The sequence below is a fragment of the Hordeum vulgare genome, chromosome 7H, assembly GCF_904849725.1.
Source record: "Hordeum vulgare subsp. vulgare chromosome 7H, MorexV3_pseudomolecules_assembly, whole genome shotgun sequence".
Taxonomy (NCBI): Eukaryota; Viridiplantae; Streptophyta; class Magnoliopsida; order Poales; family Poaceae; genus Hordeum; species Hordeum vulgare.
The window spans coordinates 546309175-546381263 of record NC_058524.1 but is presented as its reverse complement, the minus strand read 5'-3'; the positions used below and the strand labels follow the sequence as shown (position 1 = coordinate 546381263).

The following is a 72089-nucleotide window of genomic DNA, read 5'->3' as shown; positions in this document are numbered from 1 at the left end:
ACATCTTCGCTTTGATCCATATGATGTAATTCCGTTTGTGCGATGCGTTTGTTGGGATCCGATGAATTATGAGTTTATGTTCAGATTATTCATGATAAATATTTGAGTCACATCTGAATACTTATATGATTCTTATGTGCATGATTATGATAGCTTTGTAATTCTCTCCGATCTGTTGAAATAATTTGGCCAACTAGATCGATATTTCTTCGGTGAGAGATATGCGTTGTGGTAGGTTCAACCTGGCGAATTTCTATATCCTAGTGGCAGAAGGGGACAAAATGCGCATTTGTGTTGCTGCTACTAAGGATAAAATGATGAGGTTTATTCATATTACTTGAGTTTACTTTGTCTACATCATGCCATTGTTCTCCGTGCATTATTCTGTTTTACTTAATACTCTAAATGCATGCTCGATAGCGGTCGATAAGTGGAGTAATACTTAACAACCCCGAACCAGCGCTCCAGACAATTCCCTTTTTATTTCGTTGTATTCGTGTGATTTATTTTGTTGTTGCATTTATTATTGCATCATTCGCACTGCATCGGCACTCCGTTATAGTCATTTTTCAAAACTTGCGATCGTTATTAGTTGTGGGTCTCTTTGTTTTTATTGTTGACCGTTTCAAGACCAACTACACACGCACACGCCCGCGACATCGTTAAATTATTGTTTTTGAAAGTGCGTATAAAACTTTCCCGGGTTGGGTTGAAAGTTGGCGTATGGTCTTAGTATAGTATAGGTAGGCCGCTTGCCAAATTTCGTTGCATTCAGATGTCGTTTAATACCCCGACGTTTAACATATAGAGGCACTATAGTTGATCAAATCGCAGCTGTTTTTCGTATACAAAAACCTGTTACCGGGCTGCCCGCGTTTCCCTCCCCTCTCATACCTAGCGTCTCTGCATAGTGCACGGATCCCTTGCGCGCGCCCGGTAACTTCCCGGAACCCGAATCATCGAGTCGAGATCGTTTGGTCCGGACCAATCCCATAACCCCCCAACCATCATCGGTTTTTCAATTGACCTCCCTAAGCTATTTATCTCGACCGTCTGATCTAAACCGGAGTCTCTAATTAACCAGAAACCCCCTCTTTATATACGAAATATGTGAAAACCCTAGAACCTAGCCAGACATTCCCCTAATTTCAGCTTCGCTGCCATCCCGTGTCCCATCTCCTTCTTCGTCACCGTTGAATCGACGAGATCGCTGAGTAGCACTACTTCCATGACGTCCACGACGACACATGTACTAGTACTTGCATCGACGACCCGCAACTAACGGTGCATCAAACTCGATCCGCTCCGATATGCATGCTTCGAAGGTATGTCGTCGAGATGATGCACGTGGATGCATGCATTGTTGTATGGGATGCGACGTTCTTCGTTCTGTTGATGCCATGATAGTTGCAGGTGCCTTTGTCTTCATGTCTCCGGCACATGGGAAACCACTAACCGGGATCACTCCATCATTCGTTGGCATGACACACTCATGCTCACAATACGTTTGCACCGGTATCTCATCGAGTTATCGGAACGGGAACATTGTCCATCTTTTCGTTTTTGTCGCTATGGCACCCAAATCTTTCCATCATGACGACACATGATCCATATCTTTCATGCCAATATTTTCGTAAAATTGCATGCAACTTGAATATGTCATCCGCATGCATGTTAAGACATTTAAATGACGGTTGCATTAAAAATTGCCTAATGTCATGTTGAAACAGTTTGTCTCATATCTAATTAACCATAGCCCCGGTTAAAATAATCAACATATGTAACTTGACTAGAAAAATGTGTAGGATAACATGGTGCAATTTATTTTCATGTTTAATTAGTATAAAATGGGTTTAGTTCTGGACCAATTTCAAAATTAACATATGGGGTCGTTTCACAAATGCTATTTGTTGTTTTCGACCTCATCTAAAATGTATAGATATATAGTTTATTTATGCTTCACCTCTTGCCATGTTTAATAACATTTAAAATTGTCGTGTAAATAAACAAGAGTGAATTAAATAATTCAACTGTGGAGTTTCGTCAATATGCAACTCGTTGCATATTGAACTTCGCTTAATGTGTAGTATTAATTGTTGTGATTTTCATGCCTTGCATAATTAAACTAGTCATGAATCATATGTATTTGTGCATCATGTCTTGCATAAGTTGTGGTGTTTATCGTGTGTTGATTGTTGGTTCCGGATTGCTTCTTCTCTATAGAGTTCCGCAAGCGTGTCAGAGTGTGAAGATTCGTTGGACTATATTGGTTCGTCTACTTCACGGATTCGTTCTTCTTCCAAGCGGAAACTCAGGCAAGATGGTCATTTCTCAAGATACCACTACTATCATTGCCATGCTAGTTGTCTCGTTTCTGTCGCTATGTCTCGCTGCCTACCACCTGTTATGTCAAGCCTCCCAACATTTCCATGAAAAGCCTCTAACCCCTCCACATCCCAGCAAACCTTTGTTTGGCTATATTACCGCGTGCTCAACCCTTCTTATAGCATTGCTAGTTGCAAGTGCAAGCTGCTTCCATATGAAAGCATGGGTTCCCACATATATCACCTTATTATTGCTATTGAATTTAATGCACCTATATACTTGGTAAGAGGTGGAAGGCTTGGCCTTCTAGATCACTGTTTTGTTCCACCTTTTCCGCCCTAGTTACTTGTGTATCGGTGTTATGTTCCATATTGAGCGCTCCTAACATGCTTGGGGTGTTATGGGGACCCCCTTGGTTTTTGTTTTGGGATAAAACTCTTCTGGCAAGGCCCAACATTGGTACTACATTTTCCTAATAACTAATAAAAATGCATAGGGACCTACCGTCCGTCGTGGATAATTAATCAATCCCTGGGCCAGTGCTCCTCATGAGTGTTGGTACAAACTAGAGCACCGTGCAGGGCCAACCCAAGGCAACTCGGGAGATCTCTATCAAGCCACTGCACACTTAGCTTATCCGACATGTCCTGAGAACAAGGTACACGACTCTTATCGGGGTCGTCGCCACGTAGGTCGGTCTTGCCAGATTTGTTTTACCTTTCTCGTACGTTTTCTGCACGAAATCCCAAGGATACTTTGGGCTATCTCGAGGTTGAGGCCTTCCACTAGGAATCCGAGGAGATCACGGGTTTTCTGTGGTCGAGGTTTCCTACGCAGCTTATGGTAGTTTGTGATGGACTAGTTGGAGCACCCCTGCAGGGTTAAATCTTTTGGAAAGCCGTGCCCGCAGTCACGTGGAAACTCGGAAACTTTGTTTAACACCCGGTCATAGCAAACTTAAAGTAAACTTAATTAAAACATGCCAACTGTGTGCGTAACCATGATTGTCTCTTCTTGTGAGCTCTGTATCCGAGAGAGGAGACAGTGGGGTTATGTATGACTCGTAAGTAGGTGTTCAGGATCATTTCTTGATCATTATTAGTTCACATCCATTTATGCGTAGATCACCCCCCTCTTATTCTTGTACTCGTAAGTTAGCCACTCAAATAAATACTCAGTGCTTGCTGTAGCCTCACCACTTAACCATACCTCACCCATTAAGCTTTGCTAGTCTTGATATCTTTGGAAAAGAGATTGTTGAGTCCCTGTGACTCACAAATTACTACAACAACAGTTGCAGGTACATGTAAATCGATACTTCGACATGAGCGCGATGATTGTTCTATTTGGAGTTTCTTCTTCTTCTTCATTGATTATAGGATGGGTTCGAGGCCGGCAGACTAGGATAGCAAGGATGGACGTCGTTTTTATCGTTTGATTTTGTCCGTAGCCGGACCCTGCTCTTCCAAATGGTATTGAATGTATCTTTATATTAACATGATCGTGATAAGCTTGTGGCGAGTGTAAGACAATTCCATATGCTCACCTCTTCTGTACTGAACTTGTAATGATATTCATTCTTGCGAAACAACGAGATGCGCTTCTATCCCTGTCGACGTCCTCAAGTCAAAATAATGATATGATCGCATCTTGGGCGTTACAAGTTGGTATTAGAGCAATACTGACCTAGGAGCCCCCTTGCTTGATCCAACTTGGCAGATTTGAGTCTAGCGAAAAACTATTTTGAGTCTAGTTATATATCAGAGAGTATGATTCTTTTTACTCCTCTTCTATGCTCTGGTGAGAAATTCTGATGTAGGAATTTTAATTCTACACCTCTTCTCGCACAATTTTTTTTAGGGATCACACACATATTTTGGAATCTATATGATGCCGATGTGACGGAGTTCTGACTTGGTGCCTCCTGTTATCGAGAAGTAGATCTCCAAGGGGTTTTCGGCACGACGCTATCGTCCAGCTTCCTTAGTATCTCAGGACACGAACATCAAAATGCTTCAATACTTTGCTTGGCGGCAAATAGTGTCGTGAATTTTCCCCAGTACCGGTGGAGATAGCTCGGATGATCTACCGGGTCTAGTATCGTTGTTTTTCGAAGGTCCGAGGTAGATGAGTTTGCAGAACTTCTTGGATATGTTTTGACAGTTGCGAGAAAGGTCATGCAGCTGATTACATTGAGTAGGTTGTTGGACCCACAACCTCATAGCATAACCAAGAAAGATTTCGGAACTTCTCAGCCGTGAATTCAAGTAGTTACCTAGGATTATCTTCCAATGCATGATGTGAGGTTGGGGTTCGACATCTAGTGTTTGTTTGTGCACGGTCCTTCTTACAGAGGACAATCTTGATATTCTTCGTCAAATATGCTTCGTCAAGCCTTCTAGTTCGTTACGCCTAAGGAGCATATTCAAGCATCATTTCAATATGACAATCGAATGTACGATCGAGCCCATGCGGGCCTTACCATGAAAATATCAGACATAATTTGTGTCATGAATTGTTTTCTGGCTTAATTTGCAAACATCATCCTTTGTTTTGTTGGAGTAAGGTAATTTGAGTTGCTTGGATGTCAAGTGGTGATTTCATATCTGTCCTAAGTAGTGTTCTCGTATTCCTATGGGAATGCTACTCCTTTTGAGAAACCGGAGTTGTCATGAAATTCCTTTTCATCTGGTGTGCTTCTCTTCAAGTACTCAATCTTCTTAAATATTTGCGAGACCAATCCTCTTATTTATTTCCGGAGTTTGTGTCATCTCTCCCAAGTTGTCTTTGTTTTTCCCCATCCTCCCGCCCTTTTGCTTCAACTATTAAATTATCATCCAAGTGTCTTTATTTTCATTGATGCGTTTGCTATCTCTTCGTCCGTATCGTATCCGGTGATCCATTATGAAGATGCTCAGGTGGTGAGTTTATCTTTCTTTAGTCTTGTTTTCTTCTCCGGTGGATTCAATTCAAGCTTTCGGTGTTCATCATATCCTTTTCATTCATTCAATGCTTTCCGTTTTGGAAATTCTTATCCAAGCCTCTCTCGTTTGTTCAAACCTATTTTCTATCTAGAGCGCTGAAGAAATCTCAGAAGATTCGTGCTTCCATTCAAAATCCGCTGAAGCTATTTCGAGGTTCTCACCTCATCAAGTTTTTAATTTGAACCGGTGCAATGAATCTTTCTTAGCAATCATTTCAACGGTGTTTTCTTTTAGTAGTACCATAACCCACAAGTTCTTCTCCAGAATCATATGTGGATCTGATGACCCACAAGTATAGGGGATCAATCGTAGTCCTTTCGATAAGTAAGAGTGTTGAACCCAACGAGGAGCAGAAGGATCTGACAAGTGGTTTTCAGCAAGGTAAAATCTGCAGGCACTGAAACTGTGGGTAACAAGTGATTGTGTGGTGAGATGATTAATAGCAAGCAACAAGTAACAAAAGTAGCAACGGTGCCACAAAGTGGCCCAATCCCTTTTTTAGCAAGGGACAAGCCTGGACAAAGTCTTATAGGAGGAAAAACACTCCCGAGGACACACGAGAATTTCTGTCATGCTAGTTTCATCATGTTTATATGATTCACGTTCGTTACTTTGATAGTTTGATATGTGGGTGGACTAGCGCTTGGGTACTGCCCTTACTTGGACAAGCATCCCACTTATGATTAACCCCTCTCGCAAGCATCCGCAACTACGAAAGAAGAATTAAGACAAAGTCTAACCATAGCATTAAACTAGTGGATCCAAATCAGCCCCTTACGAAGCAATGCATAAACTAGGGTTGAAGCTTCTGTCACTCTAGCAACCCATCATCTACTTACTACTTCCCAATGCCTTACTCTAGGCCCAAATAATGGTGAAGTGTTATGTAGTCGACGTTCACATAACACCACTAGAGGAAAAACAACATACAACATATCAAATTACCGAACGAATACCAAATTCACATGACTACTATTAGCATGACTTATCCCATGTCCTCAGGAACAAAAGTAACTACTCACAAAGCATAATCATATTCATGACCAGAGAGGTAATGAGTAGCATCAAGGATCTGAACATAAACTCTTCCACCAAGTAATCCAACTAGCATCAACTACAAAGAGTAATTAACACTACTAGGAACCTTACAAGTACCAATCGGAGTCGCGAGACGAAGATTGGTTACAACAGATGAAGTAGGGTTTGGAGATGAGATGGTGTTGATGAAGATGTTGATGGTGACGAGTCCCCTCCGATGAGAGGAGTGTTGGTGATGATGATGGCGATGATTTCCCCCTCCGGGAGGGAAGTTTCCCCGGCAGGATCGTCCTGCCGGAGCTCTAGATTGGTTCTGCTCAAGTTCCGCCTCGTGGCGGCGGTGAAACCACGAAAAATATACTCCTTGATTTTTTCCTGGACGAAACCCACCATATAGCAAAAGAGGGGGCAAGTGGGCCAGCAGGGTGCCCACAAGCCCCCATGGCGCGGCCTGGGGGGTGGCCGCACCGTGCAGGCTTGTGGCCACCCCCTGGCACCCCTCTGGCACTTCTTCGGCCTAGTATTTCTCATAAATCGTGGAAGAAATCCTCGTTGATTTTTACGGCATTTGGAGTTGCGCAAAATAGGTATCTCAACTTTTCTCCACTTTCAGGCCAGAATTACAGTTTCCGGCATTCTCCCTCTTCATGTAAACCTTGCAAAATAAGAGAGAACAGGCATAAGAATTGTACCGTGAAGTTAAATAACAGCCCAAGAAGCGATAAATATCAACATGAAAACATGATGCAAAATGGACGTATCAGGATCTTCTAATATTTTCCGGAGATATCAAGTTCTTTTCAATATGATGTAAGAATGCTTCTCATGAGTCATATTCCTTCGTCAAGATCGTTTTCAAATTAATTTTCATCATTGGCTTAACCTTTCTTTCTTCATCATTCCGGTGTGTCCCACTAATTCATGGTGGTGTTCTCGTCATCATTCTCAGCTTGGAAGACCGAAGAAGTGGTTCTCTTAAATCTTGTCCATTCTTTTGAAGATTGTCATCTCAACTTCGTGCTCTCTCAATATGTTTTCGATGATGAGTAATTCCTTCCATATCTATCCGGAGTATTTTAGAGTTTCCTTCATTCCTCGATCCTCCGAAGGCCATCACTTCAGAAGATTTCTTTATTCCCAACTTTCAGCTTTTGTTCTCTAATTTTTATCAATTGTTGTCTCTTCATTCATATCTCAATTATTCTAGTGCCTCATTTGAGTTTTTTGCTAGGCGGATCATGATATCTTCATTCTCATGCATCCCCATTCATTTCAATTCTTACCGGTGTTTCATGGAAGACTTCTTCAAGTTTGTGCCCTATCTTTCTCTTCAATATTTTCAAGAGTAATAAGTGGTATGCCAAATCCATTGCTGGCCAATTTAACTTGTTGAAAGGATACGCATAACATTATTCTTATTCATATTTCATCAAGGTGATTTCATTTATTTTTCGGAGTTGTTCATGATATCATATTATAGATTCTAAATTCTTTATCTTCTCTTTTCCGGAGTTCCAAGTCTCCTCAAGTATCTCTTCGCGAAGTTCCATCTAAATCTTGGCAAGGTTAATCTTATTCTTTGCAACCTTCATTTCGTTTTATCATTCTTTTGTATAGGAGGTTCTTTACGAATTTAATTTGTTCTCAAGGTGTTCTTCAAGATTCTTGTTGGAGAACCTAAAGCATTCCTTCTCTTGCATTCCAAAGTGCAATTCTTCCTCCATTATCCTTTGGTGTGTTGTTATAGCATTCTTGATTCATGAGGAGTATCGAAGAGAATTTGTCAAGAATGAGATATTTAAACCCATCATTTTCTTTGTTCAAGTTATCTTGGATTTACATTTCACCTAAAGTTTTTCCTATGATTGTTGCTATTATGGCGATTATCGTTGATCCAAGTTCTCAATGTATCCTTGGTAAAAGAAGTTTTGCATATCTTATTGCTCTCACGCAATCTTTGTTTTCGCTAGTGGCCGGTTTTCACCTCCTTATATGATATGGTTTTCATAAGTCCACTACAAGCTTTTTCTTATCGTTGTTGATTTTCCAACAACTCCGTTCAATTCTTCTTGCAAGGATTCTCTTCAATTCAGTTGTGGTAGTAGTTTTCATTTTCTTCTTCGTCAAAGGATCTAGTTTCTATTATTTTGTTCTAGAGGCTTTCTGATGTTGCTCTCTTTATCCATTATCTTGTTTTATCAAGATCATCTTATCGCCTTGCTTGTCTATTTAAACGGAGTGTTGTGCCCCTCTAAGTTCTCTCCAACTTATCAAGTTTTGCCTCTTTCATACCGAAGTGCTGCCCAAATTTCTTTTGAATTCTTGCTTCTTCCTCATGTCATTTTTCTTCTCCTTGCAACCTTCGAGGATTGTTGGTTTCACTCATTTGTCAAAGAAGCAACTAAGTTGTTTTTACCTCTTCTTTTCCTTTCTCTCCCCCTTTCTTTCTTAGATCTTGGGTCGAGATCTCTTGTTAGTGAAGGAGAGTTGTAACAGCACGAAACTAATGCTCCAGAAGATGCCCTTTTTATTTTGTTGTAGTCGTGTGATTTATTTGGTTGTCGCATTCATCATCGCGTCTTCACATCATCCACATTGCATCGGCACTCTGTTGTCGTCATTTTTCAAAATTTGCGCCCGTTATTAGTTGTCGGTTCTCTTCGTTTTTGTCGTTGACCGTTTCACGACCAACCACACATGCATGCGTGCACGACATCGTTAAATTATTGTTTTTGCAAGTGCGTATAAAACTTTCTTGGGTTGGGTTGAAAATTGGCGTGCGGTCTTAATATAGCGTAGGTAGACCGCCTCGCAAATTTCATCGCATTCACAGGTCGCTTGATACCCCGGCAGTTAACATATAGCATCATTATAGCCAGTCAAATCAGAGATGTTTTTCGTATATAAAAACCTATTGCCGGGCTGCCCGCGTTTCCCTCTCTTCTCATACCTAGCCCCTGTGCACTGTGCACAGACCCCTCGTGTGCATTCAATAACTTCCCAGAACCCGAATCGTCGAGTCGTGACCATTGGGTCCGGACCAACCCCGTAATACCCCAAACCATCATAGGTTTTTTAGTTGACATCCCTAAGCTATTTATCTCGACTGTTCGATCTAAATTGGAGTCTCTAATTAACCGTATTTGAAACCCCCCTATTTATATATGGAATCTGTGGAAACCCTAGAACCTAGCCACATATTTCCGTAATTTTCAGCGCCACTTCCACCCCGTGTCCCATGTCCTTCCTCATCTTCCCCGAGTGACCAACCAGACAGCCCCCTCGATCCTCCCATAGCCTTGCCCCGCTCCACCTCTAGATCGAGCAGGAGAGCTCGATCCACCAATGCCTCTCCTATCTCTTGCCCTTTCCCTCTTCCATTGCTCCCGTCCCCAATAGCCACCGCTCACAGGAGCTCCGGAGTGCTCCTCCTCCATGCCCGATCTTGAGGGAAAGGAGCTCCTCCTCACCTCGCCGCCCCATGCGCCACCACCGGAGCGGGCAACTCCAGCTGCCCCGATGCCCGGGCCGTCAAGCCAAGGCCTCCACCTCTCTAATCCCCGCTCTGCCTCCTTCCTCCGGCGGCGTGCATAGGGCAACGCCAGCACAGGCGCTCGACAGCTTTGCCCGACCTCGCCTCTGGCCATGCCGTTCGCATCGTGATAACCCACAAAGTGTAGGGGATCGTCTGTAGCCTTTTTCGATAAATAAGAGTGTGGAACCCAACGAGGAGCTAAATGTAGAATAAATATTCTCTCAAGTTCTATGGATCACCAATACAACTCTACGAACACTTAATGTTTGCTTTACGTTTGAGGGGTACTCCTACGGCAACAAAAGACCCTTCCTGGCAACGGCGCCAGGAATCCTTCTGCTACGGGCTACGCCTATAGGGACTTCCTTGGCAAATATGCAAAGGATTCCCCCGCGGCCTTGGAGCCTTGAGTTGGTGTTCCCTTGAAGCGGAAAGGGTGATGTAGCACAGCGGCGGTAAGTATTTCCCTCAGTTTGAGAACCAAGGTATCGATCCAGTAGGAGGATGACGTTGAGTCACAAGTACCTGCACAAACACAAAGAGCTTGCACCCAACGCTATGAAGGGGTTGTTGATCCCTTATAGATTGTTTGCAAAGTGAGAACTGAAAGCAAAAAGTAAACAAAGCAAAGTAAAAGTAAAAGTGGAGACGATAGTTGTGAATAGACCCGGGCCCATAGTCTTAACTAATGGCTTCTCTCATGAAAGCAAGTAGACGGTGGGTGAACGAATTACAGTCGAGCAATTGATAGAACCGCGCATAGTCATGACGTTATCTATGGCAATGATCATATCTATAAGCATTATGTCCAAAACAAGTAGACCGATACTTTCTGCGTCTACTACTATTACTCCACACGTCGACCGCTATCCAGCATGCATCTAGTGTATTAAGTTCATAAGAACAGAGTAACGCCTTAAGCAAGATGACATGATGTAGATGGACAATATCAAATCTATGGTGAAAGCCCATCTTGTTACCCTTGATGGCAACAACACGAGGTGTGCCTTGCTGCCCCTTCTATCACTAGGAAAGGTCACCGCACGGTATGAACCCAAAACCAAGCACTTATCCCATTGCAAGAATCATAGATCTAGTTGGCCAAACAAAACCCAAGACTCGGAGAGACTTAGAAGGATATCAAATCATGCATATAAGAAATCAGCAAAGACTCAAATATAATTCATAGATAATCTGATCACAAATCCACAATTCATCGCATCTCGACAAACACACCGCCAAAGAGGATTACATCGGATAGATCTCCATGAAGATCATGGAGAACTTTTTATTGAAGATCAAAGAGAGAGAAGAAGCCATCTAGCTACTAACTACGGACCCGTAGGTCTGAAGTGGACTACTCACGAGTCATTGGAGAGGCGATGATGTTGATGTAGAAGCCCTCCAACTCCAAAGCCCCTCCGGCACGGCACCGGGAAGGGTCTCCAGATGAGATCTCACGGAAACGGAAGCTTGCGGCGGCGGAAAAGTGTTTTCGTGGATGCCCTGATTTTTTCTGGGATTTTAGGGAATATATAGGCGAAAGAGCTAGGGCAGGGGAGTGCCAGGGAGGCCACAAGCCTGGTCGCCGCGGGCCCCCTAGCCGCAGCGTCAGGGCTTGTGGGCTCCCTGTGGGCCTCCTGCCTTGGCCCTCAATGTTGGAGAACGTAGCATGGGAAACGAAAATTTTCCTACGCGCACGAAGACCTATCATGGTGATGTCCATCTATGTACCCTTGTAGACCATACAGCAGAAGCGTTAGTGAACGCGGTTGATGTAGTGGAACGTCCTCACGTTCCTCGATCCGCCCCGCGAACCGTCCCGCGATCAGTCCCACGATCTAGTGCCGAACGGACGGCACCTCCGCATTCAGCACACGTACAGCTCGACGATGATCTCGGCCTTCTTGATCCAGCAAGAGAGACGGAGAGGTAGAAGAGTTCTCCGGCAGCGTGACGGCGCTCCGGAGGTTGGTGATGATCTTGTCTCAGCAGGGCTCCGCCCGAGCTCCGCAGAAACGCGATCTAGAGGAAAAACCGTGGAGTTATGTGGTCGGGCTGCCGTGGAAAAGTCGTCTCAAATCAGCCCTAAAACCTCCGTATATATAGGGGGAAGAGGGGGAGCCTTGCCTTGGGGCTCAAGGAGCCCCAAAGGGGTCGGCCGAGCCAAGGGGGGAAGGTCTCCCCCCAAACCGAGTCCAACTTGGTTTGGTGGGTGGAGTCCTTCTTCCCTTTCCCACCTCCTCCTTTTTTTTTCTTTTCTCTTTGATTTTCTTCCTATGGCGCATAGGGCCTTCTTGGGCTGTCCCACCAGCCCATTAAGGGCTGGTGTGCCACCCCCAAGGCCTATGGGCTTCCCCGGGGTGGGTTGCCCCCCCGGTGAACTCCCGGAACCCATTCGTCATTCCTGGTACATTCCCGGTAACTCTGAAAACCTTCCGGTAATCAAATGAGGTCATCCTATATATCAATCTTCGTTTCCGGACTATTCCGGAAACCCTCGTGACGTCAGTGATCTCATCCGGGACTCCGAACAACATTTGGTAACCAACCATATAACTCCAATACGCATAAAACAACGTCGAACCTTAAGTGTGCAGACCCTGTGGGTTCGAGAACTATGTAGACATGACCCAAGAGACTCCTCGGTCAATATCCAATAGCGGGACCTGGATGCCCATATTGGATCCTACATATTCTACGAAGATCTTATCGTTTGAACCTCAGTGCCAAGGATTCATATAATCCCGTATGTCATTCCCTTAGTCCTTCGGTATGTTACTTGCCCGAGATTCGATCGTCAGTATCCGCATATCTATTTCAATCTCGTTTACCGGCAAGTCTCTTTACTCGTTCCGTAATACAAGATCCCGCAACTTACACTAAGTCACATTGCTTGCAAGGCTTGTGTGTGATGTTGTATTACCGAGTGGGCCCCGAGATACCTCTCCGTACACGGAGTGACAAGTCCTAGTCTTGATCCATACTAACTCAACGAACACCTTCGGAGATACCTGTAGAGCATCTTTATAGTCACCCAGTTACGTTGCGACGTTTGATACACACAAAGTATTCCTCCGGTGTTAGTGAGTTATATGATCTCATGGTCATAGGAACAAATACTTGACACGCAGAAAAACAGTAGCAACAAAATGACACGATCAACATTCTACGTCTATTAGTTTGGGTCTAGTCCATCACGTGATTCTCCTAATGACGTGATCCAGTTATCAAGCAACAACACCTTGTTCATAATCAGAAGACACTGACTATCTTTGATCAACTGGCTAGCCAACTAGAGGCTTGCTAGGGACAGTGTTTTGTCTATGTATCCACACATGTAAATGAGTCTTCATTCAATACAATTATAGCATGGATAATAAACGATTATATTGATACAGGAATTATAATAATAAGTATATTTATTATTGCCTCTAGGGCATAATTCCAACAGTCTCCCACTTGCACTAGAGTCAATAATCTAGCCCTCACATCATCATGTGAATTACATTGTAATAAATCTAACACCCATACAGTTCTGGTGTTGATCATGCTTTGCCCGTGGAAGAGGTTTAGTCAGCGGGTCTGCTACATTCAGATCCGTGTGCACTTTTCATATATTTACGTCCTCCCCTTCGACGTAGTCGCGGATGAGGTTGAAGCGTCGTTTGATGTGTCTGGACTTCTTGTGAAACCGTGGTTCCTTGGCTAAGGCAATGGCACCCGTGTTGTCACAGAACAAGGTTATTGGATTCAGTGCGCTTGGCACCACTCCAAGATCCGTCATGAATTGCTTCATCCAGACACCCTCCTTAGCCGCCTTCGAGGCAACTCCGCTTCACATGTAGAATCTGCTACGACGCTTTGCTTGGAACTGCAACAGCTTACCGCACCCCCATTAAGAATAAATACGTATCCGGTTTGCGACTTAGAGTCGTCCGGATCTGTGTCAAAGCTTGCATCGACGTAACCTTTTACGGCGAGCTCTTCGTCACCTCCATACACGAGAAACATCTCCTTAGTCCTTTTCAGGTACTTTAGGATATTCTTGACCGCCGTCCAGTGATCCACTCCTGGATTACTCTGGAACCTACCTGCCATACTTATGGCGAGGCTAACGTCCGGTCTAGTGCACAACATTGCATACATGATAGAACCTATGGCTGAAGCATAGGGGACGGTGCGCATATGCTCTATATCCTCATCAGTTGCTGGGCACTGAGTCTTACTCAATCTCGTACCTTGTAAAACTGGCAAGAACCCTTTCTTGGACTGTTCCATTTTGAACCTCTTCAAAACTTTATCAAGGTATGTGCTTTGTGAAAGTCCTATCAGGCGTTTTGATCTATTCCTGTAGATCCTAATGCCTAGAATGTAAGAAGCTTCTCCTAGGTCCTTCATAGAGAAACTTTTATTCAAGTAATCCTTTATGCTCTCCAAAAACTCTACGTTGTTTCCAATCAGCAATATGTCATCCACATATAATATTAGAAACGCCACAGAGCTCCCACTCACTTTCTTGTAAATACAAGATTCTCCAACCACTTGTATAAACCCAAATGCTTTGATCACCTCATCAAAGCGTTTGTTCCAACTCCGAGATGCTTGCACCAGTCCATAAATGGATCGCTGGAGCTTGCACACCTTGTTAGCATCCTTAGGATCGACAAAACCTTTGGGTTGCATCATATACAATTCTTCCTTAAGGAAACCCTCATCTGCCAGATTTCATAATCGAAAAATGCAGCTATTGCTAACATGATTCTGACGGACTTAAGCATCGCTACGGGTGAGAATGTCTCATCGTAGTCAACTCCTTGAACTTGTGAAAAACCCTTTGCCACAAGTTGAGCTTTATAAACGGTCACATTGCCGTCAGCGTCCGTCTTCCTCTTAAAGATCCATTTGTTCTGAATAGCCTTGCGGCCCTCAGGCAGTACTTCCAAACTCCACACTTTGTTCTCATACATGGATCCTATCTCGGACTTCATGGCTTCTAGCCATTTGTTGGAATCTGGGCCCACCATTGCTTCTTCATAATTTGCAGGTTCATTGTTGTCCAACAACATGATTGATAAGACGGGATTACCGTACCACTCTGGAGCAGCACGTGGTCTCGTCGACCTGCGTGGTTCGACAGAAACTTGAACCGGAGTTTCATGATCATTATCATTAACTTCCTCCTCAACCGGCGTCGCAACGACAGAAGTTTCCCCTTGCCCTGCGCCACCATCCAGAGGGATGAGAGGTTCGACAACCTCGTCAAGTTCTATCTTCCTCCCACTCAATTCTCTCGAGAGAAACTTCTTCTCGAGAAAAGCTCCGTTTTTAGCAACAAACACTTTGCCCTCGGATTTGAGATAGAAGGTGTACCTAACTGTCTCTTTTGGGTATCCTATGAAGACGCACTTTTCCGCTTTGGGTTCCAGCTTTTCAGGCTGAAGCTTTTTGACATAAGCATCACATCCCCAAACTTTAAGAAACGACAATTTTGGCCTTTTGCCATACCACAGTTCGTATGGTGTCGTCTCAACGGATTTTGATGGTGCCCTATTTAAAGTGAATGCAGCTGTTTCTAATGCATAACCCCAAAACGATAACGGCAAATCGGTAAGAGACATCATAGATCGCACCATCTCTAACAAAGTACGATTACGACGTTCGGACACACCATTACGATGTGGTGTTCCAGGCGGTGTCAACTGTGAAACAATTCCACATTGTCTTAAGTGAGCACCAAACTCGAAACTCAGATATTCACCCCCACGATCAGACCGTAGGAACTTGATCTTCTTGTTACGATGGTTTTCAACTTCACTCTGAAATTGCTTGAACTTTTCAAATGTTTCAGACTTGTGCTTCATTAAGTAGACATAACCATATCTACTCAAATCGTCAGTGAAGGTGAGAAAATAACGATATCCACCGCGTGCCTCTACGCTCATCGGACCACACACATCGGTATGTATGATTTCCAACAAGTCACTTGCACGCTCCATTGTTCCGGAGAACGGAGTTTTAGTCATCTTGCCCATGAGCCATGGTTCGCACGTGTCAAGTGAATCAAAGTCAAGTGACTCCAAAAGTCCATCGGCATGGAGTTTCTTCATGCGCTTTACACCAATATGACCTAAGCGGCAGTGCCACAAAAATATGGCGCTATCATTGTTAACTCTAACTCTTTTGGTCTCAATGTTATGTATGTGTGTATCGCTATCAAGATTCAATATGAACAATCCTCTCACATTGGGTGCATGACCATAAAAGATGTTACTCATAGAAATAGAACAACCATTATTCTCTGACTTAAAAGAGTAACCGTCTCGCAATAAACAAGATCCAGATATAATGTTCATGCTCAACGCAGGCACTAAATAACAATGATTCAAGTTCATAACTAATCCTCATGGTAACTGAAGTGAAACTGTGCCGACGGCGATTGCATCAACCTTGGAACCATTTCCTACGCGCATCGTCACTTCATCTTTCGCCAGCCTTCGTCTATTCCGCAGTTCCTGTTTCGAGTTGCAAATATGAGCAACCGAACCGGTATCGAATACCCAGGCACTACTACGAGAGCCGGTTAAGTACACATCAATAACATGTATATCAAATATACCTGATTTTTCTTTGGCCGCCTTCTTATCTGCCAGATACTTGGGGCAATTGCGCTTCGAGTGACTCATACCCTTGCAATAGTAACACTCTGTTTCAGGCTTAGGTCCAGCTTTGGGTTTCTTCGTCGGATTGGCAACAGGCTTGCCGCTCTTCTTTGAATTTCCCTGCTTTCCTTTGCCGTTTCTCTTGAAACTAGTGGTCTTATTCACCATAACCACTTGATGCTCTTTACGGAGTTCAGACTCTGCGACTTTCAGCATCGCAAACAACTCGCCGGGAGACTTGTTCATCCCTTGCATGTTGTAGTTCAACACAAAGCCTTTATAGCTTGGTGGCAGTGATTGAAGGATTCTGTCAGTGATAGCCTCTTGTGGGAGTTCAATCCCCAGCTCAGCTAGACGGTTTGAGTACCCAGACATTTTGAGCACATGTTCACTGACAGACGAGTTCTCCTCCATCTTGCAAGCATAGAATTTATCGGAGGTCTCATACCTCTCGATCCGGGCGTTCTTCTGAAAGATAAACTTCAACTCCTGGAACATCTCAAATGCTCCATGACGCTCAAAGCGACGTTGAAGTCCCGGTTCTAAGCCATACAAGACTGCACATTGAACTACTGAGTAGTCCTCCTTACGTGCTAACCAAGCGTTCTTAACATCCTGATCAGCCGTAGCGGGTGGTTCATCTCCTAGCGCAGCATTAAGGACATAATCCCTTTGCTAATCATATCATCTATATGATTCATGATCGACCTTTCGGTCTCATGTGTTCCGAGGCCATGTCTGCACATGCTAGGCTCGTCAAGCTTAACCCGAGTGTTCCGCGTGCGCAACTGTTTTGCACCCGTTGTATGTGAACGTTGAGTCTATCACACCCGATCATCACGTGGTGTCTCGAAACGACGAACTGTAGCAATGGTGCACAGTCGGGGAGAACACAATTTCGTCTTGAAATTTTAGTGAGAGATCACCTCATAATGCTACCGTCGTTCTAAGCAAAATAAGGTGCATAAAAGGATTAACATCACATGCAATTCATAAGTGACATGATATGGCCATCATCACGTGCTCCTTGATCTCCATCACCAAAGCACCGGCACGATCTTCTTGTCACCGGCGCCGCACCATGATCTCCATAAACGTGTCGCCATCGGCGTTGTCGTGCTACTCATGCTATTACTACTAAAGCTACATCCTAGCAAAATAGTAAACGCATCTGCAAGCACAAACATTAGTATAAAGACAACCCTATGGCTCCTGCCGGTTGCCGTACCATCGACGTGCAAGTCGATATTATCTATTACAACATGATCATCTCATACATCCAATATATCACATCACATCGTTGGCCATATCACATCACAATCATACCCTGCAAAAACAAGTTAGACGTCCTCTAATTTTGTTGTTGCATGTTTTACGTGGTGACCAAGGGTATCTAGTAGGATCGCATCTTACTTACGCAAACACCACAACGGAGATATATGAGTTGCTATTTAACCTCATCCAAGGACCTCCTCGGTCAAATCCGATTCAACTAAAGTTGGAGAAACTGACACTTGCCAGTCATCTTTGAGCAACGGGGTTACTCGTAACGATGAAACCAGTCTCTCGTAAGCGTACGAGTAATGTCGGTCCAAGCCGCTTCAATCCAACAATACCGCGGAATCAAGAAACGACTAAGGAGGGCAGCAAAACGCACATCACCGCCCACAAAAACTTTTGTGTTCTACTCGAGAAGAAATCTACGCATGAACCTAGCTCTGATACCACTGTTGGAGAACGTCGCATGGGAAACGAAAATTTTCCTACGCGCACGAAGACCTATCATGGTGATGTCCATCTACGAGAGGGGATGTGTGATCTACGTACCCTTGTAGACCATACAGCAGAAGCGTTAGTGAACACGGTTGATGTAGTGGAACGTCCTCACGTCCCTCGATCCGCCCCGCGAACCGTCCCGCGATCAGTCCCACGATCTAGTGCCGAACGGACGGCACCTCCGCGTTCAGCACACGTACAGCTCGACGATGATCTCGGCCTTCTTGATCCAGCAAGAGAGACGAAGAGGTAGAAGAGTTCTCCGGCAGCGTGACGGTGCTCCGGAGGTTGGTGATGATCTTGTCTCAGCAGGGCTCCGCCCGAGCTGCGCAGAAACGCGATCTAGAGGAAAAACCGTGGAGGTATGTGGTCGGGCTGCCGTGGAAAAGTCGTCTCAAATCAGCCCTAAAACCTCCGTATATATAGGGGGAAGAGGGGGAGCCTTGCCTTGGGGCTCAAGGAGCCCCAAGGGGGTCGGCCGAGCCAAGGGGGGAAGGTCTCCCCCCCAAACCGAGTCCAACTTGGTTTGGTGGGTGGAGTCCTTCTTCCCTTTCCCACCTCCTCCTTTTTTTTCTTTTCTCTTTGATTTTCTTCCTATGGCGCATAGGGCCTTCTTGGGCTGTCCCACCAGCCCACTAAGGGCTGGTGTGCCACCCCCAAGGCCTATGGGCTCCCCGGGGTCGGTTGCCCCCCCGATGAACTCCCGGAACCCATTCGTCATTCCCGGTACATTCCCGGTAACTCCGAAAACCTTCCGGTAATCAAATGAGGTCATCCTATATATCAATCTTCATTTTCGAACTATTCCGGAAACCCTCGTGACGTCCGTGATCTCATCCGGGAATCCGAACAACATTCGGTAACCAACCATATAACTCAAATACGCATAAAACAACGTCGAACCTTAAGTGTGCTGACCCTGCGGGTTCGAGAACTATGTAGACATGACCCGAGAGACTCCTCGGTCAATATCCAATAGCGGGACCTGGATGCCCATATTGGATCCTACATATTCTACGAAGATCTTATCGTTTGAACCTCAGTGCCAAGGATTCATATAATCCCGTATGTCATTCCCTTTGTCCTTCGGTATGTTACTTGCCCGAGATTCGATCATCAGTATCCGCATACCTATTTCAATCTCGTTTACCGTCAAGTCTCTTTACTCGTTCCGTAATACAAGAACCCGCAACTTACACTAAGTCACATTGCTTGCAAGGCTTGTGTGTGATGTTGTATTACCGAGTGGGCCCCGAGACACCTCTCCGTCACACGGTGTGACAAATCCCAGTCTTGATCCATACTAACTCAACGAACACCTTCGGAGATACCTGTAGAGCATCTTTATAGTCACCCAGTTACGTTGCGACGTTTGATACACACGAAGTATTCCTCCGGTGTTAGTGAGTTATATGATCTCATGGTCATAGGAACAAATACCTGACACGCAGAAAAACAGTAACAACAAAATGACACGATCAACATGCTACGTCTATTAGTTTGGGTCTAGTCCATCACGTGATTCTCCTAATGACGTGATCCAGTTATCAAGCAACAACACCTTGTTCATAATCAGAAGACACTGACTATCTTTGATCAACTGGCTAGCCAACTAGAGGCTTGCTAGGGACAGTGTTTTGTCTATGTATCCACATATGTAAATGAGTCTTCATTCAATACAATTATAGCATGGATAATAAATGATTATCTTGATACAGGAATTATGATAATAACTATATTTATTATTGCCTCTAGGGCATAATTCCAACACTCAAGTCCCCCGATCTTCTTCTGTCCTGGATAAAATTATTTCGGGGATTTTATTCCGTTTCGACTCCGTTCCAAAATCAGATCTGAAAAGAGTAAAAAACACAAAAAATACAGGAACTAGTACTTGGCACTGAATTAATAAGTTAGTCCCAAAAAAGATATAAAAGGTATATAAAACATCCAAAGTTGACAAGATAACATCATGAAACCATCAAAAATTATAGATACGTTTGAGACGTATCAAGCATCCCCAAGCTTAACTCCTGCTCGTCCTCGGGTAGGGAAGTGATAAAGAATGAATTTTTGATGCTTTCATGCTACCTAGCATAGATGTCCTTTGTAACTCCTCTTATGTGACGTGAATGTTCAGATCCATTAGATTCAAAACAATAGTTTGCTATTGACGTGGAGACAATAATACTTCAAGTAAACTAGCAAGGTAATCATGAACTTTCAAAATAACAAGGCCAAAAGAAAGCTATCCCTACAGAATCATATAGTCTGGCTATGCTCTATCATCCTTGCACAACGAATTTAAATCATGCACAACCTCGGTATTGGCCAAGTAATTGTTTTCACACCTTTACTTTCTCAAACTTTTTCAACTCTCACGCAATACATGAGCGTGAGCCATGGTTTTAGCACTATAAGTGGAATGGAGTGTGGTGGAGGTTGCAAGGCAAACAAGGAGAAGATGGTCACATTGACTAGGCATATCAACGAGCTATGGAGATGGTCATCAATAGATATCAACGTGAATGAGTAGGGATTGCCATACAAATGATGCACTAGAGCTAAGAGTATGTGAAAGCTCTTTAAGAAAACTAGTGGGTGTGCATCCAACTTGCTTGCTCACGAAGACCTAAGGCAATTTTGAGGAAGCCTATCATTGGAATATAAAAGCCAAGTTATATAATGAAAATTTCCCACTAGCTATATGGTGGTGACAAAACGAGAGACTCTCAATCATGAAGATCATGGTGCTTAATAAGCACAAGTGTGGAAAGATAGTAGCAGACGAAGTGATGCCTGGAGTACGGATCCGACTGGTATGGATGTGAATTTTGCATTGTTTGCCTCGATCCATTTTATCCTTTCGACCAGTGATCCGAGTGAATATACCAGTGAAACGAACCGTCAGAGACTGAGTGCTTCCGCGGAATCTTTCGACGTGACCGGTCAAACTGACAGCGGCGGATTTTCCGGGATCCTCAAATTTCGGTTGCCGCACGCTCAGCGGGGATGATGACATTGCCATCGAGTAGTTTCTGCCGCCTCGATTACTGCGCCGTTATCTTCTCCACTAACATTGCAGCAGCCGGTCGGGGGGATAAGAATTCGGGGCCACCTGTTAGCGACTCAGTCGGAAGCTTATTTAAGCCCTTCCGGCGGGGATCTCTTGTTGCGCTGCTCTTCTTCCCCGCATTAACCTCGCTCCTCCCGCAGCTCCCTGCGTGCCCCAAGCCTCCTCCTTCCTCTCTTCCTCTGTGGATCTGTTGCCTTCACCATGACGAAGGGGTAGACCAGCAAACTCGAAGCGCAGAAGAAGAAGAAGAAGGGGGCGGCCCCTGCTCAGCGGCGACAGCGGGCACTGCCGGCGGGTTGGATCCAGGGGGATTTCCTCCCCTCCACGGTGACGGCGGACGACTTGCTGGAGCTAGTGGAGCACGACATGATCGCCAACAAGTCGTGGAGGCTGCCGGCGGAGGGCGAGACGGAGCCGGCGCCGAAGGAGGGGGAGCGCGTCCTGCTGCTCAGCCACGTGTTCAGGGGTTTCTCCCTGCCTCCCCACCCCTTCTTCAGAGGTATTATGAATCACTTCGGGGCGCAGCTCCATCATTTTCCTCCGAACGCGATAGCCCACCTTGCCGCATTCGTCACCCTTTGCGAGTGCTTTATTGGATGTCTCCCCCACTGGGGGCTCTTTAAGTACGTCTTCTCCGCTAGGTCCCAAACTGTCAAAAAACTTAGCCAGTCGGACGATAAGACCCATCTCCTCCAACTCTGTGGGGGCTTAAGCTTCCAGAAGAAAACAAAGAGTAGCTACCCCCCTCTCCAGTTGTTCGAGTCAGTTAGGAACTGGCAGTCGACCTGGTTCTACTGCCAGGACATCGCCTGTCCGAATGCTGCGATTAGGCTGCCACCTTTTAGCCTAGACCGTCCGGCCCCTCCCAGGCAGCTTGCGCTCTCAAAGGTGGAAAAGGTCCAGATCCAGCCTCTGGTCGACGCGCTTATAGCCGTCGCCCGCAAGGGAGTCACCGGCACGGACTTGCTGGAGACTTTTCTGGGTCGGCGCATCCAGCCGCTGCAAGCCCGACATCACGCCATGTGGCACTACGTGGGGCCTGAGGATTCCACTCGGACTCACCCAGAGTGCGTGACCGGGGAGACGGTGACAGCATGGGTCCGCGGCATCACATGCGCATGCGACAAACCCCAAGGAGCCCGGCGAGTGAGGCCCTTCCGCGCCGACAATCCTCCTCCGAATGAGGTGAGCGCATCTTGTCGAGTGCTTTTAATCTTCTTAGATTTATCGCTTTTCTTGTACCGCCGCCTGACGTCTGACGTTGCCGACTGTGTCTTGTGCAGGAGTGGACTAACTGGCATTCTGCCGTCTCGAACGGGAATCCAGCTGAGGAAGAGGAGGGCAGCCAGGAGGGCAGCGTGGACAGCGCCGAGTACGTCTCCGAGAGTGGGGAGACGGAGGAGGAGACCGAAGAGGAGGAGGAGCAGGTTGGGGAGCAGAGTTCGCCACCTCCACCGTCAGAACATCGAACTAAGCGCCGTCACGATCCCGCGACTCTGCCGGCTCCTCCAGCGGCCCCGAGTGCTCCGCCAGCCCCTCCCGTAGCTCCGAGTGCACGGAGTGTGAAGAGGACTAGGGACGCTGCTGCCGAACCCACAGACCAGCCGTCCAAGGTGGCCAAACCTAGCGGGCCCAAGCCTCGGAAAGCTTTGCCTCGGATGAGGATCGTTGTTCCAGTCGCCTCAGCGTAAGTGTCTTGCTCTCCCATCATCCTTCAGTATCTAATTGAACTCATGCTTATCTGTCGAGTGGATTTCACTCAACAGAGCTGCTACCTCCGCCGCCTCTCTGCCGCACCAGGACGATGATCCCATGGACACGGATAACGCTGCCACATCCCAGCAAGGTATGTTGTCACGACTCTCAGAGTTTGTATTTATTGTTTTGCGAGTGCTGCCTTTAATCTTGCCCTTTTTCTGTAATTTCATGTTGTTCAGTCGGGTTTCCTTCGGAGGTGATTCATCTGGAGGACGACGACCAAAGGGGGTCAGGGCCAGCTTTAGCGCCTGTCCTTGAGGTTGTCCCATCTGCTGCTGCTTCCACCACAGCCGTGCTGCCGACCGAGACGATGCCGCCGACTGAGACGGTGCCCCTCGCGGCGGAACCGACTGGAGCGGAGCTTGGGATGCCCAAGGAGTCTTCTGCTGCACCGGGTCCGTCAACCGTTCAGTATGACGCCCGACATCTCCCAGAAGACCAGGTGGGGGCCGCCAAGGACACCATGGTGCAGGTGGAGTTGATGGCGGGTGATGCCAAGGGAGCGTACGACTCCATCGCGTCTTTGTACAAGAGAAGCTGGAGCTCCGGGACGATATCCGAGTAAGTGGGCTAGTAAGTGTTTACTTTCCTCTTGTCACCCACTGGGGGTTTCAGTGATAGACTCGGATACATTAGGATGATTTTGCAGTGGGTTCACTCCGAGTGAACCCAGTGGGTGTAGTCCCCAAGACTTCTGTCGAGTGCTTGCACCGACAGTTGTCTTGAGATGCATTTTCCGTGACCTGAGCGGATCAAAGCTGATCTGCCCAAATGGTTCCAGTGGGGGCACTCCGAGTGCACCCACTGGGTGTAGTCCCCGAGAGTAGTGTTACTCAGGTCGGGTAATGGTAGTGTCATAGATTTGTCTGTTTGTCATGTAGCTCAATAGGGCCGGCCTGTTCGAGCTTCATGCGAGTGGGGTCACTCTTACTGAACGCACCGGGTGTAGTCCCCGAGACCGCTGTCGATTACTTGCATCGGCTGGGGTCTGAAGAACTTTGAGCTTTGATTGTTTTCCTTGTTGAATGTGTCTGATCTTCCCTTTGCGCTAATTTGGCAGAAGACTTGCGAAATGGGATCCGCATACAATGCTCTGAAGGCTGAAAAGATTCAGCTTGCTGCGGACTTGGAGGCGGCTGTGAATGACTTGGCTGGTGTGAAGGGGGCTCTTGCTGACCGAGAGAAGTCTTTGGAGGAGTCCCGGGAGACCAACAAGGCATTGGTAGCCGAAATTGAGAAATTGAAGAGTCAAAGAACCGAACGGATGGGTCAGCTGAAGTTGATGAACAATCGGTGCATGGTGCAGGAGAAGTACGTCAGCGACTGGGCAAGGAAGATGATTGCACTGCTTGGTGGTAAGCTTTTTGCCGAGTGCTTCTTGACTTTGGAGTTTATTCTGCGCTTACTTTATGCTTGTCTTTTCTTGGCAGATTTTTCTCTGGACACTGAGGCTGAAGCAGCCGACATTGAACGGTCGGTTGTTCAGAACGTTCCACTCGGCGACGATGCCAACCGGGACTTGCTCCGAGCACATATTCGCCTTGGCAGAGTGGGACCTTTCATTGGCCGCCTGAGAGAAATCATCGGCCGGATCGACAAGGAGCTGTGGCCCGAAGACGATTCCCGGCAAGAAATAGAAGGGTTGATGACTTGGCTGGAGGACGTCCTGAACAGAGTGCAGGCATGGAAGAAGTCTGCCGCTCGTTGTGGTGCGGACGTGGCGCTATCGCTGGTGCGAGTGCATTGCAAGGAAGCTCGCGAAGAAAAGCTGAAGGCGTTGCAGGTCGCCAACACCAAGAAGCTTCTATTCGAAGATTTCATGGAGACCTTCCTCGACACAGCCACTCGCATCGCAGACGGGATCGACCTTGACACCTTTGTGGAGCCTGCCAGTCCCGAACGCTTGAAAAACTTTACCTCGGTATGCCGAGTGTTATCTGTATCAAACTTTGGCCACTGCTGTTGGCCGTCACATTCATGGTTCGGTGTGGATAAGCTTGATCCACACCGAGCCGACTGATCGTAGATCCAACTTTAAAGTCGAATCGAATATTTTGCTCTTCTTTCGCCAAAATTTTTTTGACACGATTTTGGATCGTGTTTTTGTTTGGCGTTTCTTGGTGAAGCCAATGGCAAACATGAGGAAGCTTTTTTTACTTAGGCGACTCTGAGTCGCAGCTAAGTCTCCGAGTGTGACTTTTCATGCGCACTCAGAGTGAGTTGATACTCATGTAGTTGTCAGTTGTCTTCACATCCACATGAGCCTCAATGAGGGTCTGCTAAGCCTCCGAGTGGATCTCGAGGATACACTCGAAGGAAGCTTTTTACTTAGGCGATTCTGGATCGCAGCTAAGTCCCCGAGTGCGGCTTTTAGTGCACACTCGGAGCAAGTTTGTACTTAGGCGATTCTGGGTCGCAGCTAAGTCTCCGAGTGCGGCTGTAAGCTCGCACTCAGAGCGAGTTTGTTACTCATGTAGTTGGCAGTCGTCTTCACATCCACATGAGCCTCAATGAGGGTCTGCTAAGCCTCCGAGTGGATCTCGAGGATACACTCGAAGGAAGCTTTTTACTTAGGCGATTCTAGATCGCAGCTAAGTCCCCGAGTGCGGCTTTTAGTGCGCACTTGGAGCGAGTTTGTACTTAGGCGATTCTGGGTCGCAGCTAAGTCTCCGAGTGCGGCTGTAAGCTCGCACTTAGAGCGAGTTTGTACTTAGGCGATTCTGGGTCGCAACTAAGTCCCCGAGTGCGGTTTTTGGTGCGCACTCGGAGCGAGTTTGTACTTAGGCGATTATGGATCGCAGCTAAGTCCCCGAGTGCGGCTTTTGGTGCGCACTCGGAGCGAGTTTTTACTTACGCGATTCGGGGTCGCAGCTAAGCCCCCCGAGTGCGACTTTTGGCGCGCACTCGGAGCGAGTTTGTACTTAGGCGACTCTGGGTCGCAGCTAAGTCTCCGAGTGCGGCTTTTAGTGCGCACTCGGAGCGAGAGTTTTTTACTTAGGTGACTCTGGGTCGCAGCTAAGTCCCCGAGTGCGGCTTTTAGTGCGCACTCGGAGCGAATTTTTTAGACCGGAGTCTGCAAACGCGGAAGAATTTTGAACCTGCAAGAAATCACTCTGCTTTGTATTACTTCAAATGATACTTGTTCTTTACATTGCCCTCGTCGGCGGTCATGTGTAGAAACGCTTCAGAAGATCTCCGTTCCATGCTCGCGGCTCGTCTGTTTCCCTATCGAGGTTGTGAAGTCGATACGCCCCGTTGTTCAGCACCTTAGAGATGATGAAGGGTCCTTCCCAGGCGGGAGCCAACTTGTGTGGCCTCTGCTGATCCACTCGGAGCACCAAGTCGCCTGCTTGGAATGTGCGACTCCTGACGTGTCGCGCGTGAAATCGCCGCAGATCTTGTTGATAAATTGTTGAGCGAGTCAGTGCCATCTCGCGCTCTTCTTCTAGAAGATCCACTCCGTCTTGCCTAACTTGCTCTGCTTTGGCTTCGGAGAAGAGTTCGACTCGTGGAGAGTTGTGAAGCAAGTCACTCGGAAGGACCGCCTCTGCTCCATAAACGAGGAAGAACGGGGATCGCCCTGTAGATCTATTCGGAGTTGTGCGGAGGCCCCACAACACCGAAAGCAGTTCGGTGACCCATGCGCCGGCGGCATGTCCAACTTCTCGCAAGAGTCGAGGCTTCAACCCTTGAAGAATAAGCCCATTCGCCCGCTCTGCTTGCCCGTTTGTTTGGGGATGCGCCACAGATGCAAAATCCACTCCGATACCTTGGCCTGTGCAAAAACCTTTGAATCTGTCCGAGTCAAAGTTCGTGCCATTGTCGGTGATTATGCTGTGCGGAACCCCAAATCTGGCGATGATGTCTCTGACAAATTTGATGGCCATAAGGGCGTCGAGCTTCTTGATGGGCTTGGCTTCAATCCACTTGGTGAACTTGTCGACTTTTACCAACAGATGAGTGAATCCCCCTTGGCCCGTTCTGAATGGTCCGACTGTATCTAATCCCCACACGGCGAACGGCCAAACAAGAGGGATTGTCTTCAGCGCAAATGTTGGCTTGTGGGACTTGTTCGAATAGAACTGACAGCCTTCGCATCGGTCGACCATATCTTTTGCCATTTCATTCGCCTGCAACCATAAGAAACCAGCTCTGAATGCTTTGGCAACGATTGCTCTTGAGGAGGCATGATGACTGCAGGTTCCCGAGTGAATTTCTTCCACGATTAATTGTCCCTCCTCAGGGGAGATGCACCGCTGAAGGACGCCTGAAACACTTTCCTTGTACAACTGGCCATCAATGACGGTGAAGGACTTCGACCTGCGGACGATCTGCCTAGCTTGGACTTCGTCTTCTGGTAATTCTTGCCTCGGGATGTACGCAATGAACGTGACAGTCCATTCGGGGACAACGACAAGAATCTCCATAATCAAATCAACCACAGCGGGGACCTCGACTTCATTCGGATCTGTTGAACTCTTCGGTTCTACCGGTTCCTCTGTAAAAGGATCTTCTTTCACTGAAGGGAGATGTAGGTGCTCGAGGCAGACATCACTCGGGACTGGTCTCCGAGTGGATCCGAGTTTTGCCAACTCATCAGCTGCTTGGTTTTTCAGTCGGGGAACATGGTGAAGTTCCAAACCTTCAAACTTCTTCTCGAGCTTCCTTACTGCGTTGCAGTATGCGGTCATGGTGGGGTTCCTTATGTCCCATTCCTTCATCACTTGATTAACCACCAAATCTGAATCGCTATAGACCATCAGGCGACGGACGCCGAGTGTGATGGCCATGCGCAATCCATAAAGGAGAGCTTCGTACTCTGCCTCATTGTTGGAAGAATCGAAATGTATCTGCAACACATACTTAAGTTTATCACCTTTTGGCGATATGATCAATACGCCAGCGCTGGAGCCATTCAACATCTTGGACCCATCGAAGAACATGGTCCAATGAGCCGAGTAGATGTGAGTCGGTTGCTGTTGTTCTACCCATTCTGCTATGAAGTCAGCCAGAGCTTGAGATTTTATAGCCTTCTTGGCTTCGAACTTGATGTCGCAGTATAACATCTCCATTGCCCACTTCGCCACTCGGCCTGATGTGTCCCGATTGTGGAGGATTTCCGACAACGGAGCATCAGAAATGACAGACACCGAGTGGTCTTGGAAATAATGAGCCACCTTCTTTGCAGTCATGTAGATCCCATAAATAAGCTTTTGATAATGGGGATACCTCTGCTTGGAAGGAGTTAGGACTTCGGAGACATAATATACTGGCCGCTTCTTCGCGTTCGACTGTCAGAACGGTGCTGACGACTTGATTTGTAGCCGCGATGTACAGAAGAAGGGGTTCTTTACTGAGCGGGGCAGTAAGAACCGGCTGGGTGGAAAGCAGGGCTTTGAGGTCGTCGAATGCAATTTGGGCTTCGTCTGTCCACTCGAAGGTATCTGATTTCTTCATGAGTCGGTACAGAGGTAACGCCTTCTCGCCGAGTCGAGCTATAAACCTGCTCAAAGCCGCCAGGCAACCTGTGAGCCTTTGAACATCATGTATTCTGACCGGCCGTTCCATTCGAACGATGGTCCCGATCTTTTCGGGGTTGACATCAATCCCTCGTTCGGAAACGAAGAAACCGAGTAACTTCCCGCTGGGAACGCTGAATGAAAACTTGGCTGGGTTGAGCTTGATATCGTACCTACGTAGGTTGGCGAATGTTTCTGCCAAGTCAGTCAACAGGTCGGAACCTTTGCGTGACTTGACTACGGTATCGTCCATATATGCCTCCACATTTCGACCGATCTGGTCAAGGAGGCATTTTTGGATCATGCGCATAAAAGTTGCTCCTGCATTCTTCAAACCGAATGGCATAGTGATGTAGCAGAAACACCCAAATGGGGTGATGAAGGCTGTTTTTAATTCATCCGGACCATACAGACGGATCTGATGATAGCCCGAATAGGCATCAAGGAATGATAAACGCTCGCAACCCGCAGTCGAATCAACAATTTGATCAATGCAGGGGAGCGGGAAATGATCTTTCGCGCAGACCTTATTGAGATGCTTGAAGTCGATGCACAGACGGAGAGACTTGTCCTTCTTGGGCACCATGACCACATTGGCGAGCCGCTCGGAGTAGTGTACCTCGCGAATGAAGTTGGCTACCAAAAGTTTAGCCACCTCCTCTCCGATTGCCTTCCTTTTGTGTGCGGCGGACCGACGCAGGCGTTCTCGGACGGGCCGAGCAGCGGGATCCACATGCAGTCGGTGCTCAGCCAACTCCTGGGTACACCTGGCATGTCAGCGGGCTTCCTTGCAAAAATGTCCCAGTTCTCACGGAGGAATTGGATGAGCTCGGCTTCCTATTTTGGATCAAGGGTGGTGGAGATGTTCGTCGGGGCAGCGGCGTCGTCCGTCGGGTGGATGCTGACTTTCTTCGTGTCTCCCGCCGAGTGGAATGCGGACTCCGAAGCCGGCTTCTTCGAACGCATCAGGTCAGCGGGGTCGGCTGTGTTCTTGTACTCATCCAGCTCGAGGATAGCCATCTGCTGGTCGGCAATCCTCGACCCCTGCTGCAGACACTCCTCGGCCCGCTACCGATTGCCTGTGACCGTGATCACACCTTTAGGACCCGGCATCTTCAGCTTCAAATACACGTAACATGGACGGGCCATGAAACGCGCATACGCTGGACAGCCCAGAATCGCATGGTATGCACTCTAGAAGTCCACCACCTCGAATGTCAGCCTTTCCTTGCGGAAGTTCTTGTCGGAGCCGAAAACGACGTCCAACGCGATCTGGCCGAGTGACTTGGCCTTTCGTCCTGGGACGACTCCGTGGAACTGCATGCTGCTCTCGCTAAGTTTGGACATCGGAATGCCCATCCCCTTGAGAGTGTCGGCGTACATGATGTTCAAGCCGCTGCCGCCGTCCATGAGGACTTTGCGCAGTCGGACTCCTTCCACCACCGGGTCGACGACCAGAGCTTGCCTCCCTCGGGTGGGTACGTGTGCTGGATGGTCCGACTGATCAAAGGTGATCGCAGTCTGAGACCATTTGAGGAACGTGGGGTTGGTTGGGGTTGCCATGTTCACCTCCCTGTTCACCAGCTTCAATCGACTCTTGCTTTCCACGTTAGCAAAAATCATCAATGTCGCATGGACTTGGGGGAACGGATCCTCCTTGTCCTCATCATCCTGCTCGTTGTCCTTTTCACTCGGCTGCCCTTCGCCGAACCCTTGGATCAGGAGGCGACATTGCCGAGTGGTGTGCTTCGGGAATATGGCGTTGCCTTCTTCGTCCATCTTCATGTGGATTGGACATGGCTAATCCAGGATGGAATTCCCGAACTGTTTTTTCTTGGGGGTGTACTGAGCTTTCCCCTTGCCCTTGAACTTGGCATTGGCAACGGCTGCTGCCTCTGCCTGCGGAGTGGACGGACCTTTCTACTTCTGTTTCCGATTGTTGTTCCCATCTCCATCGGCGACTGCCTTATGCTTGCCGCTACGTATGCGGTCCTCTTCTTCGCCATTCGCATAGCGTGCGGCTATCTCCATCATCTTGCTCCTGGAGATGTCGCCTGTCCGATCAAACTTCAGGTACAGATCTCTGTACCACACGCCTGCCTTGAAGGCGCAGACTGCTTGGTGCTCTATAACGTTCTCCACCGTGTGGTAGAGGGTCGTCTAGCGCTGGATGAAATCGCGCAGGGGTTCATTCTGCTTCTGGACACAGTGCTGAAGCTCCACGAGACCAGCAGGGCGTTTGCACGTGCCCTCGAAGGTCCTGATGAAGACTCGGGACAGATCTGCCTAGCTGTAGATGCTTGACGGAGCCAACTGGTTCAGTCACGCTCGTGCCGAGCCGTCGAGCATCAGGGGGAGATGTTTCATGGCGACCTGGTCATCTCCGCCACCGATCTGGACCGCCACTCGGTAGTCGTCCAGCCACGTTTCCGGCTTGGACTCTCCTGTGAACTTGCTGATCCCCGTCGCTAATCGGAAGTTGGGAGGGATGTCAGCTGAACGGATGGCCCGACTAAAGCACTCGGGACCATAGACGATGGTCCTGCTTCCACTCGGACGGTCTCTATCGTGACCATCACGGTGGGCTCGACTCTTGTCGACCTTCCTCTAGGCGATGTACCCTCTTGCGTCGGGCCTTGGATCGTATGCGTCACCGACTGAACGCCGATCATCGTGATGTCGGGGCCCGTAAGGCCCACCCCGCGGAGGGGTGCGTGAACTGCGACGATCTTTGGGATTCAGGGAACGGCTGCCCCCTCTGCGTCGCTGATGAGAGTCGGGGTTGAAAACCGACCGATGCATGTTTGCGTGAACAGAACTGTTGTGGATCCTGTTGTGCGATTGGGAGACCACCGAATTCTACTGCTGCGTCGTGTGCAACAGGGCACGGATCTGCTCGATCCCTCTACCAGCCTCTGAATCAGTCGGTTGGAGGGAATCGGCTATCTTGGCAGCGGCAGCTAGGTTGAGGACGGGTGTGCGGAACACCTCGACGTTGCTCTGGCGAGTGCGCCGACTGGCAGAATGGCGGTGTTGACGACGAGCGCCGGACGACTCGCCGACCTCATGCTCGTTCCGACCAGTTCGGAGGGGACTTTCATGGGAATCAGCCATGAGAACTTCGGCTGCAAGCCCGCGACCCAAGTACTCGGAAGGTAACTTAGTCGGAACTGAGTCAAGCACTGGGACGGCGGCGCGACCACAACCGACTCGAGGACCGCCACTTGAGAGGACGCGTTCTATCGCGCCTGGGCGTGTCGCACCCAACGCTGGAGCCGCGGACGGCGTGACCGCTTGTTGCGGCGCGCGATGGGGGCGAAGATCGACAACGGGGCCGATTGCTGGAGAAGAAGGACGCCGCGGGCACCGGCACGGAAGTGCGTAGCCCCGCGACTGGGGAGCGCTTCGACGTCGAGAGGCGCATCCCGAAGCCATGCCGAATCATCGACGAAGAAGGAGAGTGCGCCGAAAAGGATCTCATGACCCATGCACAAATCTCCGCCGACCGACATGATGAAAAGATGAAGTTGCAAACTCGCCGGAAGTCGCTTAGACGCCTGCCCCACGGTGGGCGCCAAGTGTCGTGGGTATAAGTCTGACAGTAGATGTGTAGGGTACGAAAGGATGGGCAGAGCCTTAGCTACGGCGAGGATGTATGAGTTCAGGCCCCTCTACGGTGGAGGTAAAAGCCCTACGTCTCAGTGCTCTTGGGAGCTTAGTGTCGAGTGGAATATATAATTACAGTAAATGCCAACCCCTGCACCAGTGGGGAAAGTCGGATTATATAGAGTGCGCTGCCCTCTACAACGGCCCGGTGGATAGGGGTGGAATAGTGGCGAATAAATGCCTACGTTACAGGTAACGTATGCCTTAAATGCTAATAATGGTGTATGAAAACGTATGACCGTTGCCCTCCTGGGAGGTTACGATGTACAGAGTGGAATTCAGTCGGTACGTTAACTACGCTCCGAATGCTCGTCACCGACTGGATGATGGGGGAGTCCTTAGTTCAGTCGGAACTATCTAAGGGCCTTGTCCTCTATGAAGGGTAGTCCTTGGGTAGGACCTATAGGGCAGGCCTATGACCCTACCCTGGGACTATAACCCCATCAGTAGCACTGTCCCTTCTCTCTTTTTCTCTCTTTTTTTTGGTGGGCTCTTTGGCCTACTTTTGTGTGTGTGGGCATCTTTGGCCTCTTTTTGTAAATGGGCTTCGCTGGCCTCTTTTATTTCCTCACATGGGACAATGCTCCATCAATGACAATCATCACACTTACAACTCAAAACTTAGAGCAATGATGACTCTATATGGAATGCCTTCGGTAGTGTACCGTGACAATGATCTAGCATGGCATAGACATCAATGGGAACATCATGCTAGCTATCTTACGATCATGCAATGGCAATGTAGAAGTGGTGGCACATGTCATGGTGGTAATTGCATGGCAATACATCTCGGAATGGCTTTGAAAAAGCCATAGTAGGTAGGTATGGTGGCTGTTTTGAGGGAGGCTTTATGGTGGGTTTTGTGCACCGACGAAAGTTGCACGACACTAAAGAAGATAGTGATGGTGGAAGGTGAAAGTGAATCTAAACCATGGACTCAACATTAGTCATGAATAACTCATATACTTGTTGCAAAAGTTTTAGTAGTAATCAAAACAAAGCATTCAACGCATACTCCTAGGGGAAGGGTTGGTAGGTATAAACCATCGCGCGATCCCAACCGCCACACAAAGGATGACAATCAATAGACTAATCATGATCAGACTTCATCACATAGCGGTTCACCATACGTGCATGCTACGGGAATCACTAACTTCAACAAAGTATTTCTAGATCCACAACACCTTACTAGTATAACTTCAATATTACCACAACCACAACTCAAAACTAATTGAGATGAATCAAACTTCTCTAACTATTCAATGCACATGAAGGTGGAAGTTTTCATATCCCTTTGGATAACTACCCCTTTTGAGACTACTTTCATAGCATAGATCAACTACCACGCCACGCACTTCCGTGCTCTAAAAGATAGAAGTGAAACACATAAAGCAAAATCAACTAGCTCAAAAGATATAAGTGAAACACATGTGAGCTGAATTGTCTAACCAAAGGATATAAGTGAAGCTCGACAAAATCACGGTGAGTGCATGTCTCTCTCTCTAGGTGTGCATCAAGGAAGATTGTGACACAACAAAAATAAAATACTCCTACGATACAAGACGCTCCAAGCAAAACACATAACATGTGGTGAATAAAAATATAACCCCAAGTAACGTTACCGATGGATTGAAGACGAAAGAGGGGATGCCTTCCCGGGCATCCCCAAGCTTAGGCTTTTTCGGCATCCTTGAATCAACTTGGGGTGCCTTGGGCATCCCCAATCTTGAGCTCTTGCCACTCTTTATCTCTTTGTCCATAGGAATTTCATCCAAAACTTGAAAACTTCACAACACGAAACTTAAACAGAAACTCGTGATAACATTAGTATAAGAAAGCAAACTACCACTTCCTTAGGTACTGTAGCAAATTTAAATTTTACTTATGTTGATGTTGGGTTACTGTATTTTCAATCTACCATGGCTAATACCCCCCCGGTACTATCCGTAGTTTCATCAAAATAAGCAACCAACTCAACAAAAACAGAATCTGTTAACAACAGACCAGTCTGTAGCAATCTGTATACTTATGGTACTTCAAAAATTCTGAAAAATTACGACAGTCTGAAGAATTTGCGTAGAAATCAGCATCAAAAAGAATCAACTCAAAAGCTCTTACAGAATAAAAATGAAAATTCTTTTCGTGAGCAGTAAGTTTCTGTCTTTTCAAGCATGATCAAACGATCATCCCCAAGACTAATCATAACGGTTTTACTTGGCACAAGCGCAAAAGAAACACAAAAAACACAATCATAACAGAATTATGAAAGTGTGGAAAACATAAAACAGAAAGAAAAAGTATAGATTCGTTGGGTTGCCTCCCAACAAGCGCTATTGTTTAACGCCCTTAGCTAGGCATAAGGCGATGGAATCACGTATAGTCATCTTTGGTGCTCAAACCATAAGTAGTGTGATCATTTATCATCTTAAGATCTTCATCTTTATTGGATGACTCACCACTAGCTTTAGGAACAAAAACAGACTTGACGATCTTTTTGAGAGTGAGATTTGGAGTATTTTGCACAGCGACAAAAGCGGAACCCAAGTTGGTTATGACATCTTCTAGTTTGCCAATTCTAAAGGAATCATTAACTATAGGTTCCTTCTCCCTTAAATTTTTCAAAACCATTCCCACTTTAGATCCGTACTGAGTAATTTGATTGTGGATCTTTCTATCCAAACCCTCAATAAGTTCAATTGTGGCAATTTTGTTTTCAATAGCGTCAAGCCTTTGCATCACTTGTTCCAAGGTCAAGGTAGTTCCATTAACCATGAGCGGGGGTGAGCCTACCAAATTCATGATAGCTCCATAGGAGTCAACAGTATGGCTCCCCAAAAAATTCCCGCCTACGATGATATCAAGAATATACCTATTCCAAGGAGAGATTCCAACATAAAAACTGCAAAGAAGAACGGTAGTGGATTGCTTACGAGTAGATCTACTTTGAACATTGCAAATCCTGTACCAAGCGTCCTTTAAATTTTCTTCCTCGTTCTGCTTGAAATTGAGAACTTCGTTCTCACGGGTATCATTTGGAGTGGTGGGTCTAGCCATAGATGGAGTATCCCACACACAAACGAGTAGGAAGTAAGCGAGTGAAACGGGAAAAAGAGAACGGCAAAAAGGCAAATGAAAACGGCAAAGGAGAAAGGAAATGAAAACAACAAATGTGAAGTGGGGGAGAGGAAAACGAGAGGCAACTGGCAAAAAAGGTAAATGCAAGAGATGAGTTTGTGACACCTACTTGGATAGATCTTGACTTGATCTCCCCCCAACAACGGTGCCAGAAATTGGCGTGTTGACGGGAGATTATTCTTGTCTTGATACTCCTCGGCAAGCGATCCTCCCCGGCAACAGCGCCATAAATACTTCTGCTACGGCAACAAAAGACCTTTCCTGGCAACGGCGCTAGGAATCCTTCTGCTACGGGCTACGCCTATAGGGACTTCCTTGGAAAATATGCAAAGGATTCCCCGGCGGCCTTGGAGCCTTGCGTTGGTGTTCCCTTGAAGCGGAAAGGATGATGTAGCACAGCGGCGGAAGTATTTCCCTCAGTTTGAGAACAAAGATATCGATCCAATAGGAGGATCACGTCGAGTCACAAGTACTTGCACAAACACAAAGAGCTTGCACCCAACGGTTTGAAGGGGTTGTCAATCCCTTATAGATTGTTTGCAAAGTGAGAACTGAAAGCAAAAAGTAAACAAAGCAAAGTAAAAGTAAAAGTGGAGACGATAGCTGTGAATAGACCCGGGGGCCGTACGCATTACGTCCAAAACAAGTAGACCGATACTTTCTGCATCTACTACTATTAGTCCACACGTCGACCACTATCCAGCATGCATCTAGTGTATTAAGTTCATAAGAACAGAGTAACGCCTTAAGCAAGATGACATGATGTAGATGGACAATATCAAATCTATGATGAAAGCCCATCTTGTTACCCTTGATGGCAACAACACGAGGTGTGCCTTGCTGCCCCTTCTGTCACTAGGAAAGGTCACCGCACGGTATGAACCCTAAACCAAGCACTTATCCCATTGCAAGAATCATAGATCTAGTTGGCCAAACAAAACACAAGACTCGGAGAGACTTAGAAGGATATCAAATCATGCATATAAGAAATCAGCAAAGACTCAAATATAATTCATAGATAATCTGATCACAAATCCACAATTCATCGGATCTCGACAAACACACCGCCAAAGAGGATTACTAAGTTAGTCCCAAAAAAGATATAAAAGGTATGTAAAACATCCAAAATTGACAAGATAAAAACATGTGTGCACAAACGGTGCTCCGTGCCACACGATTAAAGATTGATTGCGGGGTATAGGCCGTCACATGTGTGTTTTCAGCCGGACGAGGCTGAGCATTTTTTATAAGCATTTTAATATATATATATAAGCTAGGGTTCCTTGCAATAAAGAAAAGAAAAACAGATACAATAAATTTTGAATGTTTGAATTTTAAACATGACTATCCGAACGTTTTTCATGAAAACTTAAATTTACGCGCAGCTGGCAAACATGACAATTTTCTACTTCCTCCGTCACAGTTTATAAGGCGTGCACGTATACCTAGGTCGTCAATTTAACATATATAAAATATATTATTTAATATACAAATTATATCATTAGAAAATAGAACATCTAAAGTTTCTAATGATATATTTTTTGTAATATATGCATCTCATTAAGTTGGTCAAACTGACAACCTAGGTATACGTACTCCCTCCGGTCCTTTTTAGTCTGCATATTAGCTTTGTTTGAAGTCAAAGTATCTCTACTTTGACCAAATTTATAGAAACATGTATCAACATTCACAATGTCAAATTAATATTGTTAGATTCATTGCGAAAGGTAGTTTCATGATATGTATATTTGGTATTTGTAGATGTTGATATTTTTTAATATATATTTGGTCAAACTTTGTAAAGTTTGACTTGACCTAAATGTAATATGCGGAGTAAAAAGGACCAGAGGGAGTACATGCCTTATAAACTGTGATGGAGGGAGTAACAAAAAACAAACTGAGACAAAGTTGTCATGTTTTAACAACTGAAGTTGCCACCTTGCGTCAACTAAAACTGTCGTGAAAAAACGGTTGAGATGACATGCTTAAAATCCAAACGTTCGGAATTTCAGGTTTTTATGGGGTCCAGAAAAACTCGTATGGATTTGTTTTTCTGTTCAAACTGATGATCCCGTTTTCTTTTTCAACATATCCCGTTTTCTGTTCACAGATAGGGAAACGCAACACAGCGCCAACTCTAGAAAAAACGTTACAGAATTAACGCTGACCTGCGGCCCCGTCACCTTCCCTGGGCCCGCTGCCTCCCCTCCAAATCTCCAATGACTGCTCGGTTGTCCCGCCGTTAAAATCTGCCTCTAGCGCAGTTACCGCAGAGCCAGAGCCCCGGCCCCGGCCCCTTCCTTTCCCGCGGCCGCCGCCTCCGCCTCCTCCCTCCCAACTGTTCCGAGCTCCGCGAACCTCCCACCACCGGACACCGGCATCCGCACTGTTCCGAGCTCCACGCCCGCCATTAACTATCCAAGCTCCACTCCGCTCTGCTATTTCTCTCGAGGCAGAGCGTACGCAGCAAAGGGAAGCGCGCGCCCGAGGGATGAGTACGCTGCCAGGGGCGGGGCATGTCGCGGCGGCGTGGGAGCAGGTCCGCGGGCCGGTGATCGTGCCGCTGCTGCGCGCGTCCGTGCTGCTGTGCCTCGCCATGTCCGCGATGCTGTTCGCGGAGAAGGTGTACATGGCCGTGGTCGTGCTCGCGGTGCGGCTGCTCGGCCGCCGCCCCGAGCGGCAGTACCGGTCGGAGCCCGTGGGCGACGACGACCCCGAGCTCGGCAGCGCCGCCTACCCCATGGTCCTCGTCCAGATACCCATGTACAACGAGCGCGAGGTGAGCGCTGGCCATCCACACGACGGTGCACCCTTGCCTGACTCGTCTCCTATGCTGTTCCCTAAAACTGAACTCGCAGGTGTACCAGCTGTCGATCGGGGCGGCGTGCGGGCTCTCATGGCCGTCCGATCGGATCGTCGTCCAGGTGCTCGACGACTCCACAGATCCCGTCATCAAGGTAAAATCACTATTTAGCGCCGTTATCGAATAACATAAGAGCACCAAACATCTCTGAGGATGAGCACAAGGACTGAGCCAGGAATACAACATAAGAGCAACTCTACCAGACCCCTTAACACGCCAATCCTTGTATTACGTTTCCAGTTCGTGTTATGCCTCGAATACGGGGCAAAAAAAGGTGCGACAGATCATAAACTATAAATGAACCTGTAAATTCTGTAAATCAAACTCATAAAATATCTTGAAGGGGGTCATATAGGCAAGCTGGCCCTTCGCCTCGAGGAATTCCCTCTGGAGATTCAACATACCCGGAACTTTTTGAGTAAATTTGGGGTCAAATTCATAAATTAATAAGGATGATTTTAGAAAAAATTCGACCATAGGGGGCCATGGCCCCAGAGCACCCCTAGCTCCGTCCCTGGATGAGCTTAGATATACAGTAGATAACACTTGATTGAAAATAGGATTTGAAATCAGTTGATTTTGGGAGTTCATCGGAGGGAAGGAAGGAGAAGGAAGGGGCTCACCGGAGCGCTACCCCATTATCTATCTTAGGGTTTAGGGTGGAAGACGGTGGTGCAACTTCGCCGAAGAAAAAACCCAACAAAGGCGGGGCAGGAGGGATAGCTGTTGGCGGCGGCAAGACCGGCGGTGGGGAGCAGTTTCAAGGAGAGCAGGGCGATGAGGTTGCGCAGGAGCGCCGTCAGTCGGGGGAGGGGGTGGGGATGGTTGTTGTCTTGTAGGCGGTTCGACCGATGACGCGAGGGTGAAGAATGTTGTAGCCGGAAACAGGAAACGGTAGGCCGTCCCTCGATCCCGATTCATTGACCCGGAATCGGATTTGGGAACGATGTCGGATTTAGTACGATTCGATGAAGATTCGGCGTCCCCGCAGCTCGCTCCTTGATTCAGGTTCAACGATCCAGCAACCAAAATGCCAGGCATAATTTACTCATGCCGCCCTTTCCTTTCTCAAGGACTCCTCGTTCTCCCTCTATTCCATTAACTGCAAGGGATCCATTAACTACAAGGAATGCTGACCGTGAGTGACTCTTCATTCTTCATTGATTTATCCAACTAGGAAAGGTCTGCGTTCCTCAACCCATGGTACCGTACCGGGTTCATCGTACCCAAACGGATTGGATCGCGTTCCCGTTGTAAAAAAATCGTTCGAGAGATGTATACCCTTGTACTCTTTTTTTTTTCAGCAACCGACTCTCGTCCCTCGTTTCCGTTCCTCGTTCCCACCGTACCGGAAACATGACAACTATGATCGCAATATACACAACTACTTCCTTTGTTTTGAAATGTAAGTCTTTTTAGGATTCAACTAGCGAACTAATAGGGTTCTATATAAATATATTTTAAAGTATAGATCGTTTATTTTGTTCTGAATGTAATCTTCGATGAAATCTGTAAGAAAAACTTATATTAAGTATATGGGATGTGCACAGTCGAACTCTGATTTCTTCTTGTGAGTGTACAGGAGCTGGTGCAGGTGGAGTGCCGGCGCTGGGTGAGGAAGGGCGTGAACATCAAGTACGAGATCCGGGACAACCGGCGCGGGTACAAGGCCGGCGCGCTCAAGGAAGGCATGAAGCACGGCTACGTCAAAGACTGCGACTTGGTGGCCGTCTTCGACGCCGACTTCCAGCCAGAGCCCGACTTCCTGCAGCGGGCCGTCCCCTTCCTCATTCACAACCCTGATATCGCCCTCGTCCAGGCTCGCTGGAAATTCGGTACGTACACTCTGCCATGATCAAGGAGGGATCTCAGATTCAGTTAGATTAGTAGGAGTACAATACTAAGACAGGTTCAGAACAAGGATACATATGTCAGTATCTCGTTGGCTGGACTTGCCACTGGGCTGTGTGCTTTTGCAATGGCATATTGATGACATGATGTTTTTGCTACATACTACTTGGTACTACTGCTTGTTTTGGTCGAAACTCTTGTGCATTCGGATGACATTTCTCTTGTTGTTGCCGCTGCTTCTGTGGGAACAGTGAATGCAGATGAATGCTTGATGACAAGGATGCAGGAGATGTCTTTGGACTATCACTTTAAGGTGGAGCAAGAAGTGGGCTCCTCGACCTATGCCTTCTTTGGATTCAATGGTAAACCTGATCTCTACTTTTTTCTCTCTCTTGGGGGGCATTTTCCGTACCATATTCTGTCTTTCTTCCTTCTGTAGAAATATCTTTGTGTTCCTTCCCCTGTTTTCAGTTAATAATAGGTCAATCTGCTTCCTCGCCTTTGGACAAACGAATAACATGGCGCCAGATCACATCGTCACAAAATTATAGGCAATTTTATAATTGTACCTTTTGCTTTCTCCGCCCAAAAGAAAGAACACATGGCTCTTCTAGAAAAACAGTACTATGAAACCAGATCAGAGTTACAATTGCACAAACGACTTTTTTTTGCGGGTAATTGCACAAACGACTTTGATGTTGAGCAGTTCTTCATTGGAAAAGGTGGAGGAAAACAATCCTGATTAAGACAACACATTTGGAACCAGATCAGAGTTGCCATTAGAAATATTTTACTAGAGTTATCAACAGAAAAATACTTGTTGAACAGGAACTGCCGGTGTGTGGCGCATATCTGCTCTGAATGAGGCAGGTGGCTGGAAAGACCGAACCACGGTCGAAGACATGGACCTGGCAGTTCGAGCAAGCCTCAAGGGTTGGAAGTTTGTATACCTTGGTGATCTCAAGGTAAATATGCACCATTAACCTATCAGTTCATATAAAACATTAGAGCATCATTCTACTGCTTTCTGTATATGTTAATTGCTGTGAAGGTCCAAATAAATGTAGAAGGAACCATGCGCTAGAGCTTGTAATTATTGTTGTTTGCAGGTAAAAAATGAGCTCCCAAGTACGTTCAAAGCATTTCGGTACCAGCAACATAGATGGTCATGCGGGCCCGCAAATCTGTTTCGGAAAATGGTGATGGAGATCGCCAGAAATAAGGTCGAGCTATATTTTGGAAGAAAGTAGTACACACAGAATGTACTTGCTAACCAGCTATATACTGATCTCGATGCAGAAAGTGACGCTTTGGAAGAAAATACATGTCATCTACAACTTCTTCTTGGTGCGCAAGGTTGTTGCACACATTGTAACCTTCGTGTTCTACTGCCTTGTTATCCCGACCACGGTCTTAGTTCCTGAGGTTGAGGTACCAAAGTGGGGTTGTGTCTATATTCCAACTATTATCACCCTTCTCAATGCTGTTGGGACACCAAGGTGCCAATTATCTAAACATCTATGCAATCTGTTTAAAAGTTGATGAACTCTGAATTTCTGGGATAGCAACACATATATATATATTAATGAGAAATCATCAAATGTTGCAGGTCTGTTCACTTAGTTATCTTTTGGGTACTATTTGAGAATGTCATGTCATTGCATAGAGCAAAGGCCACCTTCATCGGCTTATTGGAGGCGGGCACGGCGAATGAATGGGTGGTGACGGAAAAGCTTGGTGACACCTTGAAGACCAAAATGCCAAGTAAAGCTTTGAAAAAACTGAGGGTGAGGATAGGAGAAAGGTACACAATGATAATTTCCTTAATTCATGTGCATTTCCTGATTCTCCTATCTAAACTATAGTACGAAATCAGGTTGCATCTTTGGGAGCTTGGTGTTGCAGCCTACCTCTTCCTTTGCGGGTGCTACGACATTTCATTTGGGAACAACCATTACTTCATCTTTCTCTTTATGCAATCCATCACTTTCTTCATCGTCGGTGTGGGCTATGTCGGGACATTTGTTGCACAATGATGGTTATCCATCCTGAGTTCACCATGTCTTTGATGCTTCCAAGTTTCATGGTATGTAATCCATTTGAAAGATAAGACCAAGAAGCCTTCTCTTGATTGTCGACTAGAGCGGTGCGTGTGTGTGTGTGGGGGGGGGGGGGGGGAATGGTTTACTATTTTAAAAACATTTTTTTTCAATTTCAGAGCGGTGAAGATATATAAGGTTCTCATAAAATTGAACTAAATGTACAACCTACTCCCTTTGTCCCATAATTCTTGTCTTAGGTTGTCTAAAAATGAATGTATCTAAATATTAAAACGTGGCTAGATACATTCATATCTAGATAAATCTAAGACAAAAAATTTGGGACGGAGGGAGTATATGATAATAAGCAAAGGTAGATGATCAACATATAATCAACCAGAAATGAAACAGTTGGGATAAGAAAAAACCAAATCACACAAAGACTAATTTGAATCTCAATGTTCACTTCCTTGAAAGAAAGTTAGTCACCGATGGAGACGTGAGGGGAACACCAAGTATCCCCGATGGTGTAAAGGCCGCCGTTTTCTCACGGAGCCTACTCAAACAAAATAGGAGGTCTCAAAACCTTAACAAAGTTAGGATAATCTACACACCAGATCACGGTTACACGACGGGATTGTTGATCTAGGATTCCTCTATGAATTCCCACAAAAATATTTAAGTTTGTGTCGGTGGGGAGAGAAGACCGGAGATTTTGGAAGGTCAGCAGTGCGGGGCATGCTCAAATATAAGGTTAGGCTAAATGTATAAGAGTATCTACAACCCGATGCTCCCAAACCTGCCTCGAACGCCCGGGTGTACGGCCCGCTCATGATCAGTCACGAAAATTCGATCCAGATGAGTGCCTCAAACGGACCTCAAACGCCCGGGTAAACCAACATCCCTCATATCCAATATATGGTCGCTCGGGCGCGTCCTTCATGTAGGACTGACACTGGGGGTCCGCACAAAATTAGTCCCAAACCCGATGGTCCAAAGCTCGTCTCCTTCATCGGATCGATGTGGCCGCGTGGCGTCGCTCCAGTGGGTCGCGTAGTCCCTAGCCTGGTTGTTTAAGCCGACCGCTGACACCGAAACCCTACCCCTCCACATTTTCCTTCTCCCGTCTACCGCTGCCGCCATTTTCCGCTCCCCGTTCCTAGACCAGCTATTTAAGCCATGCCCCCATGCCGCTTCCACTTTCTAACGCCGGAGCTCCGGTTGCAGCTCCTTGAGCAGACTCAGGCAAGGTGCGAAGCTCGAATCGATGCGGTGCTACCTTCAGATCCATTGGATCGGAAGGAGGAATTGGAGGAGGAGGAGGAGTTGGAGCTGCAGGAGGATGTGGAGTACGCTGGGGAGGCGGATCTGCAGGCGGAGCAACATACCATCCTCAATTCCATCCACTCAGAGTCGGATGTGAAGACTAGACGCAGTCGTCAACACAAGGAGGCGGAGTAGGCCGCACATGAGGTGGAGATGCTCGCCTACTTGGATGAGGTCGAGGAATAGGAGGAGGAGAGGAGCCCTCTTACGCGCCAGTCTACCAGATGCCCGACACCATCGTCGTGGACATATTTGACGACGATAGCTAGTGCAATACGTAGTATGTAGTACGTAGGATTTTTTTTGTGCATGCTTTGTATGAATTTAGGAGTTGAAATATGAGAGTCCTGGATGCAGAATAGCAAATTTGAGGCGGCGTGATCGGTCACTGTACGCGGACGCGTCCATGGGCGTATATGGGGCTGGATTTGTTATCTCTGACTGTAGATGCTCTAAGAAGGGGTGGGTTGTATGGAACCACTTTAAATCCAACCATTATTACACCACACACAACTAGATTTTTCTACATCATTTGCACTTGAATTTTTCTCTATGTTTAATACACACCACTGGAAGTACCATGCTCAAATTTAAGATTATTGTAGATTTAAAAAATACAATTTTTCAAGCATTTTTCTTACTTACAATATGTGTGATGGGCGGTAGAGTGTGCCCACCATTGCTAACTTATTGAAAATTTTGAATAAATTTGGCATGGGTTGCCGAAATATTGATGTGGCGGACAAGCTTTTGCCCGTCACTGGTGACAAACCAGCGTCTGACACTTGTTTTCCGCAAGTTAGTGTAACTTTTATCTTATGGGTAAATTTGTAAGAAAATAAAGCGACGGGTGTTTAAATTCAACCGCCACTGTTGTCCGACAGTGTCCAGAAACCTTTTCTACCTGTCAGGTCGGTACCTTCACTCTGCCGCTAAATTGAGTACACATATAAGTCTTTCCCCAATAGTGTGGTTTCAATCTTGATGGGTAATGAAGGTATTTGACTGTTTGGATTTAACTCGGGTGGAGTATTATTATGGGCGAGAAAGTCAATTTATTATCAAACTTTTTCTTTTTTTCGTCCAGATTTTTATTCTCCTAATCAAATTTTCGATTTGAAACAGACAAACGAAATGACCTTTTGAAAGGTGCCCTCGAATTTGGTCAAGAACACGGTTAGACCAAGGAAATTAAATCATGCATATAAACAAGGACGTGTCTAGGAGCAGCCGGCTGCTCCCTAGCGATCCCTGGCAGCGGACAATGCTACACAACGCGCGCGCTGTGCGGTTGGGTCTGGCGGCCGGCCAATTTAGGAAAGTGTCCCACGTGTGCCCCAAAAGCAGTCACCCTTCCCTAGGGATTTTTTCACGATTTTGACCGGATGAAAGTATTTCACGGAATGAACTCTGACTGAAACTATTTCATCTGACCTTTTTTGAAACGCCAGAGCCCGTGGCGTTGCAGACGCACATAGAAACGCCAGTCTACCGTGGCGTTGCTGCCCTACAGTGATACGCCTGTCTACCGTGGCGTTTTCTATTTTCTGCAACGCCAGTCTACCGTGGCGTTGCAGACCCACTGTGAAACGCCAACAGTGCTGGCGTTGCTGCCCTACAGTGACACGCCTGTCTACCGTGTCGTTTTTTCTTTCTTGCAACGCCAGTCTAATGTGGCGTTGCAGGTCGATTGTGAAACGCCAACAGTCCTGGCGTTGCAGACCCACTATGGAACGCAGCGACGACATCCAGCCAGCCCACGACATGCTGCTTTGGTCTACAATGCCAGCCCCCTTGACGTTTCTGCTTTGGTCTGCAACGCCAGCCCCCTTGGCGTTTCTGCTAAGGGCTGCAACGTCCAGTAGACTGGCGTTTGGCCTAAGGCCTGCAACGCCACGGACTATAGCGTTTTTAAAAGGGTCAAAACGTGAAATACTTTCGAACCGAGTTCGTAATGTGATGAACTTACACCTTAAGGATCAAAACAGTGAAAAAATCCCTCCCCTTGCGTTGCCATGTCCCGCCAAAAGAAACAGACAAGAAGGAAAAGGGCAGAGAACCTCCCCACGCACGTGATCTTCCAACCCCACCCGACAAGAAAACACTGAGCCTCACAGATCCTGCAGCACCTTCTTCCTCCATCCCAGCCGCTGCCACACGCCATGGCGAACAAAAGCACGAGTAAAAGAGGGAGGAAAGTCAGGCAAAAAAATTGGATAACGCATCCAATCTTGTCTGCAACTCTTCCTTGCGGATCAGGCAATAAACTGGGAAAATGACGGCAAGAATTTGCTAGAGACTGGGCAAATTTTTCTCCGGAAAACCGAGGTAAAGGGCCTTCTATCCTTTTGGAAGAAAAAAAATGCATGATCCTATTAGTCTTGATCTGGTAGAACTCCCCCTCTGTACCTCCCCGTGAGATGGACATACTAGTTTGCTAAAATGTCTCATGTACAGCATGTTGCGAAACTTGACTTGGAATTTCTTGCACAATTTTTTGTCTCCCTGTTCTTGCCTCCCCTCCCCTTCCCCCTGTTGAATCTGGATGCTAGTGGAAGTTTCTGAGACCTTGAATTGTCTTGTTTAATATCTTGCCTATTGTCTTGCTCCTGGCCTATGCAGCAGAATAGAGAACACATAGTTAGTAGAATAAACAACACCACACCTAGTTGCTTGAGAAACTAAAAAGATGTAAAGAAGATAGATGAATTGAGAAAAGACTAGTTGCTTAGAAAACAAGCCAGAAAAAGTTCTGAACTAGTAAAAAATGCATGCATCCTGTAACAAAAAAGTTGTTTACCATTGCACTGAGTTTTGTGTGTGTTGGGAATCACATTGGTGATTCTGAAAAAAATAAATCTAAGTTTTATTTTTCGTTTATATCTCCTAATTGAGTTGCTTACATAAAGATAATATTGGTGTTTCATTTTGCATTATGTTGCTTACGTGGAATTTCCTTCGTATCTCCCTAGATGTGCAGATGGTTGGTCTTGATCTCAATAAGCTTCCTGATGATTGCTAATTGTGACGGTGGCTCGCTATACTGCCCAAGCCCCACCCGAAGGGGTCCTATTTCTACCGGGGGAGTGGCCGACTCGCCGGATTTGCTTTTTGCTCCGGTCCAAGATGTGCTAGGTGTGAAGTTTTGTTTTGTGGTTGCTGCTACTACTGGTGCATCTTATGCGACAGAAATTGGCACTATCACACCCGCCCCTGCCATGTTTAGTCCGGGTGCAATTCTGCCTAGCCATGGTGAGCATGGAGTTTGACACGCTTGCAGGAGCTTAGACACACTACAATGCCTACGCTCTCACACGTGGGTTTTCGATGAAAGAGAACACCTCTAGGAGGTCTATGACCTAGCACGTCAGGGATGGGCGAGTTGGTTGGTCGGACTTGCTCGATTTGGAAGTGTGTGGTGTTTTAGCGACTAAGATGAATGAATTAGGCGACCAAGACGAATGGGTTACACACCAGGGATTGCGAGTTGGTTAGTCGGCTTAGGCGATTTGGAAGGTGTGGAGTTTCAAGCGACAAGGACAGTTGGTTAGGCGACCTAGCACACCGGAGATGGCGAGTTAGTAGATCGACTTGGGCAATTTGGAAGGTGTGGTGTTTAAGACGACAAGGACGATGGGTTAGACGACCTAGCACACCGGGGATGGGTGAGTTGGTTGATCGGACTTAGTCGACTTGGAAGGGTGTGGTGTTTTAGGCGACTAGAACGAATGGGTTAGGCGACCTAACACAAGGAGGGTGGGCGAGTTGGTTGGTCGACTTAGGCGATTTGGAAGGCGTTGTGTTTTAGGCGACAAGGACGATGGGTTAGGCGGCCTAGCATGTCGGGGATGGGTGAGTTGGTTGGTCGGACTTAGGCGATTTGGAAGGCGTTGTGTTTTAGGCGACGAGGACGATGGGTTAGGCGACCTAGCATGTCGGGGATGAGCGAGTTGGTTGGTTGGACTTAGTCGATTTGGAAATGTGTAGTGTTTTAGGCGACTAGGACGATGGGTTAGGCGACCTAGCACATCGAGGATGGGCGAGTTGGTTGGTCGGCTTAGGCGATTTGGAAGATGTGGAGTTTGAGGCGACAAGGACAGTGGGTTAGGCAACCTAGCACACCAGAGATGGGCGAGTTGGTTGGTCGACTTTGGCAATTTGGAAGGTGTGGTGTTTTAGGCGACTAGGACGATGGGTTAGGCAACCTAGCACACCGAGGATGGGCGAGTTGGTTGGTCGGCTTAGGCGATTTGGAAGATGTGGAGTTTCAGGCGACAATGACGGTTGGTTAGGCGACCTAGCACACCGGAGATGGCGAGTTCGTTGGTCGACTTGGGAAATTTGGAAGGTGTGGTGTTTTAGACGACAAGGACGATGGGTTAGACGACCGAGCACACCGGGGGTGGGCGAGTTGGTTGGTCAGAATTAGTCGACTTGGAAGGGTGTCGTGTTTTAGGCGACTAGGACGAATGGGTTAGGTGACCTAACACACCGGAAGTAGCCGGGACACCGGAAGGCGTTGTGTCTCCAGAACAGGAAAGTTTCTGACCTCACAATCCACCCCATCCCCCGCGGTCTCCATCTTCTCCCCCAAGCAAGAAAAAAGGGGCACACATCCTTTCCCCTCACCCAGAGACCTTGGCTCCCCGCCATGGCGAAATAAGGTGTGTTAGTTCCAAAAAATAAGAAAAACACAAGGGAAAGGAATCGAAGCGAAAAAGGCACACAGGAGGTCATATTTGCTCATCTATTCCATTTAATTGCACCCCCACGCTCAGCACCTATTCCCCATTTTGTAATTTAATTTCTTTAGTTTCTTACATCTCGAGAGTCATCTATAGAAAACCTACTGCATCTTGTTTTCATGTGGGATATTAAGACAACTATTGTGGTTAATTTAAAGCAAACTGCTAGGGTTTGGGAGCACTAGTAATTTCAGATCTCTGCTAGGGTTTAACTCATCTATAAGCAACTACTGTGGTTGTTTCAAGCAATTAGTGTTATTAATTCAAGCAACTACTATGGTTGCACCAATAAACTGTGGTTGTTTTAAGAAAAACTTCTAGGGGATTGGCAACATGAGTACAATCTAGATTTTAAGCAACTACCTTGGGTGTTGTAAGCAAATATTATGGTTATTTCAAGCAACTGCAAGTATTTTAACATCAAAATGGTTAAGCAAATCCAGATTTTTAAGCAACTATCATGGTTGTTCTAAGCAATTACTATGATTTTTTCAAGCAACTGGAAGCGTTTGCCACAAAAAATGCAGAAAATCCTGTTGATAGCAACTAATCTGGTCGTTTTAAGCAACATTGTGGTTAAGCAAACTCGTAGTTGTTGGGGAACGTCGCATGGGAAACAAAAATTTTCCTACGCGCACGAAGACCTATCATGGTGATGTCTATCTACGAGAGGGGATGAGTGATCTACGTACCCTTGTAGATCGTACAGCAGAAGCGATTAGAGATCGCGGTTGATGTAGTGGAACGTCCTCACGTCCCTCGATCCGCCCCGCGAACAATCCCGCGATCAGTCTCACGATCTAGTACCGAACGGACGGCACCTCCGCGTTCAGCACACGTACAGCTCGACGATGATCTCGGCCTTCTTGATCCAGCAAGAGAGACGGAGAGGTAGAAGAGTTCTCCGGCAGCGTGACGGCGCTCCGGAGGTTGGTGATGATCTTGTCTCAGCAGGGCTCCGCCCGAGCTCCGCAGAAACGCGATCTAGAGGAAAAACTATGGAGGTATGTGGTCGGGCAGCCGTGAGAAAAGTCGTCTCAAATCAGCCCTAAAACCTCCGTATATATAGGTGGGAGGGAGGGGAGGAGGCAGCCTCAAAACCTAAAGGTTTGGCCGAAATTGGAGGTGGAGGAGTCCTACTCCAATCCTACTTGGAGTAGGATTCCACCTTCCCACTTGGAAACTCTTTCCACCTTGTGTTTTTTCCTTCTCAAACCTTATGGGCCTTAGTGGGAACTTATTCCAGCCCACTAGGGGCTGGTTTATCTCTTCACATAGCCCATGAGACCCCTTGGGGCGTGACACCCCTCCCGATGGTCCCCGGCACCCCTCCCGGCACTCCCGGTACACTACCGATGAGCCCGAAACTTTTCCGGTAATGCACAAAAACCTTCCGGTAACCAAATGAGGTCATCCTATATATCAATCTTCGTTTCCGGACCATTCCGGAAACCCTCGTGACGTCCGTGATCTCATCCGGGACTCCGAACAACATTCGGTAACCAACCATATAACTCAAATACGCATAAAACAACGTCGAACCTTAAGTGTGCAGACCCTGCGGGTTCGAGAACTATGTAGACATGACCCGAGAGACTCCTCGGTCAATATCCAATAGCGGGACCTGGATGCCCATATTGGATCCTACATATTCTACGAAGATCTTATCGTTTGAACCTCAGTGCCAAGGATTCATATAATCCCGTATGTCATTCCCTTTGTCCTTCGGTATGTTACTTGCCCGAGATTCGATCGTTAGTATCCGCATACCTATTTCAATCTCGTTTACCGGCAAGTCTCTTTACTCGTTCCGTAATACAAGATCTCGCAACTTACATTAAGTTACATTGCTTGCAAGGCTTGTGTGTGATGTTGTATTACCGAGTGGGCCCCGAGATACCTCTCCGTCACACGGAGTGACAAATCCCAGTCTCGATCTATACTAACTCAACGAACACCTTCGGAGATACCTGTAGAGCATCTTTATAGTCACCCAGTTACGTTGCGACGTTTGATACACACAAAGCATTCCTCCGGTGTCCGTGAGTTATATGATCTCATGGTCATAGGAACAAATACTTGACACGCAGAAAACAGTAGCAACAAAATGACACGATCAACATGCTACGTCTATTAGTTTGGGTCTAGTCCATCACATGATTCTCCTAATGATGTGATCCCGTTATCAAGTGACAACACTTGCCTATGGCCAGGAAACCTTGACCATCTTTGATCAACGAGCTAGTCAACTAGAGGCTTACTAGGGACAGTGTTTTGTCTATGTATCCACACAAGTATTGTGTTTCCAATCAATACAATTATAGCATGGATAATAAACGATTATCATGAACTAAGAAATATAATAATAACTAATTTATTATTGCCTCTAGGGCATATTTCCAACAGTCTCCCACTTGCACTAGAGTCAATAATCTAGTTCACATCACCATGTGATTCCAACGAATCCAACACCCATATAGTTATGGGGTCTGATCACGTCTTGCTCGTGAGAGAGGTTTTAGCCAATGGTTCTGAAACTTTCAGATTCGTGTGTTCTTTCCAAATCTTTATGTCATCTTATAGATGCTGCTACTACGTGCTATTCGGAAATGCTCCAAATATCTACTCTACTATACGAATCCGTTTCACTACTCATAGTTATCCGGATTAGTGTCAAAGCTTGCATTGACGTAACCCTTTACGACAAACTCTTTAACCACCTCCATAATCGAGAAAAATTCCTTAGTCCATTAGTTACTAAGGATAAATTTCGACCGCTGCTAGTGATTCAATCATGGATCACTCTCTGTACCTCTCAACATACTTTGAGTCAAGGCACACTTCAGGTGCGGTACACAGCATGGCATACTTTAGATTCTACGGCTAAGGCATAGAAGACGACCTTCGTCTATTCTCTTTATTCTGCCGTGGTCGGGTTTTGAGTCTTACTCAAATTCACACCTCACAACGCAACCAAGAACTCCTTCTTTGCTGGTCTATTTTGAACTCTTTCAAAAACTTGTCAAGGCATGCATCTTGTTGAAACTTCTATTAAGCGCTTTCGATCTATCTCCATAGATCTTTGATGCTCAACGTTCAAGTAGCGTAATCCAGGTACTCCTTTGAAAACTTCTTTCAAACAACCTTGTATGCTTTACAGAAATTCTACATTACTTCTGATCCACAATATGTCAACCACATATACCTATCAGAAATTCTATAGTGCTCCCACTCACTTCTTTGGAAATACAAGTTTCTCATAAACCTTGTACAAACCCAAAATCTTTGATCATCTCATCAAAGTGTATATTCCAACTCCGAGATGCTTGCACCAGTCCATTGAAGGATCACTGGAGCTTGCATACTTGCTAGTATCTTTAGGATTAACAAAACCTTCTGGTTGTATCACATACAATGTTTGCTCAAGGAAACCGTCGAGAAAACAATGTTTTGACATCCTACGTGCAATATTTCATAAATAATGCATCAACAACTAACATAATTCTAACAGACTTTTAGCATCGCTACGAGTGAGAAAGTCTCATCATAGTCAACTGTTTGATCTTATCGAAAACATCTTTGCGACAAGTCGAGCTTTTCTTAATAGTGACTTATCACCATCATCGTCTGTCTTCCTTTAAAAATCCATCTTTACTCAATAGTCCTATGACCATCAAGTAATTCTTCCAAAGTCTACACTTTGTTTTCATCCATGGATCCTCTCTCGGATTTCATGGCTTCCAGCCATTTGTCGGAATCTGGGCCCACCATCGCTTTCTCCATAACTCGTAGGTTCACTGTTGCTCAACAACATGACCTCCAAGACAGGGTTACCGTACTACTCTGCAGCAGTACGCGACCTTGTCGACCTACGAGGTTTGTAGTAACTTTATTCGAAGCTCAATGATCACCATCATCAGCTTCCACTTCAATTGGTGTAGGCGCCACAGGAACAACTTCCTGCGCCCTGCTACACACTGGTTGAAGTGATGGTTCAATAACCTCATCAAGTTCTACTACCCTCCCACTCAATTCTTTCGAGAGAAACCTTTCCTCGAGAAAGGATCCGTTTCTAGAAACAAACACTTTGCTTTCGGATCTGAGATAGGAGATGTACCCAACTGTTTTGGATACCCTATGAAGAAGCATTTATCCGCTTTGGGTTCGAGCTTATCAGACTGAAACTTTTTCACACAAGTGTCGAAACCCCAAACTTTCAAGAAACGACAGTTTAGATTTCTCTAAACCTCAGTCTATACTGTGTCATCTCAACGGAAATATGCGGTGCCCTATTTAAAGTGATTGCGGTTGTCTCTAATGCATAACCCATAAACGATAGTGGTAATTCGATAAGAGACATCCCAGCATGCACCATACTAAATAGTGCGTCGCTATGACGTTCAGACACATCATCACACCATGATGTTCCAGGTGGCATGAACTGTGAAACAATTTCCACATTGTCTTAACTGTGTACCAAAAATTCGTAACTCAGATATTCATTTCTATGATCATATCGTAGACAGTTCATCCTCTTGTTACGACGAACTTCACTCTGAAACAGAATTGAACTTTTCAATATTTCAGACTTGTGATTCATTAAGTAAATACTCCTGTATCTACTCAAGTCGTCAGTGAAGTAAGAACATAATGATATCCATTGCGTGCCTCAACACTCACTGGACTGCATACATCAAAATGTATCACTTCCAACAAGTTACTATCTTGTTTCATCTCAATGAAAACAAGGCCTTGCTCATGTGGTATGATTTGCATGTCACTAGTGATTCGAAATCAGGTGAGTAAAGATCCATCAGCATGGAGCCTCTTCATGCAATTTATACTAACATGACTCAAGCGGCAGTGCCACAAGTAAGTGGTACTATCATCATTTAACTCGTATCTTTTGGCACCAATGTGTAACACTACAATCGAGATTCAATAAACCATTGAAGGTGATTATTCAAGCAAATAGAGTAACCATTATTCCTTTTGAATGAATAATCGTATTGCAATAAACACGATCCAATCATGTTCATGCTTAACGCAAGCACCAAATAACAATTATTTAGGTTCAACACCAATCCCGATGGTAAAGGGGGCGTGTGACGTTTGATCATATCAACCTTGGAAACACTTCCAACACGTATCGTCACCTCGCCTTTAGCTAGTCTCCGTTTATGTCGTAGCTTTCATTTCGCGTTACTAATCACTTAGCAACCGAACCAGTATCCAATACCCTCGTGCTACTAGGAGTACTAGTAAAGTACACATCAACATCATGTATATCAAATACACTTCTTTCGACTTTTGCCAGCCTTCTTATCTACCAAGTATCTAGAGTTGCTCCGCCTCAGTGACTGTTCCCCTCATTACAGAAGCACTTAGTCTCGGGTTTGGGTTTAATCTTGGGTCTCTTCATTAGTGCAGCAACTGTTTTGCCGTTTCACGAAGTATCCCTTCTAGCCCTTGCCTTTCTTGAAACTTAGTGGTTTTACAAACCATCAACTATTGACGCTCCTTCTTGATTTCTACTTTCGCAGTGTCAAACATCACGAATCGCTCAAGGATCATTGTATCTATCCTTGATATGTTATAGTTCATCACGAAGCTCTCACAGCTTGGTGGCAGTGACTTTTGGAGAACCATCACTATGTCATCTGGAAGATTAACTCCCACTTGATTCAAGTGTTTGTCGTACTCAGACAATCTGAGCACACGCTCAACGATTGAGCTTTTCTCATTTACTTTGTGGACAAAGAATCTTGTTGGAGGTCTCGTACCTCTTAACAAGGGCACAAGCATGAAATCACAATTTCATCTCTTTAGAACATCACTTATGTTCCGTGACGTTTCAAAACGTCTTCGGCGCCTTGCTTCTGAGCCATTAAGTATTTTGCACTGAACTATCATGTAGTCATCAGAAACGTGTATGTCGGATGTTCACAGCATCCACAGACGACGCTCGAGGTGCAGCACACCAAGTGGTGCATTAAGGACATAAGCCTTCTGCGCAGCAACGAGGACAATCCTCTGCAAAGTTTGCTACTATCAACTTTCAACTAAATTTTCTCTAGGAACATATAAAAACAGTAGAGCTATAGCGCAAGCTACATCGTAATTCGCAAAGACCATTAGACTATGTTCATGACAATTAGTTCAATTAATCATATTACTTAAGAACTCCCACTCAAAAAGTACATCTCTCTAGTCATTTGAGTGGTACATGATCCAAATCCACTATCTCAAGTCCGATCATCACGTGAGTCGAGAATAGTTTCAGTGGTAAGCATCTCTATGCTAATCATATCAACTATACGATTCATGCTCGACCTTTCGGTCTCATGTGTTCCGAGGCCATGTCTGCACATGCTAGGCTCGTCAAGCTTAACCCGAGTGTTCTGCGTGTGCAACTGTTTTGCACCCGTTGTATGTGAACGTTGAGTCTATCACACCCGATCATCACGTGGTGTCTCGAAACGAAGAACTGTCGCAACGGTGCACAGTCGGGGAGAACACAATTTCGTCTTGAAATTTTAGTGAGAGATCACCTCATAATGCTACCGTCGTTCTAAGCAAAATAAGGTGCATAAAAGGATTAACATCACATGCAATTCATAAGTGACATGATATGGCCATCATCACGTGCTTCTTGATCTCCATCACCAAAGCACCGGCACGATCTTCTTGTCACCGGCGCCACACCATGATCATCCATCAACGTGTTGCCATCGGGGTTGTCGTGCTACTTATGCTATTACTACTAAAGCTACATCCTAGCAAAATAGTAAACGCATCTGCAAGAACAAACGTTAGTATAAAGACAACCCTATGGCTCCTGCCGGTTGCCGTACCATCGACGTGCAAGTCGATATTTCTATTACAACATGATCATCTCATACATCCAATATATCACATCACATCGTTGGCCATATCACATCACAATCATACCCTGCAAAAACAAGTTAGACGTCCTCTAATTTTGTTGTTGCATGTTTTACGTGGTGACCGAGGGTATCTAGTAGGATCGCATCTTACTTACGCAAACACCACAACGGAGATATATGAGTTGCTATTTAACCTCATCCAAGGACCTCCTCGGTCAAATCCGATTCAACTAAAGTTGGAGAAACAGTCACTTGCCAGTCATCTTTGAGCAAAGGGGGTTACTCGTAACGATGAAACCAGTCTCTCATAAGCGTACGAGTAATGTCGGTCCAAGCCGCTTCAATCCAACAATACCGCGGAATCAAGAAAAGACTAAGGAGGGCAGAAAAACGCACATCACCGCCCACAAAAACTTTTGTGTTCTACTCGAGAAGACATCTACGCATGAACCTAGCTCATGATGCCACTGTTGGGGAACGTCGCATGGGAAACAAAAATTTTCCTACGCGCACGAAGACCTATCATGGTGATGTCCATCTACGAGAGGGGATGAGTGATCTACGTACCCTTGTAGATCGTACAGCAGAAGCGATTAGAGATCGCGGTTGATGTAGTGGAACGTCCTCACGTCCCTCGATCCGCCCCGCGAACAATCCCGCGATCAGTCTCACGATCTAGTACCGAACGGACGGCACCTCCGCGTTCAGCACACGTACAGCTCGACGATGATCTCGGCCTTCTTGATCCAGCAAGAGAGACGGAGAGGTAGAAGAGTTCTCCGGCAGCGTGACGGCGCTCCGGAGGTTGGTGATGATCTTGTCTCAGCAGGGCTCCGCCCGAGCTCCGCAGAAACGCGATCTAGAGGAAAAACTATGGAGGTATGTGGTCGGGCAGCCGTGAGAAAAGTCGTCTCAAATCAGCCCTAAAACCTCCGTATATATAGGTGGGAGGGAGGGGAGGAGGCAGCCTCAAAACCTAAAGGTTTGGCCGAAATTGGAGGTGGAGGAGTCCTACTCCAATCCTACTTGGAGTAGGATTCCACCTTCCCACTTGGAAACTCTTTCCACCTTGTGTTTTTTCCTTCTCAAACCTTATGGGCCTTAGTGGGAACTTATTCCAGCCCACTAGGGGCTGGTTTATCTCTTCACATAGCCCATGAGACCCCTTGGGGCGTGACACCCCTCCCGATGGTCCCCGGCACCCCTCCCGGCACTCCCGGTACACTACCGATGAGCCCGAAACTTTTCCGGTAATGCACAAAAACCTTCCGGTAACCAAATGAGGTCATCCTATATATCAATCTTCGTTTCCGGACCATTCCGGAAACCCTCGTGACGTCCGTGATCTCATCCGAGACTCCGAACAACATTCGGTAACCAACCATATAACTCAAATACGCATAAAACAACGTCGAACCTTAAGTGTGCAGACCCTGCGGGTTCGAGAACTATGTAGACATGACCCGAGAGACTCCTTGGTCAATATCCAATAGCGGGACCTGGATGCCCATATTGGATCCTACATATTCTACGAAGATCTTATCGTTTGAACCTCAGTGCCAAGGATTCATATAATCCCGTATGTCATTCCCTTTGTCCTTCGGTATGTTACTTGCCCGAGATTCGATCGTTAGTATCCGCATACCTATTTCAATCTCGTTTACCGGCAAGTCTCTTTACTCGTTCCGTAATACAAGATCTCGCAACTTACATTAAGTTACATTGCTTGCAAGGCTTGTGTGTGATGTTGTATTACCGAGTGGGCCCCGAGATACCTCTCCGTCACACGGAGTGACAAATCCCAGTCTCGATCTATACTAACTCAACGAACACCTTCGGAGATACCTGTAGAGCATCTTTATAGTCACCCAGTTACGTTGCGACGTTTGATACACACAAAGCATTCCTCCGGTGTCCGTGAGTTATATGATCTCATGGTCATAGGAACAAATACTTGACACGCAGAAAACAGTAGCAACAAAATGACACGATCAACATGCTACGTCTATTAGTTTGGGTCTAGTCCATCACATGATTCTCCTAATGATGTGATCCCGTTATCAAGTGACAACACTTGCCTATGGCCAGGAAACCTTGACCATCTTTGATCAACGAGCTAGTCAACTAGAGGCTTACTAGGGACAGTGTTTTGTCTATGTATCCACACAAGTATTGTGTTTCCAATCAATACAATTATAGCATGGATAATAAACGATTATCATGAACTAAGAAATATAATAATAACTAATTTATTATTGCCTCTAGGGCATATTTCCAACAGTAGTGTTGGCAAAACAAAGAAAAATCCCTGATTTAAGCAACTACCATTGCTATTTTAAGCAACTACTACGGTTATTTTACATAAAGCGCTAATGTAGCCAGTAAAAAAGAAAAACCCCGCTTGATAGCATCTACTGTACTTATTTTAAGCAACTCATATGTTGTGTTTAAGCAAAAAATACACAGCTAGCACGCAACTAAGGAAACAACTATTAGGCAAGTTCCTAAAGGAAAGTATAAACAAACCATAGTCACAAAACAATATCAAGGATACTGAAATGTCAACTACTATATTGAGGACTCAATATCATAACTAACGATATATCTCGTACCTATCTCAAAAATCTCCCCAAAAAACTAACAGATAGATCTGGCAAAATCACAAGAGGGATCTTGGCAAATTAGCAGTGCAAAACGAGCAAAAGTACTACAAAAATCTCCGTAGCCAAACCCTTGAAGCCACAAACCCCATCCCTCTCTCATTCCTCGCGCATCTTGCACACCCGTAACCAGAACCTTGCACGCACACATCCTTCACCGAAAAATCGAGCTGCTCCACCATACCTTATTTCTCCCGCATCTTGTACCCCCATAGCGAGACCCTTGCAGGCAGACATCCACCCAAAAATAAAGCGCATCCCCTCCATGAGCAACGAACACAAGCAGAATGGAGAACGAGATGCTTACCAGAGTTCTGCAGGCGCGGAAACGCTGCACAGCCCGTAGAATCGACGGGAGGTAGAAGAAGATGTAGTGGGGATAGTGTGGAATCGTAGAGCCTCGACTTCTCTTCCCTTTGCATGGAGAAGCGTTGCATTTAGAATCAGTCCCCACCGTGACATGCTGCTCGACGAACGACCCTGGATCTCCTTCACTTCACCTCCTCTGAAAACTGACGCTGGCCTGTGGTCGCCGCATGTCCAAGGTCGCCGCACGGCTCCGCGAGATCGGCCATGGATTTGTCGATGAAGCCTTGCTGGATTTGTAGGAAAATGGGATGGGGAGGAGAAACTGCAGCTGTAGGGTGTGGGGGCGTGGAACGACGAGAGAGTAGTGGTGGGTCCAGGGCCGGTCCTGAGAATTCAGGGGCCCGGGACGAAACTATAACCTAGGGCCCTTTAATATAGAGATCAAAATCATATTTGACATATGTATAGGCAAAATGTTACCAATAAACACTAAAAACGTAGTGGCCTGGGTACACCCCTTTTGAGAAAATAAACACTAAGAAGCATCCAAAGCAAAATAAGTATATATGTATATATTACCTTGAAATTTTCTACTAAATTGGACGCAACCCCAAAACCTCATACATAATAGTTTTGCAGCATCAAAATAATGACGTTGATCATCAAGTTAAACAACAAGTTTATAAAGAATCTGACACAATTTATTTGTTAATCCTGCTTTAGTAGACATTGTCCAATAGTATATTATGGAACACAATTACGTGAACTATTCATCTTCATTCAGATTTAGTAGGCCTTCTATTCTCTACCACATTCAGATTTAGTAGGCGTTCTATTCTCCACCACATTTTGGGAAAATCTGAAAAATATGACGGCTCCTTGTTTTGATTACAAAGGGAAAATCTTGCTTATGCTGATAGCAATTTCTTTTGCGGCGAGTAAGAAGGGCTGAGATCTCAAAATCCATACAATGATACAACCTCACAAGATTAGATCGAAAAGGAGCAAAGCATTCCTTACCGGAGCCTAATGACAAGCCCTACTTGCGTGCTCCTTCGTCGACGGTTGCCTTCCTAGGGTTAGGGATTGAAGTTTGATGTGAGCGATGGGCGTTGGCGGCGGAAAAAACAAGATATGGGCATCTACTACCTGGACTCCTGGAGGGCTTCATCTCCTGATGCCCGTGCGCTTGGCCAGGCTCTGTATAACGTGGATGGGCTGCTACTTTTTTAGTCTATGATGCGGTGCTACTGGGATCGAAAGAAAAAAGACCGGACGATGAAGTTCTGGTCGTTTGCTACCTTGTGCAGTTTACTTGGGAGGGGGCCCTTGGATGTTGGGGGCACGGGGCGGCCAGGCCCCGCTGCCCCCCCCCCCTCAGGGCCGGCCCTGGGTGGGCCTGGCACCGCCGCCCCCACCCAACGGGCCTCGAACCGATCGAGCAACACCTGAACCCGTCCCGCGATCCGACCGTGCCGAACATGAGGCGGGTGATGCGATCGAACAGTGCGGAGACGTGTGTGCCCGAGACAACAATCCGACACAACTGCACTTTTTAGAATTTGGGTATAAACAATTAGTACGAATGCAGAGGAAACACGAGAGAGGCTAATGGAAATATCATCCATGTCAATCCACTTGCAGTACAAATCTCCTTCACTTCGTGATAACATCCGTAAAAAACAAGAAAGATACGTCGACCAGGCAGCCTCCAGTTCCAGTTGACTCCACCGTACAGGTCTCCCGTCTAATATAATCCCTCGAAATCGTCGATCGCGTCACGCAAACCGATCGTTACTTCTTGGAGAAGAGCAGCCGCGCGCGGAGGTCGGCGGCGTCAACGACGTCGACGTGATTCTCCGGCATCCAGTACCCCGTCTTTGGGTCCCTCATCCAGAAGAACTCCTTCTTCGGGGCCGCCTCCTCTGCCGCCGCCGCCAGCCTGCTCGCCGCCCCGGCTGCTGAAGGCTCCTGCCGCGTCACGGCCGCCGCCGCTGCGGCGTACGAACGGACACCACGGTTATTTGCGGCGGCGAGCTGGCCGGCGATCCTGGACGACGAGAGGAAAACTCGAGCCGCCATCGATGCAACAATAAGTGGACGTGTTTGCTAGGGTTTTATGAGATGTTTGGGCAGGCGGCGCACGTGGACTTATAGGCTCGAGAGTCAAGCGCCTGCAGATCACGCGGAATTACTTGGAACACAAGCAGCAGCTTCGAGACGTTTTTAATCTTTTCATAAAACCATATACTATTTTTTCCTTTTTAGAAAAAACTATATATGTTACTCCCTTCATTTCTAAATATAAATCTTTTTAGATGTTTACTAGGAGATTACACTCATTTTGTTTTGTATGTAGTTTTTTAGTAAAAAAAAATTTAAAAATATTTAGGAACAGAAGAAATACTAGTTGAATGAGCCAGTTCGTGACTGCATTATGGGCTTTTGGGCCTCCATCAATATATATATAACTTTTCTATCAAATTTTTTTTTTAGTGGAGTTAGATTTTTAAGCATGCCAAAACGATCGTTTTTAAGGCAGGTTACGTGTCGCGGCCATGGCAAATACAGACAAGAAGAATATCGAACATGCCATGAATTGTCATGCTTGCTTATGGGAATTGACGGGCTCACGACACGTAATTCGTCATAAAAAAGGTCTGATTTATCATGTTTAAAAATCTGAAATCATATTTGTAAACCAGTCCTATCTTTTTTGTTCTATAGGCTTTTGACATGTACACAACTTCCTCGCCCATTTGTTTGCCAGAGAAGAAATCCCTCTCAAGGGAAACTACAACGCGGATTATCAAAATGGAGCTCATCGAATATTCGTGGACGTCTAGCGATAGGGACCGAGGTCATCTAACCGCAGGCACCAAATGTCTATCCCATTTCAAGCGGATCTTTCAAAAAGACGAATAAAAAGCATACTAAATGGACAATATTTGCCAAATTTTGATATATTGCAACCCAAAGGGACAAAATTTATTAAATTTTCAACTAAACCGAACGGAGTTTTAACTAAACCTAAACAAAATCAAGCGCGGTACCATATGGTGACCTTGTAGATTTAGTCAATCTCGTATGCAGTTTCCTTTTGTTGAGTAAATAGGCAAATTCCGAGTATATTAATCCATGAAATAATTACTAACATGGCATTGACTAGGTTCATGACATACTGATCACGGAGTATACTAGGAAGTACTACGCATATAGCAGAAACATCTACGTATATAGGCAGTACTACTAGTGCAGACAAAAACAGGAGAGAGATAAACATATCATACCATCCGATCGGCCAATTGGCCGTAGCAGCAGCGGTGGCGGCGGCAGCATCCTCTGTCGCCTTCTTCTCGGCTTCGGCCTTCTCGCGGACGAGACGGTCAGCTTCGCTTGGTGAAGACATGGCGATGACGAGACATGGCTTCCCGTACAGGAACCGGAGAGGCGGGGTTTCGGAGGCCTGCTCTCCCGTCGACCATGTATGCGGTAAACGGGACGGAGTCGCCGGCGGCAGCAGCAGCAAAATGAACGAACGCGTGAGGCAGATGCGATATGATTCTCGTGACGGCTAGGGTAGGCGATAGCCTGCTTATAAAGGCGGCTGGGTGGAGAGAAGTGGGACGAACCCACGTCCGAGTCGGTAACAGCCCACGATCCGACGTCTCAGATCGTGCCGTGTCCGTTACGTATTCTCCATTCCTGACCGGCAAAAATAAGCGCGTAGGTATGAGCTCGGCTCGGCTCATTCCCGCAACCCACGGCGCGTCGTGACGAGGCGTGGCGAGGCGGGCGGCGGAGGAGGAGTGCGCGAGGGCACCTTCTCTTCTCACTCTCCAATAGCATGTGGAAGAGAGACCCTTATAAAGGGGTCCAACTTCTCCTCAACTAGCGGGGTGGGACTAAACTTCCCACCACCTTGTCATGCCACCACCTACATGGGCCCTTGGAGATTTTTCCGAAATTCTCTAATGGGCCTAAAGCCCACTACCAATTCCAACAATCCCCCACCAGATCTCAAGGGCACATCGTGTTCCCTCGTTCCAATCATTGTTTTAATATACCAGCATTTCAGTGAAGACCTGTTAAGGTTGAGCTTCACCTAGAGAAAGTAGCTACACCCCTTTACAACTGAACAATGGACTATGCCTTGAATTGTCAGTTTGGCGTAAAGGAGCTTCACCACAAGTCTTACTAGTACTAGACTGCCGAAGGTGACCCCTCGGGTGGAGCATATTAGTCACACTCCTGGCCTATTCATGAGTTTACTAGAGATCACCCAAATCTCATAGACTGTGACCAGCAGTCAAGCTCATATAGGTGTGTTCCTCCAAAGATCGCTCTGTAGGACAGCATCTTGCTTACACATAAGCTTTAGAACACATTAAGACAGTAGTCATCCTACTATACAGTATCCGAGAGTATTGCATCTCCAACGGAGTGGGTTAGTAAAGTTACTCTCCTCAGTTCACCACTCGCTTGTTTTCCCGGGTCCTACTTCACGGGATCTCCGATCATATAGGTTGGGTTACTACCATGGCAACTCATGTGGGTCTCATACCCATCTCCCTCGATGCACTATCTATCACAACACGTGATAGCCCTTTGGTAAAGGGATCTGCCAGATTCTTAGCCGTTTGGATGTAATCCAACGCTATCACTCTGTAGTTTCTCAAACGTCTGACAGACTTCAATCTCATTCTTATATGTTTGTTGGACTTCATATTGTCCTTTGAACTCTTCACTTTAACCATAACTGTTTGATTATTGCAGTTCATAAGGATAGCCGGAACCGACTTCTCAACCACAGGTAAGTCCATCAAAAGATCTCGAAGAAATTCTGCTTCAACACCAGATGTGTCTAATGCTGTTAATTCTGCTTCCATTGTCGATCTCGTTAAGATCGTTTGCTTGCAAGTCTTCCAGGAAACAGCACCACCCCCAAGAGTAAACATATACCCAGTAGTGGCCTTCATCTCATCAGCATCAGAGATCCAATTCGCATCACTATACCCTTCAAGTACCGATGGGTATCCCGTATAGTGAAGCCCGTGGTTGACAGTACCTTTCAAGTAGCGCATAATTCTTTCAATAGCACGCCAATGAACATCGCCCGGGTTTGCAACAAACCGGCTAAGTTTGCTCACAGCAAACGCGATGTCAGGCCTCGTTGCGCTGGCTAGGTACATAAGCGAACCGATAATTTGAGAGAATCTCAATTGATCTATAGTTGTGCCTTTAAACTTTCGAATAAGCACACTAGGATCATATGGTGTTTGAGAAATTTTGCAGTCTGAATATCCAAAGCGACTCAAAATCTTCTCAACATAGTGGGATTGCAGAAGTGTAATCCCACCCTCATCATCTCTCAAAAGCTTGATGTTCAAGATAACATCAGCCACCCCAAGGTCCTTCATCTCAAAGTTTTGAGACAGAAAAGACTTAACCTCCTCAATTACTTTGAGGTTGGTTCCAAATATCAGTATGTCATCAACATACAAGCACAATATAACTCCTTCGCCCCCACCATGGCGATAGTATACACATTTGTTAGCTTCATTAACAACGAAGCCAACAGATGTCAGAGTTGTATCAAACTTCTCATGCCATTGCTTAGGTGCTTGTCTCAGACCATATAAAGATTTCAGCAACTTACACACCTTTCCTTCCTGACCTTCTATCACAAAGCCATCTGGCTGTTGCATATAGATTTCCTCATTTAGCTCTCCATCCAGGAAAGCCGTCTTAACGTCCATTTGATGAACGAGAAGACCATGAGAGGCCGCCAATGAGAGTAGTACTCGAATGGTGGTCAGTCTAGCCACATGTGAGTAAGTATCAAAGAAATCTTCTTCTTCTTTCTGGGCATAGCCCTTGGCCACAAGCCTAGCCTTGTACTTTTCAATCGTACCATCGGGCCTAAGCTTCTTTTTGAACACCCACTTGCATCCCAATGGTTTGCAACCATAGGGACGATCAGTGATTTCCCATGTCTCGTTAGCCATGATGGAATCCATCTCGCTATGGACCGCAGCTTTCCAGTAATCAGCATTTGGAGAAGCATACGCTTCTGAAATAGAAGTGGGATTATCATCCACGAGGTATACGAAGAAATCATCACCAAAGGTCTTTGCAATCCTTTGTCTCTTGCCCCTACCAAGGGTTTCCTCGTCATCCTCCTCGGGATTATCATCATGTGTTCATTCATAATATTCCATAGGAATGACAGGCTCAGGAGTTATCTCAGATTCCTGTCTAGAAGTGCTTTGCATATTTCTCATGGGAAATATATCCTCAAAGAATGTAGCATCCCTCGACTCCATTATTGTACCGACCTTCACGTCAGGTACCTCAGATTTCACTACTAGAAATCTATAGCCTATGCTATTCTTAGCGTATCCCAAATTAACGCAGTCCACAGTCTTTGGTCCAAGCTTACGCTTCTTGGGGATGGGTACATTGACTTTCGCCAAGCAGCCCCAAGTACGTAAGTACGAGAGCGTCGTCCTTCTCTTCGACCACTCCTCATAGGGAGTGACCTCATTATCTTTTGTAGGAACTTTATTCAGGACATGACACGCGGTCAATATAGCCTCCCCCCACCATGCCTTGGATAAACCCGATGTATCTAACATGGCGTTAAACAAATCAGTTAGAGTACGGTTTTTTCGCTCGGCAACCCCATTTGACTGGGGTGAATAGGGAGGTGTCCTCTCATGAATAATGCTGTGTTCCGCACAAAATGAATCAAATTCGTTTGAGAAGTACTCTCCACCACGATCAGACCGGACTCGTTTAATTTTCTTTTCAAGTTGATTCTCAACTTCTGCCTTATAGATTTTAAAGTAGTGTAGAGCCTCATCTTTAGTATTTAATAGATACACATAGCAATATCTAGTGGAATCATCTATCAATGTCATGAAATATTTCTTTCCACCTTTAGTCAACACACCATTCATTTCACAAAGATTAGAATGTATGAGTTCTAATGGTGCCAAGTGTCTCTCCTCTGCAGCCTTGTGAGGCTTGCGAGGTTGCTTTGCTTGCACACACGAATGGCACTTAGAACCTTTGGCTAAAGTGAAAGTTGGGATTAAATTCAGTTTTGCTAGCCGCGACATAACACCGAAACTTATGTGACAAAGACGTGAATGCCAAACTTCAGATTCATTAACACTCGAATGAATATTGTTCACGACTTTATTACAAAAATCTGCAAGAGAAAGGCGGAACAGACCTCCGCATTCATAACCTTTTCCAACGAAAAGTCCATATTTCGTAACTACTACTTTATTAGACTTGAATACCAACTTAAACCCATCTCTACACAGAAGGGAACCACTAACGAGATTCTTCTTGATGGCGGGGACATGCTGCACGTTCTTCAGCTGCACGATCCTTCCCGAAGTAAACTTCAGATCGACCGTGCCAACACCAAGAACAGAAGCACTCGCGCCATTCCCCATCAATACGGACCCGCGACCGGTGGCCTGATAAGAAGAGAACAATGATAAGTCAACACACACATGAATATTTGCACCCGTGTCCACCCACCAATCGGTGGACTGACAAACTGTAAATACAGTAAGTAAATTACCGTACCCAGATGCACCACTTTCATTGTTGCCCACAATCATATTGGCAGACTTGGAGTCCTGCACTGGCTTCTTGTACTTGTTTGGGCATTTATTCGCCCAATGTTCCTCTGAACCACAAGTATAGCAGCCATCTCCCTTCTTATTCTTCTGGAAGGGCTTCTTTCCCTTCTTCTTGAAGTCGGTATTCTGTTGGACAGAATTCTTTCCCTTGGGCTTGTGGGAATTGAAGTTCCTCTGATATACCATATTGGCAGCAGAAGAGCTTTCCACCGCTTTTCCATTGGAGTCCTTTGCTCTCGAGTTCCGCTCAACACTCAGATGGCCGATGATGTCCTCTACTGAGAACTCCCGCCTCTGATGTTTCAGAGTAGTAGCAAAGTTCCTCGAGGAATTAGGGAGCTTAGCAATTATACAGCCCGCGACAAACTTGCCCGGCAAATTGCACTTAAGAACCTCAAGTTCTTTAGCTATGCATATTATCGCATGAGCCTGTTCCAATACAGAACGATTGTCAACCATCTTGTAATCGTGGAACTGCTCCATAACATACATCTCACTCCCAGCATCGGTGGCCCCGAATTTAGATTCGAGCGCCTCCCACAAGTCCTTGGCAACATGCATATGTAAATATGCATCAACCAGCTTATCTCCGATCACGCTAATGACTGCTCCAAGGAATATGACGGTGGCCTCCTTAAACATCTTCTCCTGTTCAGGAGTGATAGTTTCCGTAGGAGTGACACCGGCTACCCAGAACACGTTCATAGCCGTGATCCATAAGGTGGTTCTCGTTTGCCGACGCTTGAAAAAAGTACCGGTAAACTTATCCGGTTTCAGTGCAGCAGCAAAACCATTACTCGGAAAATTCCTACACAAATTAGTGTTTTTGGATTGTTGAGTAAATAGGCAATTTCCCGAGTAGATTAATCCATGAAATAATTACTAACATGGCATTGACTAGGTTCATGACATACTAATCACGGAGTATACTAGCAAGTACTACGCATATAGCAGAAACATCTACGCATATAGGCAGTACTACTAGTGCAGACACAAACAGGAGAGAGATAAACATATCATACCCTCCGATCGGCCAATTGGCCGTAGGAGCAGCGGTGGCGGCAGCAGCATCCTCTGCCGCCTTCTTCTCGGCTTCGGCCTTCTCGCGGATGAGATGGTCAGCTTCGCTTGGTGAATACATGGCGATGCCGAGGGCGACGCGGACGTAGACGAAGCAGACGGACGGAGGTGAGCAGTCGCGTGATCGCTCCCCAAAAACCTAATCGCCCCTCTCCCGTACAGGAAACGGAGAGGTGGGGTTTTGGAGGCCTGCTCTCCCTCGACCGTGTATGCAGTAAACGGGACGGAGTCGCCGGTGGCGGCAGCAGCAAAAGGAACGAACGTGTGAGGCAGATGCGATATGATTCTCGTGACGGCTAGGGTAGGCGATAGCCTGCTTATAAAGGCGACTGGGTGGAGAGACGTGGGCCGAACCCACGTCCGAGTCGGTAACAGCCCACGATCCGACGTCTCGGATCGTGTCGTGTCCGTTACGTATTCTCCGTTCCTGACCGGCAAAAATAAGCGCGTAGGTATGAGCTCGGCTCGGCTCATTCCCGTAACCCGCGGCGCGTCGTTACGAGGCGTGGCGTGGTGAGGCGGGCTGCGGAGGAGGAGTGCGCGAGGGCACCTTCTCTTCTCACTCTCCAATAGCATGTGGAAGAGAGACCCTTATAAAGGGGTTCAACTTCTCCTCCACTAGCGGGGTGGGACTAAACTTCCCACCACCTTGTCATGCCAGCACCTACATGGGCCCTTGGAGATTTTTCTGAAATTCTCTAATGGGCCTAAAGCCCACTACCAATTTCAACACCTTTGTCCAACGGTATGTTACTTGCCCGAGATTCGATTGTCGGTATCTCCATACCTAGTTCAATCTCGTTATTTGCAAGTCCCTTTACTCGTTTCGTAATACAAGATCCCACGACTAACTCCTTAGTCACAATGCTTGAAAGCTTCTTGTGATGTTGTATTACCGAGTGGGCCCAGAGATACCTCTCCATCATATGGAGTGATAAATCCCAGTCTCTATCCATGAGAAGCCAACAGACACCCTCGTAGATAACTGTAGAGCATCTTTATGATCACCCTGTTACGTTGTGATGTTTGATACACACAAGGTATTCCTTCGGTGTTAGGGAGTTGCATGATCTTATGGTCTTAAAAATAGATACTTCACATGCAGAAAGCAATACCGATAAACTTAGTCATACGATCAAATGCTATGCTTACGGTTGGTTCTTGTCCATCACATCATTCTCCTAATGATATGATCCCGTTATCAAATGCCAACTCATGTCTATGGTTAGAAAACCTTAACCTATAGGGCATATTTCCAACAGCTTTGTCATTTTATAATGGGATCACATCATTAGGAGAATGATGTGATGGACAAGGCCCAACCGTAAGTATGGCATTTACGATCACAAAGTTTATTGCTACTGCTTTCTACATCTCAAGTATCTATTCCTAAGACCATGATATCATGCAACTCCCAGACATCAAAGAAATGCCTTGTGTATATCAAATGTCACTTCATAATTGGGTGATCATAAAGATGCTCTACATGTATCTCTGAGCATGTCTGGTGGGTTGAGATGGATCGAGAGTGGGGATTTTCACTCTATATGACGGATAGGTATCTTTGGGCCATCTCGGTAATACAACATCACAAGAAGCTGGCAAGCAATGTGACTAAGTAGTTAGTCACGGGATCTTCTATTACAAAACGAGTAAAGATACTTGCCGATAACGTGAATGAACTAGGTATGGTGATACCAACGATTGAATCTCAGGCAAGTAACATGTTAATGGACAAGGGGAACTGCATACGAGATTGATTGAATCCTTAGCATCATGGTTCGACCGATAAAGATCTTCATGGAATATGTAGGAACCAATATGGGTATCTATGTCCCGCTATTGGTTATTGACCATAGAGGTGTCTCGGTCATGGCTGCATAGTTCTCGAACCCGTAGGGTCCGCACGCTTAACGTTCGATGACAATATAATATTATTGAGTTATATATGTTGGTAACCGAATGTTGTTCGGAGTCTCGTATGAGATCACAGACATGAGAAGGAGCTTTCGAATGGTCCGGAGGTAAAGAATGATATATAGGAAGTTCCATTTTGGTCAGTGGAAAGAATTCGGGCATCACCGACGGAGTATTGGGAGTGTCGGAAGGGTTCCAGGGTCCATCGGAAGGGGCCCACCTACCCCGCAGGGGCCACATGGACTGAGAAGGGTGTGCACCAGCCCCTGGTGGGCGCCCCTCCCCACTTAGGTCCATGCGGCTAGGGCTGGTGGAGGGCCAACCCTAGGGGTGGCGCCACCCTAACTTGGGTGGCAAGCCACCTCCTAGGCCGCCGCCCCTCCTCTTGGAGGTAGCCCTAGGCTCGGACACCTCCACCCCTCCCCTATATAGATGAGAGGGGAGGGAGGGCAGCAACACACCAAGCCTTTGGCACAACCCTTCCTCTTTCTAGATTGTTTTCTCCTCCGTTTGCGTCTGCGACATCGCTTGGAGAAGCCCTGCTGAGATTGCACCACCACTACCGTCACCACACCGTCGTGCTGGCGGTGAACTCATCTAGTACTCCTCCCTTGCTCGCTAGATCGAGGAGGCAGAGATGTCATCGAGTTGTACGTGTGCTGAACGCGAAGGTGCCGTCCGTTTTGCACTAGATCGGGACAGATCGTGATTGAATCACGAAGACATACGACTACATTAACCGCATTTCTTAAGGCTTCCGCTTAGTGATCTACAAGGATATGTAGATACACTCCCTCTCTCGTAGCTATGCATCTCCATAAATAGATCTTGGGTGTGCGTAGGAATTTTTTATTCCCATGAAACAGTCCCCAATACCTCCATCTTGACTTTGATCATAGTCCTGCCCCATCCACCACCATCCAATTACACTTCCATGGCCAAAATTTAATTAGTAGATTAGTCCATAATTATATTAGTAGATTAGTCCATGATTGAATTAGTAGCTTAGTACAAAATTATAAATATTGTGTTGGAAATATGCCCTAGAGGCAATGATAAATAGTTATTATTATATTTCCTTTTTAAAGATAATCGTTTATTATCCATGCTATAATTGTATTGAATGAAAACATAGATACATGTGTGTATACATAGACAAAACAATGTCCCTAGCAAGCCTCTAGTTGGCTAGCCAGTTGATCAAGGATAGTCAAGGTTTTCTGACTATCTGCAAAGTGTTGTTGCTTGATAACTGGATCACATCATTAGGAGAATCATGTGATGGACTAGACCCAAACTATAAACGTAGCATATTGATCGTCCCGTTTTATTGCTATTGTTTTCTGCGTGTCAAGTATTTATTCCTATGACCATGATATCATATAACTCACTAGCACCGAAGGAGTGCCTTGTGTGCATCAAACGTCACAACGTAACTGGGTGACTATAAAGGTGTTCTACTGGTATCTCCGAAGGTGTCCGTTGAGTTAGTATGGATCAAGACTAGGATTTGTCACTCCGTGTGACAGAGAGGTATCTCGAGGCCCACTCGGTAATACAACATCACACACAAAGCCTTGCAAGCAATGTGACTAAGTGTAAGTCACGTGATCTTGTATTACGTAACGAGTAAATAGACATGCCGGTAACGAGATTGAAATAGGTATGCGGATACCGACGATCAAATCTCGGGCAAGTAACATACCGAAGGACAAAGGGAATGACATACGGGATTATATGAATCCTTGACACTGAGGTTCAACCGATAAGATCTTCGGAGAATATGTAGGATCCAATATGGGCATCCAGGTCCCGCTATTGGATATTGACCGAGGAGTGCCTCGGGGCATGTCTACATAGTTCTCGAACTCGTAGGGTGTGCACACTTAAGGTTCGGTGATGTTTTAGTATAGTTGAGTTATATGTATGGTTACCGAATGTTGTTCCGAGTCCCGGATGAGATCACTGATGTCACGAGGGTTTCCGGAATGGTCCGGAAACAAAGATTGATATATAGGATGGTTTCATTTGGTTACCGGAAAGTTTCGGGCAATTCCGGTAGTCTACCGGGAGTGACGAATGGGTTCCGGGAGTTCACCGGGAGGGGCCCACCCACCCGGGAGTGAGCCCAAGGCCAGAGGGTGGCGCCACAAGTCCCTAGTGGGCTGGTAGAGTTGGCCCAAGGGGCCCATGGTGCCACATAGGAAATACCAAAAGAAAATAAAAGGGAATAAGGAAAAAGGGGAGGTGGGAAGGAAGGAGTGGACTCCTCCCCCCAAACCGAATTGGGGTGGGAGTCCACCTTCTCCCTGGCCGGCGCAACTCTTGAGGGCTTGGCCCTCAAGGCAAGCCTCCTCCCCCTCCCTCCTATAAATAGTGGTCTTTTAGGGCTGATTTGAGACAACTTTTGCCACGTGCAGCTCAACCCTAAACCACATAGTTCCACCTCTAGATCGGATTTCTGCGGAGCTCGGGCGGATCCCTGCAGGAGTAGATCATCACCACCACCAGAGCGCCGTCACGCTGCCGGAGAACTCATCTACTTCTCCATCCTGCTTGCTGGATCAAGAAGGCCGAGATCATCGTCGAGTTGTACGTGTGTTGAACGCGGTGGTGCCGTCCGTTCGGCACTAGATCGGAACGGATCGCGGGATGGATCGCGGGACGGTTCGTGGGGCTGATCGAGGGACGTGAAGACGTTCCACTACATCAACCGAGTTTCTAAACGCTTCCTGTTGTGCGATCTACAAGGGCACGTAGATCCAAATCTCCTCTCGTAGAAGGACATTGCCATGATAGGTCTTCGTGTGCGTAGGAATTTTTTTGTTTCCCATGCAACGTTTCCCGACAGTGGCATCATGAGCCAGGTTCATGCGTAGATGTTATCTCGAGTAGAAAAAAAAGGTTTTGTGGACGGTGATGTTCGATTTGCTGCCCTCCTTAGTCTTTTCTCGATTCGGCGGTATTGTTGGATTGAAGAGGCCCGCACCGACTTACTCGTACGCTTACAAGAGACTGGTTTCATCGACTAACATACAACCTCGTTGCATAAAGATGACTGGCGGGTGTCGGTTTCTTCAACTTTAGTTGAATTGGTTTTGACCGAGGCGGTCCTTGGAGAGGTTAAATAGCAACTTGCACATCTTCGTTGTGGTTTTTGCGTAAGTAAGATGCGATCTTACTAGATACTCATAGCAGCCACGTAAAACATGCAACAACAAATTAGAGGACGTCTAACTTGTTTTTGCAGGGTATGCTTGTGATATGATATGGCCAA

General features: G+C 46.3%; 1 protein-coding gene and 1 long non-coding RNA gene across 5 annotated transcripts; both read left to right on the top strand.

The window, feature by feature from the left end:
• The first annotated feature begins 38055 nt into the window (after positions 1-38055).
• Positions 38056-42299, top strand: LOC123411083 (probable glucomannan 4-beta-mannosyltransferase 9). 4 transcript variants are annotated; one of them, XM_045104005.1, is made up of 9 exons: positions 38056-38253; positions 38333-38431; positions 39920-40172; positions 40440-40550; positions 41017-41153; positions 41298-41411; positions 41488-41687; positions 41798-41975; positions 42054-42299. In XM_045104005.1, the coding sequence occupies exons 1-9, from the start codon at positions 38071-38073 to the stop codon at positions 42222-42224; spliced, it is 1446 nt and encodes a 481-aa protein (XP_044959940.1). In that variant the 5' UTR covers positions 38056-38070; the 3' UTR covers positions 42225-42299. The 4 variants fall into 4 exon arrangements, with proteins under 4 accessions (XP_044959940.1, XP_044959939.1, XP_044959938.1 ...); XM_045104004.1 differs by having other exon boundaries at positions 41798-42020; positions 42081-42299; XM_045104003.1 differs by having other exon boundaries at positions 41488-41725; positions 41779-41992; positions 42065-42299.
• A 3375-nt stretch (positions 42300-45674) lies between these two features.
• LOC123411085 lies at positions 45675-46911 on the top strand. Its single transcript, XR_006613181.1, has 2 exons — positions 45675-45881; positions 46526-46911. It is a non-coding gene; the product is annotated as an uncharacterized LOC123411085 (long non-coding RNA).
• Positions 46912-72089: the final 25178 nt, after the last annotated feature.

Excerpts from the sequence above, each read along its gene's own strand:
- LOC123411083 (XM_045104003.1), top strand. The coding sequence starts at position 38,071 with ATGTCCGCGATGCTGTTCGCGGAGAAGGTGTACATGGCCGTGGTCGTG. Across the intron at positions 38,432-39,919 it reads CCACAGATCCCGTCATCAAG|GAGCTGGTGCAGGTGGAGTG; the intron begins GTAAAATCACTA and ends GTGAGTGTACAG. Across the intron at positions 41,412-41,487 it reads TGGAGATCGCCAGAAATAAG|AAAGTGACGCTTTGGAAGAA; the intron begins GTCGAGCTATAT and ends ATCTCGATGCAG.